General features: G+C 43.1%; 4 protein-coding genes and 2 long non-coding RNA genes across 8 annotated transcripts; 4 read left to right on the plus strand and 2 right to left on the minus strand.

Annotated features, from left to right (window-relative positions):
• Positions 1-4,518: 4,518 nt before the first annotated feature.
• On the minus strand, positions 4,519-5,994 carry LOC146699915 (zinc finger protein 862-like). Its single transcript, XM_085471472.1, has one exon. The coding sequence runs from the start codon at positions 5,992-5,994 to the stop codon at positions 4,519-4,521; it is 1,476 nt and encodes a 491-aa protein (XP_085327598.1).
• Positions 5,995-7,033: 1,039 nt separating this feature from the next.
• On the plus strand, positions 7,034-9,008 carry LOC146699916 (TELO2-interacting protein 1 homolog). Its single transcript, XM_085471473.1, has 5 exons — positions 7,034-7,067; positions 7,333-7,500; positions 7,666-7,814; positions 8,062-8,292; positions 8,375-9,008. Exons 1-4 carry the CDS (start codon positions 7,034-7,036, stop codon positions 8,128-8,130), a joined length of 420 nt encoding a protein of 139 aa, XP_085327599.1. The 3' UTR covers positions 8,131-8,292; positions 8,375-9,008.
• Positions 9,009-9,038: 30 nt separating this feature from the next.
• LOC146699917 (uncharacterized) lies at positions 9,039-17,265 on the plus strand. Its single transcript, XR_014922492.1, has 2 exons — positions 9,039-11,234; positions 16,711-17,265. It is a non-coding gene; the product is annotated as an uncharacterized LOC146699917 (long non-coding RNA).
• A 3,151-nt stretch (positions 17,266-20,416) lies between these two features.
• On the minus strand, positions 20,417-26,076 carry LOC146699918 (uncharacterized). Its single transcript, XR_014922493.1, has 2 exons — positions 21,023-26,076; positions 20,417-20,902 (listed from the first exon to the last, which is right to left on the minus strand). It is a non-coding gene; the product is annotated as an uncharacterized LOC146699918 (long non-coding RNA).
• A 15,401-nt stretch (positions 26,077-41,477) lies between these two features.
• Positions 41,478-43,438, plus strand: LOC146699919 (uncharacterized). The gene is made up of 2 exons (XM_085471368.1): positions 41,478-42,054; positions 42,826-43,438. Exon 2 carries the CDS (start codon positions 42,826-42,828, stop codon positions 43,414-43,416), a length of 591 nt encoding a protein of 196 aa, XP_085327494.1. The 5' UTR covers positions 41,478-42,054; the 3' UTR covers positions 43,417-43,438.
• A 2,564-nt stretch (positions 43,439-46,002) lies between these two features.
• On the plus strand, positions 46,003-55,747 carry LOC146699920 (uncharacterized). 3 transcript variants are annotated; one of them, XM_085469848.1, is made up of 5 exons: positions 46,003-47,264; positions 47,410-47,726; positions 47,935-48,120; positions 51,327-51,387; positions 51,458-52,508. In XM_085469848.1, exons 1-5 carry the CDS (start codon positions 46,636-46,638, stop codon positions 51,648-51,650), a joined length of 1,386 nt encoding a protein of 461 aa, XP_085325974.1. In that variant the 5' UTR covers positions 46,003-46,635; the 3' UTR covers positions 51,651-52,508. The 3 variants fall into 3 exon arrangements, with proteins under 3 accessions (XP_085325974.1, XP_085325975.1, XP_085325977.1); XM_085469849.1 differs by having other exon boundaries at positions 47,971-48,120; XM_085469851.1 differs by lacking the exons at positions 51,327-51,387; positions 51,458-52,508 and adding an exon at positions 55,233-55,747.
• The last annotated feature ends 16,096 nt before the right edge of the window (positions 55,748-71,843 follow it).

Genomic DNA, 71,843 nt, shown 5'->3' on the forward strand with positions numbered 1-71,843 from the left:
AACCAATTTGAAATCTTTGAGCACTTTGTTACTAGCGGCCTGTCACAAAAACACATTTTGTATAATGTTTTTTTTTTTATTATCTTGTTAATAAAATGTATACAAATGTGTGTGATTAATCACAATGTGTTAGTGTGTAATCACCCTAAGACATGCATGCCTGTCTGTAAGAGTCAGATCTAAAGCCACTTGTGATTTGGAGATGCAGCCTGCAGATTCTGTCCAGATTATCCCAGCTCTCTTCACTATATATCCAGGCTTCACTTATCAAATGTGTAAAATTCAAGGCTGGTCCTTAAAAGTTGCCAACAATGCAAAAACTGCATAGCCACACAAGTCCCAGCGTTTCCCACCGCAGCAGCTGTGAAACGAAAGAGGAGAAAGGATGAATGAGTGTTTGCTTATCGGCTCTCCGCTCTCCCCCAAGCTGGCGTTGTTCTTGGTAGCCATGACAACGGAGATAGTCCCAGCTTTGTAAATACAGGCCCCAACAGCCCAAAAAAGAAAAGAAAAAAAAAGGATTGGGATTCCCTGCGCAGACCAGGAATCCCCCTAGCAGACTGAAGACACAGAGAGGATTTGAACTCAGTGAGTGTGTTCGAGCCTCGACTCGAACCAGCGCCTGTCTGTGCTTCAAGTTGCCAGGGGCGGGCAAGTGTTCTGCGCCACCTGCCGGCCGTGTAAGCTGTACAAATTTGCTATATTTGACTTCTCTGAATATTAATTGTTTTTGAAAAGGAAAAGTAATAATTTTAATGTGAGGCAAAACATGTATGGTGCTCGATAAAGATGACACGCCGACTCACTTCTTCTTCTTTTTTTTTTTGCAAAGTTTGTTTTCATATTAAACCAGTGTCAGTGACGTCATTCTATGCGACTACAACAGTAAAGGAAAAGCCTGGATCTGTACATCTTTTTCTTTTATTTTTGTTGTCTAAAACACAAAAATCGCGAAACAGTCAGCTCACAAAGTTGCAGGTTGGTGGCAATTTGGCAGAACAGCCAATGACTTAAAACATTTAAGTGCATATATCTTGCCACAAGACATGTGCGCTAAGCTAGCCAAATGAGTTTCTGTTAGCGAATCAAGTTCAAGCTCCTCACATATCATCATCCAGGGTACAGTCATATGCTCATGAGGAGATCCCACGCAGGTAACACTACGGCAGTGCAACAAGTTAAATATGCACACATTTTAAGCTATTTCCTAATATCTAACCATTATGATAAATGTTTGCCTGCAACCGACACAACCAACACAAATGTCATTGAAAAAAACAAAACCCTGTGATCACATGTTTCTGTTTTTCTAGAACAGAAGAAGCACAATTTAAAAAGCCAGTAGTAATAAATCTTTGTTGTTACTGCATGATTCGAATGAAGTACCTGAAGTCTGGCTGGAATAAGAAGTGGTAATCTGTGTACTGTGCTAGTGATCTGCATAATTCACCTCATCTGTTTGGATGGCAGAAGTCGGCTAACTACACAGCTAATTTCATCAGGCTGCTAATGAAACATCTAAAATGATAGATGGTTAACTACACAACGGAAGTAACAGCATTACAATCACTTGATTTAATTACATTTTCCCCCCCAAACTTTTGATCCATATTAGCAAAGTACTGCAGCCATCTGAACCTTCTAGGTGTTACATGTTACAGTGTTCCACTCTGGCCAGCTTTGAAAATGGAAAACTGTTTGCGTGGTTTACTCGGTTCTGTAAATAAGGCTCCTTTCATTTGTGAGACTGTATTCCACAGCCAGTTGTCTTCTCTCCCCTTTGGTCCGCCCTTACAAGGTGAAGGTGCTGCCCACCCATGATACCAGCAAGGTGCGTGCAAGTGGATCCGGCCTTAACACCACTGGAGCGCCCACCTCTCTGCCAGTGAAGGTCACCATTGATGCCAAAGATGCAGGTGAGGGACTGCTGGCAGTGCAGATCACTGTGAGTGCATGAACGTGGACCACACAATAATGTATTCAAAGCATTGATATTTAGGTAACAGTTTTTGTTTTCTCCTGAAGGACCCAGAGGGGAAGCCCAAGAAGCAGATATCTGTGACAGCCATGATGGGACCTACCTGGTGTTTTATGTGCCAGACATGACTGACAGATACACCACTCTCATTAAGTACGGAGGAGACAAGATCCCTTATTCACCCTACTGAATCAGGGCTCTGCCCACCGGAGATGCCAGCAAGTGCACTGTCACTGAATGTTGTCCAGTGGCCAGGTAGGACTCACTTCCTTGGTTGCTTATACACTTTTAGTTTTCTTTGAAAACGGCCCTTTAAGTCACTTGATCCATGACTTGAGCGAGCACTCTCCATTTGTTCATTTCATAGTTATTGTAGAAAAGATAAGAAATGATGCTTTAGTCTTTTTGTAAATTATAGTCAAACATACAATAAACTGAGGTATTCCCTTTGGTTAACAGAGCAATCCGATAATAAAAGTGGACAAAGCACATCGAGTTGCCACAAATATCTTTGTATATTACGCAGTGGGGCAAAAAATGAGGTGACCAAATACTTCTTTTCCACCATAATTTGCAAATCAGTTCTTTAAAACTCGGACAAGTTAGAGGTATACCTATGATGAAAATGACAGGCCTCTCTCATATTTTTAAGTGGGAGAACGTGCACAATTGGTGGCTGACTAAATACTTTTTTGCCCCACTGTATTTGATCCTGTCTCCCTCAATACTATTTAATATCTAAATGCTTGATTCATCATATTATAACAAATGTGCTGTTGTAGCTACTGACAGTGAGTTTGATTCCATTTTTTCCATCTACCAAAGAGAAATAATATCTCTTAGTGGCAGGTGGATCACACGTTGATTCTAACACTTTGCATATGACTGGGTAGGATGAGCATTTTATAAGCGCTTGTGTGGTTTTTGTTTATTTAAGGAAATACATCAGTTTCCCTTGTATTTTAAATTTGAGTGAAGATCCTAAATTGGCCCCCACTCTTCACTTTGAGAAAAGGCTAATCTGTCTTATCCCCACATGAGCACAGTCAGATATAATACAGGCTTTCACTCAGGAGCAGGAAGGCTAAAGGCTGTTTAATGTTTGATCTAACTGTGTCAGACATTTGCGTTCTCACGTGCATGGACAATATCTTGAAAACTTCAGAGCTGCAGTGCATGTGTAAAAGTGGTTAGAAAGCAGTGCTTTAACACAGGTTTTGTCTCTTTGCGTAGCTGCTCGGTCCATCCAGACTCCCCTCGATATACAACAGTGATGCCAGCAACTCAAATACAAGCTCTCTCCAAGTGATTCCTTCATCATCAACATCTGCATCCATGATCCATTAGCTCAACAGCAACATCTGTCAGCTGTGCATCCAACTCGGGGGAATCGCCTGCTGTGCTCAGCCAGTGGGCCGCAATTTCTGTGCCTTGTTGATGGCCTCGCTGTATCCTGTGCTGGAGAAAGCTGGTAAGGAGACACTGCTGGTGAGCCAGGCGGCGCTGAGCTCAATGTAGGACATCAGTAAGGCCTGTGGATACACTTCCCTCAAGGAACTGATCAATGAGAACTCTGACTACCTGCTTAATGACATATCACTCAACCTTCAGAGGCTCAGCCAGCATCCACAGGTAGTTATGAGGTGTTTTTGTTTTTAGCCCAAAATGGACACAGAAATGAGTGCTGGAGGGTTTACCCGATTTCCTTCTTTGTCTGCTTAAGCCTGTGCGTCCCTGAGCTTTTACTGTATTTCATTGTAATCCTGTCTTGTTGGCCAGGCTCCACGGGTGTTGACAGTTATGTTGACTCACTCTGACTGCAGCCCGTGGTCGGGGACATCGTTCAGGATGTGCTGACGGCTCTGGATCTCAGCTACGAGCACACAGCTGCTCTTTTCTGCTCCGTGCTGCACGCGCTCATGAAGGCACTGGGTAAGATTTCAACAGTGATGTCAGCTTGAGTCTCACGTATACTGGGAGTCAAAGAGGATAAGGAAGAAAATGTGACTCAAGGCATTCTCTACCGCATTTTTCTGTGTTGCCTTTCAAAGTTTCTATCAATGAGTACATTTCAGGATATATAACTTTGCTTGTTATCAAATTATCAGTGTCTTTGGAAACATTTAATACATCGTGATGGTTTAAATGCTGAGTCGTTTTCTGTTGTAGAATTAATATTCATAATAATATTCATACAGAAGTTTTACAAGCCCTCACAGTAAAAATGTATAAATTAAATGTCACTAATGGGCTCTTTCCAAAAACATCATTGTCTGTGCAGGGCTCGCAAAATTTTAAAATCCCTGGTAGCCCTTCGGGCAGGCACTCTTTAGTTTTTGGTAGCCCGAAATAAATTTGAGTAGCCCGAATAAAAAAAGATTATTTTTATTGTATAATATTGTAAAGGAAACAAAACATCAATCAAAAAATTGTTAAAACACAAATTACAACAACTGTGTAAACATTACAATCAACTCAAATATCTGGTTCTAATTAAACAGAATTTTCTGTGAACTTGTTAGAACTGTGTAGAACATGAATTAGTCTGTGTCAGATCCTGAATCTGAAATTTCCACTGAAGTCTCGGATGAGAAAATGCCACTCGACGTTGAGGGCATAGCATCTCCTTCATCAGCTTTCTCTTCCTGTGCATTGCCCTCCATTTCACTGCTCTTTGTTCTTGTCGGGGTTTTATGATCCAGGTGTCTTGAACCTTTTCCAGAAAACATCCAGAAACGAATCGACTTGTCAGGGCAAAAAGATTCAACTGTTTCCCCATTAATGGAGAGTTGCATGCAGTCATTCAGTGTTTTAGGGTGTAGAGAGGTACGATGTGTTGTCTTCACTCGGTTCATGCAAGAAAATCCTCTCTCACAGATGGCTGTCGATGGACTAAGTGTCAGCATTAATTTCACCAGCAACAAGATATGAGAGAGATGTTCTGGATTCTCAGAGAGGAGATCTCTGTACAAGCAATCTACTTTGCGACCCCGGCGTTCTGCAAGCCACACTTTTAGATCCATCCATTCTTGTGGAATTTTCTCTTTCTCTTCTGCATCTAGCAAACAGGCAAAATGTGTGACAAGATAATCCACCTCTTCATCCCCATAATTTGCTAGTTCTTCTCTGGGGTAGGGAAGAGTGGAAGGGTCAAAAACCTTGAAACAAGAGAGAGGCTTTTCGTGGAGATTTTTAAATCTGTTGTCCATGTACTTGACTGTGTTGTCAATAATCTTCTGGATCTCTGCACCAAAGGTGTCTTTGTCTGTTCCCTCACCTCTTCTAGCAGGTCGCTGACTTTTTGTTAGCCGAGTTCCACAGTAGCAAATGCTACCATCCTGGTTCGCTGTGAACTTTGTGTCCAAGGTTTTCTGATATTCTCCTGGTTTTGTTTTTAGGCTGAGTAAGCGTGATGTTGTGCTCTCAACTAACTGATTTGTTCGTGTGATGTTTAGGTTATCATGCTGAAAATCAGTAGAGCACTTGGATAAGATGGTACTGTAGTCCAACATGAAATGCAGGAAGCGAACAAATTTCTCAGTCTTCATCTCCTGCACCACCCCCTTAGCCTTGGCTGCATCCTCGGCTTTGACATCACTTCCTTCTGCCATGTTCTCCATATGAACAACAGTGGGAGTGTAATTTTTTTCCACAGCCTTTAGACATCTCAGCCGGCTTGGAAGCCACCGTGTGCTCTTCAGCCCACTGAAATGTGCCAGCCTCTCATTTAGCAGTTCACTTATTTCTGTCAGCTCTCTTCGCTTCTTTGGGGAATAGTAGTACATCTTAAAGATGGTTTTCAGTGTATCTTCAAATTTCACCAGGTACTCACAGACTTTCACGCTATCCAGCACGGCTAGCTCTAGTTTGTGTGCCACACAGTGGATTGTTATGATGTGGGGTATCCTCTGTTTCAGTCTCCCAGCTACTCCTGTTTTCTCACCCATCATCACTGCAGCACCATCAAAATTTGCACACACTACTTTCTTTTTCCATGTGTCCTCTCTGATACCCATGGTGTTCACTGCTTCATCAATAGCCTCTAAAATACCTGCAGCATTTGCACTCTTGACTGGCTGACATTTGATCATGTATGTGGCTATGTCACCATTATCCCTCACATACCTGACGTGAACCAACTCCTGTTCTATTATACCAGTGTCTGTACTGCCATCTGCAAGAATGGATAAGAACCTGCTTTCTTGAATTTCCTTTTCAATCTGGTCTCTTGAAGTTTGTGCTATTGCTCCAATAAACTCTCTGCAAGCATGGTCATTGAGGTAAGTGGAACCAAGATCTAGGCCATTTGCTTTCTGAAGTTTGCAAAGACTGCTAAATTTTGCCAGTGGTAGTTCACTCTTTGCAACATAGTACGCAGTTCTAAACAGCTTTTTCAGGACTTCATGTTGTGCTTGGTTTATTTTTAGTATGGTTTTTGCAATTGGTGTTTGTTCTGGGACAGATGCTGCAGACTGAGCACCAATGCATTTCTTGTGATGCAGAGATTTCTCATGAGTTCTGATGGGGTCTTTCCTAAAATTACTGGTCCCAGTAACAAAGGCGCTTGTCGACTCAGCAATAGAGGGAAACTCACGACACACCCGGCAGAACATCATGTTATTTACCTTGTCATATTCCAGCCACAGAAATTCTTTTGTCCATGAATCCAAAAAACTGCGCTTTCTTTTTGCCTCGTAATCTGATTTATGATAACTTTTCCGCTTTGTGGTAGGTCTTTCTTTGCCTGTCCCTTCTTCATCCTGACCTGTCTTTTTTGGCTCAGCAGAACTAAAATACCTGCGTAAATCCATCTGTCTTTACACATGCCAGAGATTTTTTTTTTAATTCTCTGCGCAGTCAACCTCTAGCACGTTTAAGCTTGCTGCGGGAGATTTCACGTGTCACGTTTGAAGAGTAAGCTAGTGAGTGATGTTGTGTCCTGTCTGACTATACCATATTGCACCACTAGAGGGTGGTGTCGTGAAATAAGAGGAAAGTGCAGTCGGGAAATTGTAGAGTTAGAATATAGTTAAGACGGCTATCTGATAACTCGATATGTCTCCCTGTTACCTCTACGATGTAAAGTTATGTGCTGCATTCATTAAAGAGCACTGTTCTTTGATGAGGACTCAGCTAATTACTCAGCTACATTTGCGAAAGAAAGTTTACTTCCTATGATAGCCCGACGGGCAGGGCTGAGATAGATTTTGGTAGCCCGACTGGAAATATCACTAGCCCCGGGACGTCGGGCTAGCGATTTTGCGAGCCCTGCTGTGTCACACTGATTTTGATCAACTGACTTATTTTATTGTAACCAAGCCTATGTTCATATTGTTGTCTTGTTTTTCCTTTAGCGAGGTGGTTTCCTTCCACTTGTAGCGGGACCAGTAAGTCTGCCAGCTCCAGGCAAAGCTCCAGTGACCAGGAAGACCTCAGCATTGGCCAATTCCTGCTGAATTACTGCAAACAGAAAGAACTGGCAGAGAGCTTTGGAATAGAGGATGATGACACTGAAGACCGAGGTAATAGGTCTGTCTACGGGCCAGTGGAATATAAGCTATAGGTTGTAGTGGTGGTGAGATTAGATTCAGAGTGTAGAGGAGATGGATCATTGTAATTAAGAGTCATAGAAATCTGAACCTCACTGCTAAACTGGCGGTCTAACTGTACATGTGCTGCCATTGCAGAGGTCCCTCCCACTGAGTGTGAGGATGTGGAAGATATTGGTAGTCCTGATGTGAAAGCAGAGCTTCCCTCCCACCTCAGCATCACTAAGGATGTTACGGAGCGCTGCATTCATCTGCTGTCTGATCCCAGCCTCAGGCTCCGACTCAAGGTACTGTATCAGTAGTTTTATGTAGAGTCAACTTCACAGTGTCAGCAGGAAAAATAGTGATTTTAATCAACATTAATAGTAAACAGCAACCTGCTATTTAGGTTAGGGTGATGGATTTGAACATAGTGTGATGAAGCATGTTTTCTGCCCTTGCTGTACAATCAGAACATGGTATTGCATTAATAGAAGTCATTTGTGAAGGCAGTGATTTATTAGTCATGTTGTTTATTTTTCTTTTTGGTCCAAGAACGTTATGATGTGCACCAGGCGACATACAGATGTCAAACATGCCAGCAGCAGTGCAGCCCTGAGTTAAAGGACCTGATTAGGAGTGGATATTGGCCAGCATCTGTCAACATGTCTACTCTTTACACTTAGACCCTTGAGCTCTTTCCAGGAACTAAAAGTATTTTCTCCATGATTCTCCAGGGAAGCTTTTGCAAAACTGTTGGAGTGTGGTACTAAGTGTGGGGGAAGGGTGAGTGAAGTATTTCTTTGATATTGTTTTTCAATAAGCAGATGCAAATATTTATTTCTCTGTTATATTTCTGTACGTACAGACTGGGCGTGCCAACAGCGATGCAGTGCAGCACAGCTTTCTTGATGAGGAAGAGCAGCTGTGCTGTGATGTCAGCTTCAGCTGCCCAGCATGCTCACCTGAAATGTTGGCGCTTTCAGTTGATGGGAACAGAAAGCTATATCACTTTCAGCAAAACTAAAGGTGCTCATTGTTGATGTTATTTGTTTTTGTGTTTTTATGCATATGTTTCTATATACCTTCCATGGTTAGACTTTATTGTTTCTCCGATGTTGCTCTGATGACTGTGACTTTTTTGATGGTGTTTTTGTTGCTGAAGACAGCCAAGTGTCTGCATTTGTTGACTCTTTTTCTTTTTGGTTAATTTGACATAATAGTTTTTACTATAGTAACCAAATGTCTGTCTTCTGCAAAATGACTACTGTTAAATTAAACTAAATGGAAAATCTTGTCATTTACTTTATAATTCCTTGCTATTTTATTATATTTGTTACATGTCATAGACACTGGGAAGAGGCACCATGGGGATTCCCAGTGGACAGCAGCACGAGAGACTTCCAGGAAGTGGAGGTCGCTGTGTGTCGACATGGATTAATGTGTCTTTTGTGTCACTTTCACTTCAGGGACAGCAAACAGGTCACCGTGGTGTATTTCAGGAACGGTTACATGCCCGACAACTACACTTCTGAACAGGTCCAACTTTTGATTTGCACTCAGGATGATTACATCAAAGAGTTTAATTAAAAACACTAAAATGAAACCTGCAGACTTGCTTAAAGTGATTCGTATTCATGAGAAACTGGAACGTCATTATCATTGAGTTTATTTCTTTCCCTGCTTAGCAACACCAAGTCTAGCCCTGATTGGCTGATATAAGTGACAACAGACCTCTGTCGCTATGTCAGTTTGAATGGGTGATTAGAGACCAACACATGTTTGTTGCTGCTCCATGTTCTCTGCAACATTGTGTGTAGTTACTGCAGCTGTGTGTGCATTCTGCTGGCAGGAACAGGAAACAAGTGAAAGAAAACTGCCGAGCAGCCTGGAAGGAAAAGTTATCGGACATAACAAGTTAAAACAGTTTGCAAGTTTCAAGCCAAACTGCTGAATCTAGCGTCCAAGTTCTCCTTGATAGCGTGACTCTGTGTTGTTGTCCTTCATTCTTCTGTCTCTGTCTGTCAAATCTCAGCGGAATATAAACCAACTATTGTCACGCTCTGCTGGTTGGTGTGCTTGCAAGCAGAGAATTCATTGTCTGTTTTCAATTGCAGAGCTGGGATGCTCGTCGTCTGATGGAGCGCTCTCGAGCTGTGAAGTGTCCAGATATCAGGGCTTACCTGGCTGGTTCCAAGAAGGTTCAGCAAGTGCTCGCCAGACCTGGAGTCCTGGAGAGGTTCTTCCCAGACCAGCCTCAAGCTGTGCAGCAGATCCAAGCGGCATTCGCTGACCTCTACACTATACATGGGGAGAAAAAGGACACGATTTTTTCATTGTTTGGAAAATTTGGCATTAGATAATCCTCACCTGGGTTTTGCTGTCCAGTGTAGGCAATATCATTCACATTTTATTCCTGTGATTTATTTTCTGTGGTTGCGCTCGTCTACAGGGTCCAGAGATCTATAAAACAGTATCAATGGCCTTGCAGCAGCAGAACGGTTTGTCTCGAAGCCTCAGTGAGAAGGAGGAGGTACAGCGGGGGGACAAAAGCATCTTTAAAAATGTTGGCAATGCAGCAAATGCTGAAACTTCTGTTTGTTTCTCACCATTTGTTAAACTAGGGAAGCTTAAGCAGTGCATGGATCTGCACACACATGCAGCATTTTCTTGCATTCCATGTATGAGCTAGCCTCAGTCAAAACAGTGACGACACAAACATGACTGCCTGCTGTTTTGCATTACTGTGTATCTACTTTGATTCATAGATGCTGTACTGTGACTGAGATAATAGTGTATACGAGACACACTTGACAACAACATTGATTAAGATGTGAAAAAGCTACGGCTGACTAACCACCCTGCCTTACATCACTCTGGGCTAATACTGTAAAAAGCAATAATTAGTTTTCTTTGTAATATCAGATCATTTGTTTTGATAAATACATAGTTCAGTATCAGGGTTCACATGAGCTATTTTAGCAGTAATTTGACACCTCCACTATGATAGTATTTCGCTGTTAATCATATTAGCAAGGAAGCTAGGGTTTGTAATTCATTCTTAATTTAGCCACGCTGCATGAATTTGGATGATAACACTTTTGAAAATGGCAGTTTAATTTATTGGGCAATTATAAAATCGTATTTCTTAGGCTGGCTTTTAAGGAAGCCTGGGAAGAAAGATGGAGGTGGAAAGGATGTGCAAGCTATGGGACAAAGTTGCTGAGACTAGGTTAAAAAGAGGTGAGGATCAGTGAGCAGGAGTGTGGCTTCGTGGTGAAAAGAGCACAACAGATTCTCTGGAGAGAAGGTGAAGGAAAGTCAGCTGAAGCAAGACAGTTTGTGGAGTTTGTGCTGGACTGTATGTTATGCTGGGAGCCTGGGGATTAGTGGACTTTGATTCCAAGTTAATACTAGCTAGTGTTTCTCACTGGTCTTTGGGCGGTGGAGTAAAAGGGATTGGTTGGTGGCTGTTTCTAATGTTAGTCTTTTCTTTGTTTTCTTACAGGCAGGGTAAAGACATGGTGATAAATGAGTGTGTGGGCCATCTGCTGAGGACCAAGAGCTCAGGACACTCAGACGGGGGCGTCGCAGCAGGAGTCACCGTGCTCGACAATCCGCTGCTGTTCTGAGATGTCACACTCCTGCCTGCACATACAAACCACAGTGAAGTCAAAGTTCCACCTGCACCTCCACCTGTTCCTGTAACAGCATGAACACTGACAGAGGTGAGACAGCAGAAAAGTCTTTGTTTATTTTTGTAATAAGTTAAGGAATTAAGTTACGAACAGTGATTAAATAAATAGTTTCTTGCATTTTTGATTTAATGATTGTGTTTAGGATTATTTCAGAAACATGTTTAGAGGATCTTTGTAAGCCTGCATTTACTTTAAAAGAAGGGAAGCACTTCATTCTACAGAAAAGGTGACACATTACAGATGAGTTCATAAAAAGTGTCACTCACTCTTTCAAGGCTCTGTCACTTTTTCTTTTTTACTGGAACAGCATGGTAAAGTAGGTGTAGGGTGCCATCTTGTGGCAGTGTGTTGTTACTACAACATATGAAATCGTGTTTCTTCAGCGCCACCGAGCTGCTCTCTCAGTCACAAACTGAACCTGTTTTGTTTAGACAGATAAATCACTAAGTACAGTGAAGCTTTTGGTTTTGTAAAAGTGTTTCTTATTCAAAATGCATGTTGATTTTTACAAGGTTGAAGAGCAGTTAGCAGTGCATTCATGGACATCTTTAAACTATTAATTGAAGAATCTTTGGTCATGATGGCATGAACTAGAAATGTGAGCTCCAGGTGAGACTGCACTGAAGAACAAGTGTCCTTAAACTGCATCAACTGATGACTTCTTACAATTTTATTCTACTGTGTGTTTTTATCATTGAACGTTTATGTCTTTGTGTACACATACGAACACAAGCTACTGTAACTTAGAGAAGCTCAGCAATATATTATTAAGTACACAAACAGTTCCAGGTGCTGGACTGTTTGAAGACCCCACTTTGGATCATGTGAAGGACATTTTGTTTTTTGTTACAGGCATTGAAGGGTTAATGCTGTTAATTGCATAGTGCAGTGATAGATAACTTGGTAGAGCTGGTCCAGCTTGTGAACCAAAGAATAATATCTAGTATGTTGTGAATGAAAAAAATAAATGGTATGACTGTTCATTTACCGAACCCTAACCTGTGAGATCAGGCTCACATCTCTGATCATAGAAATGGGGAACTTTTCAGGAAATGTACTTCAAAAAATAAAAACAAGAGTAAGATGGGAAAGTCAGAAGGAAAGACACTTTCTCAATTGTGAGAAATTCTGTGAGAATTTTAGCTGGATTGTCTGTGGTATAACTGGCATGTAACAAGAGGAGTCACCCACTGCTGCCCATTACAAAGGAAGAGGTTTTAGGACTTCCAAACCATCTTCACTGTTCCCATCAGGAGGCATCCATTTCTTTGTTACACCCTATGCTTTGAGAAATACACTATTATCACACCACAGTGAGCCAGTTGCATGAACAAACTAGACGGAGAACTTGATTTGTACATGCGGTCTGTTCTGGGATCAGTGTGGTAGTTAACCCTCATTTAACACATTCCTCTCTGCTCGTCTAGCTTGCTCTAACTCACATTTATTTCTTTATTTTTTAACCTTATTTTGCACATTAACACATATCTATAGCAAGGACAGAGACACAGCCACATATGTTGAGTCCAGGATTGTATTTGAGCATCAGGAACAAATGATAAGAGCACATATCAGGAGTACACTGGATAGCTGTTTCTCAAAGGGTTTAATAGAAGGAAAGAAGTTAAAGGGACTACATATTCAAAGGTCCAATTTCTGATACTACCCTATGAAAATATTTGCTCTGTGTGCCCTGCTGCAGCTGCTACATTTGGCTCCAGATTCACTTTTTGGCTCCTACGCCTCTCGAGATGTGTTAATGTAGACAGGCATTAAAAAACTTTGGTCAACCAACCAGCAGTATGCCTGCTATGTCGTATGAAATGCGTGGAAGGAGAGGAACCGACTGTCTGTTACATATAGATAGAAAACAAAGCTCTGACGTGACCTCGGGTCAGCCAGCCTGACGGTCAGAGAAACGGAAACGTGCTGGATTGTGGATCTCTGAGCTGCACGTCAAAGATGCACCTATGCACAGATCAAATCTCAAAAGTGCAATGTACCTCATATACATGTTGATGCGAAGCGCCGCCAGAGCAAACTTTTCCACTTCATTTGCAGAGGTGTTTTTATTTTGGAATGTGTATTTATTGTTTGCAGTGTGTGTGTGTGTGTATGTATATATTAGGGGTGCAACGATACTCGTATTGAACCGTTCGATACAGTGCTTTCGGTTCGGTACGCATATGTATCGAACAATACAACATTTGTAATTTATTTTATCAACTTTCCTTCTGACGACGCTGTCTGTGTTGAGCGCTCAGTGAATCTGCGTTCGACTACTCCGCCTAGGCTGCACTGTCGAGCGCAGATCCACTGAGCGCTCAACACAGACAGCATCGTCAGAAGGAAGAGCACAGGGCAAGCTAGCGAGACAGAAGTTAAGCTCTCCTTGCAACATGGCAAATTGAACTTCCCCCATCCTCATTCAGATCTGGCGTTTGGAATTATTTTGGTTTTCATGTGACGTATGACCCTGAAGGTAAGCGCGTCATGGACTAAAGTAAAACAGTATGTTGGATGTGCCACGCAATGCTCAATTACATGGGTGGGAACTAGTGTGGTAGCGCAGTTAGCTCGTTAACTGTTGGTCTAGCCCCACGCACAGCGATCAGGGGTAGCTCGTTAACAGAGATTTGCTGTGTTGTGGCGTTAACGTCATTTCAACGAGATTAACGCTGACAGCACTAGTGGGAACACAACGAATATGACTGCACATTTACACCGATATCATCCTAGTGCAAAGACAAGTGGAAGCAGACAAAAACAACAAGCATGCATGCTACAAACTTTACCCGAGTCATTTAGACAGCCGTTAGCACATGATTCTCCTTATGGGGACCTGATATGTTTAATCAGACAAGGAGGAGACGGGGGTGTCGTTTGGTCTTGCTTCCCGTGAGCTAGCCAGGGAGCACAGCCGTTTATTGACATCTGCAGAAGAACACTGCTGCTAGCTAACTGCTCAGCACGGCAACAACAACAACGACAACACACAGGGTGCCCTCTGACCCCGGAAGGACACGCCGTCGCAGCGAGAGGGCGTCACCCGTCACTATGGCAACATAAACAAAACATAACTGTATAAACAGAACCCCGAACAGCCCCGACCCGCTATATAGCCCCCACCTAAGGGGTCAGTCGTCCCCGACGACCCCATTACCCCACACAAAGTCCTGCAAATGTCCAGGTGCCTTCTTTTGGCGCACCGGCGGGGGAAAAGTCACTCGGTTAAGAACATGGGGTGCCACCATCATCCCACTTCTGACACCAATGTGGCGAGCTCAGACAAGGAGGAGACGGAGGTGTCGTTTGGTCTTGCTTCCCGTGAGCTAGCCAGGGAGCACAGCCGTTTATTGACATCTGCAGAAGAACACTGCCGCTAGCTAACTGCTCAGCGCGGCAACCGCACAGCAACAACAACAACACACAGGGCGCCCTCTGACCCCGGAAGGACACACCGTCGCAGCGAGAGGGCGTCACCCGTCACTATGGCAACATAAACAAAACATAACTGTACAAACAGAACCCCGAACAGCTCTCACCCGCTACATAGCCCCACCTAAGGGGTCAGTCGTCCCCGACGACTGACCCCCACCTAAGGGGTCAGTCGTCCCCGACGACCCCATTACCCCACACAAAGTCCTGCAAATGTCCGGGTGCCTTCTTTTGGCGCACCGGCGGGGGAAAAGTCACTCGGTTAAGAACATGGGGTGCCACCATCATCCCACTTCTGACACCAATGTGGCGAGCTCAGACAAGGAGGAGACGGAGGTATCGTTTGGTCTTGCTTCCCGTGAGCTAGCCAGGGAGCACAGCCGTTTATTGACATCTGCAGAAGAACACTGCCGCTAGCTAACTGCTCAGCGCGGCAACAGCACAGCAACAACAACAACAACACACCTACATAAATGTTATCCAGCCAGTCACTACATGGTAAAATTTAAAAGGGACATAAATACTAATTGTACTTTCTGTGGGGATCATCCAGAAACTGTGACACATCTTTTTTGGTACTGTTCTTTTACACAGAGATTCTGGAAGGAATTTAGCAGGTTTGTTATTGTCCATATTTTAAGGGAGTTTTCTTTACGTTGGGAAAATGTTTTATTCTGTTTCTTTAAGTTGCCCAAGAAGTATGATAAATGTTTTTTATGATAAATTTGTTAATACTTTTAGCTAAATTTTTTATACATAACTGTAAGTTTACTAACAAAACACCATATTTCTGTCATTATTTTAAGGATGTGGAAATGTACATACAATCAATATCAGACTCCACCAACAAAAAGGCTCTCAAAACAATTTATGTATGTGAATTTTTGCGTGTATTCTTATAATTGTTATCTTTTTCTTTTACCCCTGGCTTTGTGTGTTCATGTTCTGTTGTTTTGTATACTTCATCTGTTCGTATGTTGTATACTCATTGTTTGTTAAATAAAGTTTATAAAAAAACAAAAAAAACCAACAACAACACACAGGGCGCCCTCTGACCCCGGAAGGACACACCGTCACAGCGAGAGGGCGTCACCCGTCACTATGGCAACATAAACAAAACATAAGTGTACAAACAGAACCCCGAACAGCCCTGACCCGCTACAATATGCTGCTGAGAATATAGCCCAGAAGAAGAGTATAGTATAGCTTTTATTTTGGAAAGAGCCATTTCCCTGTAATAAACTCTTTTCCAAAGATGAGTGATTCCTCAATCAGATACAGGGCTCGCAAAATCGCTAGCCCGACGTCCCGGGGCTAGCGATTTTTCCAGTCGGGCTACCAAAATCTATCTCTGCCCTGCCCGTCGGCCTATCGTAGGAAGGAAAAATATATACCAATGCTTTTGCATTCTTTCGGAAATGTTTACTGCATTAAGAATACAACACGTCAGACAGATGAGGCCAGTGCTTCATCCTGCATGTAATCTAAGTATAATCTGGGTGAATTAGTGATGGATTCCTTTGTATTTTTTTTATTTTGTTTTTTTAATTAGAGACCCTCCACCTAGCAAAGTGGCAACATTCTTGCTAGGAGGTGATTTTCCTGATGAGCTGCGACAGCATTAACCAGACATGTGCCCTTATGATAAAACTGGTTATTAAAGCGGAGATTAAGGGGAATTTGTGGAGCAGAGAGAGGAAGAACATTAGATTGATTGATTGATTCATCTATGTTTATGAAGCTGATTTTCTTTTTAATAATGGTCAAAGGTGACTTTCTGTCCATGGCTTACTGCCACAACCTTCCCTTACTCATTTTAGGTCAGCAGCAATTTGTCTGCCCTGTAAATTGTAAAAATGTAAAAATAAATGTAAAAATTCAGATATTTTAAAGCAAAGCACATCACAGCAGCCAGCTCATGAGCCATATCTGCTTCCATATTAAAAAAAAAAATGTTGGTTGTAATGTTTCTGTCACAAAATCCAGAATGATCATTTTCACCCTCATCCAAGCGCAAATTGTTCCAGCAGAAGCTGTACTCATACAGCCTTGTTTTCTCCTCTCTTAGGTCCAGGTGCTGCTCTACTACCTGCAGCATCCTCCCATCTCCTATGCTGAGCTGAAGCGAAACACACTCTACTTCTCCACCGATGTTTAATCCCCGGCCACCTCCCACAGGGCTTCACCTGGAGACGAAAGAGTGAGAGAGAGCGACTCCATACAAACATTGGTCCCCAGCAGTCAGTAATCCTGCCTCAGCTCTCCCTCGCCCACAGCAGGCAGCTCGTCTCAACTGTACAGCCCCCCAATCCCCCAGCCCTCCCCTTCCACATCTCCCTTCCGTTTAAACCCCACATCCACCCGACCCTACCACACCCAGTCCTGTGAGGAGATGGAGCCGGGCACGTGAAGGAGATTTCCGGGGCGTCTTAATAGTCATGTGTCGTGTCCTGTAAACGTGAGGAGAGCCCAGCCGCTTCCCACTGGCAAGAAGACAGGGAGTTATGGGACCACTGTGGGGAAAATGGGAGGGGACAAGGGTCTGGAGGCCACAGCCTGGCGCAGTGGCACAGGATCATGCCTCGGCGTGTGGGGTGTTGTCATCCCTTTGCCAAGTTCTGGTTTGATGATTTGAAAAACCAGTCGACTCAAACTCTACTTTCTGTTTTTGTTTTCTTGGCCAGAGGCATTCCACAAATAAAGGCATTTACATGTTTTGGAATAATGTTTAGCACCTGATTTTTGTTTCCTTCCCTGGGCTTTCTGTGTGTGTGTGTGTGTGTGTGTGTGTGTGTGTGTGTGTGTACAGGGAGTGCAGAATTATTAGGCAAGTTGTATTTATGAGGAATAATTTTATTATTGAACAACAACCATGTTCTCAATGAACCCAAAAAACTCATTAATATCAAAGCTGAATGTTTTTGGAAGTAGTTTTTAGTTTGTTTTTAGTTTTAGCTATTTTAGGGGGATATCTGTGTGTGCAGGTGACTATTACTGTGCATAATTATTAGGCAACTTAACAAAAAACAAATATATACCCATTTCAATTATTTATTTTTACCAGTGAAAGCAATATAACATCACCACATTCACAAATATACATTTCTGACATTCAAAAACAAAACAAAAACAAATCAGCCACCAATATAGCCACCTTTCTTTGCAAGGACACTCAAAAGCCTGCCATCCATGGATTCTGTCAGTGTTTTGATCTGTTCACCATCAACATTGTGTGCAGCAGCAACCACAGCCTCCCAGACACTGTTCAGAGAGGTGTACTGTTTTCCCTCCTTGTAAATCTCACAGTTGATGATGGACCACAGGTTCTCAATGGGGTCCAGATCAGGTGAACAAGGTGGCCATGTCATTAGTTTTTCTTCTTTTATACCCTTTCTTGCCAGCCACGCTGTGGAGTACTTGGACGCGTGTGATGGAGCATTGTCCTGCATGAAAATCATGTTTTTCTTGAAGGATGCAGACTTCTTCCTGTACCACTGCTTGAAGAAGGTGTCTTCCAGAAACTGGCAGTAGGACTGGGAGTTGAGCTTTACTCCATCCTCAACCCGAAAAGGCCCCACAAGTTCTCCACCAGCAAGGTGGAGGTGGAGTACTGGTTTGGGCTGGCCAAACCAGTACTCCACCTCCACCTTGCTGGCGTCTGAGTCGGACTGGAGCTCTCTGCCCTTTACCAATCCAGCCACGGGCCCATCCATCTGGCCCATCAAGACTCACTCTCATTTCATCAGTCCATAAAACCTTAGAAAAACCAGCCTTGAGATATTTCTTGGCCCAGTCTTGACGTTTCAGCTTGTGTGTCTTGTTCAGTGGTGGTCGTCTTTCAGCCTTTCTTACCTTGGCCATGTCTCTGAGTATTGCACACCTTGTGCTTTTGGGCACTCCAGTGATGTTGCAGTTCTGAAATATGGCCAAACTGGTGGCAAGTGGCATCTTGGCAGCTGCACGCTTGACTTTTCTCAGTTCATGGGCAGTTATTTTGCACCTTGGTTTTTCCACATGCTTCTTGCAAACCTGTTGACTATTTTGAATGAAACGCTTGATTGTTCGATGATCACGCTTCAGAAGCTTTGCAATTTTGAGACTGCTGCATCCCTCTGCAAGATATCTCACTATTTTTGACTTTTCTGAGCCCGTCAAGTCCTTCTTTTGACCCATTTTGCCAAAGGAAAGGACGTTGCCTAATAATTATGCACACCTGATATAGGGTGTTGATGTCATTAGACCACACCCCAGAGTTGCACATCACCTAATATGCTTAATTGGTAGTAGGCTTTCGAGCCTATACAGCTTGGAGTAAGACAACATGCATGAAGAGGATGATGTGGACAAAATACTCATTTGCCTAATAATTCTGCACTCCCTGTATATGTGTGTATATGTATATATGTGTGTATATGTATATATATGTGTATATGTATATGTTTGCAGCTCTTTGCACATATTAATAAAAGGTTCAACTAACTGATCATTTAAAGTCTGTGTGGTTTAGTTGTTCCACTCATATTAAACCAAGTAATGGTGTGGCGGCCTTTTCTAGTGTGAACTAAAAGAGGGTTTGAATGTAAGAGAGAGAGGGGGGGGGAGGAAAAGGAGACCTAAAATGTAACCCCTGCACCCCGACTGAGGAGGTGAGTTACATTAGTGCTTCCTCTTTATTAAAAAACGGTTTGAGTGAATTAGAAGCAATAGCTTTTTTTTGGGGGGGGGGGTATTTTAACTCATTTTACTTCTTTCTAATATCAGGGATATAGGACTATACAAAGTAGCTTGTGACATCTAAAACGACAGCACACTTAATGTGTCTTTCTTCACCTCATCACTTTTTTCTGTGTGTGTGTTTGTTTTTCCGTTGATGCGAAACTAGCCATGATATTTTCCCCCTCTGACAATTAATATCAGTTAACCCCACCCCCTTTCAGATTTGTTCACCAAAGGAAAAGGGAAAAAAAACCCGTCGTTAACACTGTACATTATTTGTCAGACCGTTTTCATTTTCATACTTTGTAAATATCTATATTGTATGGAGCTTGAAATCAAATGTAAATATGCTTACTGTATTTGTAATAATTATAATCCATTCGCTGTATAGGATAGATGTGTCATGCAGATATCCTAATTCTGTATATGGTAATCTTGCACCAGTGAACTGTTAGTGAATGACACAACAATAAAAGTGCAAAACATGCATTAGCAGTTGAAGTGCTGCCTGCTTATTTCCTGCTTTATGTGAGGTTCTGCTATAGTTTATGTGCTTTTAGTCCCAAGAAACCACCCTTTTACTCTGGCGCACAATAAGATCTTCTGATGTTTGTTGTCATCTTCCTGTGATCTCCTGTGAACAGGTGGATTCATTCACTTCAAGTTTATGTATATAGCACCAAATCACAACAGTCGCTGAACACTGTAAAGAGTAATTATGGAGGCACAACATTTAAAGCTCCTATCCTTCTATCCCACAGACCTAAAAGTTATTTATGTGATAAATAGCCCCGTGTTTGTTTACTTGCTTCATAAAATGCAAAGTGGTGACTTTTTCTTTTAAGTACGTCCTCATATGGAGACATTTTTTATTAATGGCATAAAACAAGTCATAAACAGAAATTTGTACATTTTATTGGGCAGAATGAGGTAAGCAGTGAAGAAAAGTATGAGAAAACGGAGCATAGGATCTCCGGAGACTGTGGCAACTAGAATTATTGTACACATGAGTATGTATTAAGGACTGACACAGACAAAGAATTAATCATACAGCAATGTCATTTTAAAATGTTTATTCATAAACAGGATAAAACCATTCAAGTATTGAGTCATGAATAAAACAGCAACCTCTCATCTGCTAATTGGGAAACAGAGGATGTCAGTGTATTTTTCAGTGCTAGTTGTCCAAATTGAGTGAGATGACTTTACATTTGAATAGATCTGATTACAAGTTATATTTGGTTTTAATTGAGGGCAGTTCAATTTGATTTAAATCAAGCCAATTCACAACAACATTTTTCTCAATATGCAAAAATTCCCACCGAGACTAGATAAGATTATTCTAAAACTGGTAAAAATACAATTCTCTTCATGCACAAAAATCCCTCCCAGTCCCACAACCCAGGACGAATACTCCTTGTGTGTTCTTGAGCTGGACAGAAATTCCTCTTGCTAAGCGAGGTCCACGCCAGCATCGTGCCAGGCAGACTAGGAGCCTCCTGTCCCGTCGCTCGATACCACAGCGGCTCCCCTCACGTCATCGCCTGTACGTAAAAACAAATAGGAGCCAGAACCATCATCCCAGAAGCTGCCCTGGCTTATAGCCATGGCGACACTCTCCCAACACGGCTGCACCCAGTGAACAACAGTCAGCCACTACTCACAAATGCAGGCAGTGGTAAACATCTGCACTGATGTCAATCACACGCGTTGTCTCCTACTGTCGCCGTTCCTGCTGCCGGGACTGGGTCACCACATCACGCTGACCAGTCTCCAGACGGGCTTCATGCGTTCCTCTTCCAATCTAGGGCCTCTCTCCTTCCAGTACTCAGCTTGCTTCCTTTTAATAAGTCCTTTAAACAGCTGAAAGGACACCACTGGACAGACACATGCCTCAGCAGGTGGTGACTATCAGCTAATTTGTCCCGTGCCCAGCCAATCCACAGTGGATTAAAACAATGTAAAAACAGACTAAAAACATGTGATACAAACAGAGTAAAATCATGGAGATAAAAACAATGCTCACAAATAAACACTAAGCTCAGAATAAAACCAATATAAATGATAAACACAAATTTCTACTATGTGAAACTTACATTCATCACCACCTGAAACTTTTATATAAAAATTTCAAGTTCGAATCTAACCTCATTTAATTTCTCTAAAAATGGGCTCCTGCACACTTGCAGACATTTTTCCATCACAACTTATGGACGATGAATGATTTGATTAAAGCTGTGAAAACATTACTGATAAACTTCATGTGATATTACATTAAAGCCAATTTTCTATTAAAAGCAGGGACTTTTGAGCAGTAGTGTGTACTGTATGTTTGTATGTAACTGTGTCTGACCTGGATTTTATCACCAGTTTCAAATAAGAATTTTCTTTAAAGTCTGTTTTTAAATACAAATGAAGTTCAACTTTAGCAAGGCTGATGGTAAACTGGCCCTAACAAGTCCACTTTATTGCGTGCTCATTGACTTTCTCCTATCAGAGCTGTTTAACAAGTCCACTTTATACATGCTTATTAATCTATCACGCTTATCAGTGGCTCATGCTTGCTTAAAGCCTATGTCTGAACTTGACCACAGAGCAAAAGCATCATCCAATCCTACCTGATGGCTATCTTGGCAGCAGCTCAAGGATGACAAACTCCACTTTCTCTGCATCAAGACAGCTCATAACTTTTTAACAGTCTCTCCTGATGGTCTCATATCATCTGCTCTAATCAATAACCGTACACTATAATTACAATGTAGACTACAGCTCAAAAGTCTGAGGTGAATTAGAAATGTCTTGTTTTCTGAATAGACTCACATTTGATTTCATGTTGAATCACAGCAATTAATCAAAAGAGTAAATAATCATATAAATGCTTAATATTAACACTGATCACAAATCATGAATGATTTTGAATAGAATATCTACAGAGGTGTTCAGAGACCCATTTTCAGGAATAATCCCTCCTGTGTTCAGTGGTACATTATCTTATCTAATGCAAGTTTAACACATTAAAGCCAAACTTATCACTCAAAACAGCTTTTTAAGAGATTTTAGCACAAATTCAAACTATTGTGGTGATTAAAGAAACAATAAATGTGTCTGGATTAGGGGTGGGCGATATAAACGATATACGATAGAAACGATATAAATTTGGCCAACGATAGAGAGTTTCACTATATCGCTCTATCGCGATAGCGCATGTTGATGATGTCATCAAGCTGCGCCTATTTTGGTCGAAAGCATCGCAGCGGCTAAAACCATTATCATCTGCAAATTATGCCTGGCGACAGTCATAGCAAAGAGATGAAGCACTTTTGAAATAAGGGGAAAGCCAAAAACTGCGCTTCCTCCACTTCCGTAACATTGATTCGGAAGTTTCCAATGTGACTAAATAAAATTCAACTTGTTTTTTTAGTCTTTTTCTAACTGAACTTTCACATTTAACGTGCTAACTGAAGCCTGTAGAGTCTGAGATGTAGCTCTTTTGTTTTCTGTATTGTACACTCGGACTTAGGGGTGAATTTGCTGGGATTGGTGACTGTGTTGCATGTTTTGAATAATCTTCTTCAGAGTAGACTTTACATGTAAGCTGATAGTGAATGAAAAAAAGTATAAAAAGCTGCTGTGGTTTTAACGTTCCAAGAGAGGTAATGCACATAATGCAGAGACGAGCGCACGGAGGATATCCAAATTCTAGGAAGGCAGCCTGCTGCTGTACACAGGCGGATTCTTCTCAGTCATAGTTCTTAACAACTTGAATGTTTTCTCAAACCACACAAAGAGTGCTGTTTCCATTCTGGGAAGTCTACTCATTGGTCTTCAAATTATAAGTAGCTATATATGAGCAGCTATATTAGCTTTGTCTTAACATTTGTTAAATAGTATACTTTCCTGTTTTAAAATTTATGATGGCTCAAAAATGAAACCTTAAAAATTAAAACCCTGAATCATCACCACTTGTGTGAACTACAAGGGTGCCATCATTTTTCTTTTCAATCTGTTAAGTACCACATTTTACACACTGAGCAAGAAAGGAAGTAAGCTCTTCATGGTGACCCCAGAAATTTGAATGTATCACTTTCTAGCATACGGCTGACACTGCTCGACATCTTACAGTGCAGTATAAGAGTCCCGCCACAAGGAGACACTAAAGGCTTTCAAACCAACAGTTTCTGCTTCCAAAGCGGCGCCAACCATTAATAGTGGACATTGGTTGCACACAGATGTTTTGCTTTGGCACGAGCTTAAACAATTGAGTTGAATTAACACAAGTTATTCATATTCAATAAACCTGTGCAATTTGTGTTGATAAAATATGATTGAAACGTGTTTTAGTAAAATAATTTCAGCTCTTGGAATATTTTAATCCTTCACAATTTTCACACTTTATTCCAACACTATTCAGTGACAAACAAACAAAACACTACATTTTCTGAAATATTTGTGGGTTTTTTCTTGTTTGTTTTTATACTACTTGAACACTGAAGTGACCCTTCAATGTGATGACAGTGCCAGCAGTGGCCCACAACTCATTTAACACTTTCTCTTAATTGGCTCATAACAGTCTCTCTTATGTATGAACTATGTAGGCTATCTCTATTTTAAAATAATGGGTGGGCAATGAGAGCATCTCCTCACTGTGTACTTTACTGACAACAAGACAACAGGGAATACAGAGAACTGACTGAGGACTTTTTCCAACTGGTGCCAGCAGAACCACTTCCAGATCAACACTCGGAAAACCAAGGAGCAGGTAGTGGACTCCACCTACACCAGTGAACATCCAGAGAATGGGCATTAAGATAGCTGACTCATATAAGTGATCTGACCAATAAACTGGTCTGGAGTAACAACAGAGAGTCCATGTACACAAAAGGATAGAGACGGTTGTATTTGCAACAGAGAAATCTTTTGGAAGGGATTTGGAAGGGAGCAGGGAGAGCTCCTGGAGACCTTCTAGGACTCTTTGGTGGTATTGTCCATGTTTTATGGTGTGGTCTACTGGGGACAGGAAGAAACTGAACAAGTTGATCAAGAAAACTAGCTCTGTTCTGGGATGCCCGATACTGGCTGCTGTCTCATTGTTCAGAGAGCCTATCATTATGCAGAGAAAGGAATCTGTGTCTCTGGACCAAAATGACTGTATGTGTAGTGCTGTAGAAACAATACTGCCCAAAATCCTGATGTTTCTATATGAGGAGACCTTCAAGTTTGCATATCCTCCTGTAAGGGTAAAGTTATGGGACATTTGCACTTTTTGCATGTAAGCCTGTCGGTCTTAACTGCAAGTTGAACTTGAGCTGTCTTGGCATCTTTCCCTTGTTTGACTCCCAGTTTTGCCCTGAGCTGAACCGCTGCCTCCTTCTCTGTTGTGGTACTCAGCGGTGACCAAGATGCTGTAACGTGTATCTGGCTGCAATGACTCCAGCATCACCTGCTTCTTCCCACTAGGGACCAGCACCTGCAGACAACAAACCACACCATCATCCCAACACAGTCAAAACTCATTTAAAGTTTTGGGACTTATGGAATTCCTGGAATTCTCACACATGACAGCCGGCTGAAAGCCAGAATAGTTGAAGATGTAATGACTAGAACCCACTCACAGTGTGACCCTGGCTATCAGCTCCAGTCAATGCTGTGTAGGACACACGATACTGGAGGACATGAGCATTGGGAGATACCCAGCTAATCACCATGCTAACGGCAGTCTCATCAGAAACCGTGAGGCTGGTCGGGCCTCCACCAGACACTGCAGCAACATCATAGAAGAGATAAAGTACCACAGCTAACGACACTTAACACTCACTTTGTTCCTTTATAGGAGGAAAGTGCAAAATGTTTTTTAGACAATAAATGTATAGTATAACAGAGAATGTGATTTGATACTTTTACCCTCACTACATTTATTTCATAGCTCAGAGTTCTAGTTGCTCAAAGATGAGAATTTAGATGTGAAATTTAAACTTTAAGTGACTAGTACTTTGGGAACGGCCATCAATTACACAATGAAGTTCATTTACGTACAGGTTATTGTATTAGTAATGCTATATTATACATAGAGACGGAATATGACATGAAGGGCTACTGACCACAGAAAAGTAAAAGGTAACTGGGCCTATAGACTAACAGGAGAGAAACAAGCTTTCTGTGATTCTATGATTTTTATTTCTGTGTTTTTGTGGTAATCTTGGATATCTTAAGTTGTTTAATTACTGTCATACATATCCTATCATTAAAACATTGGCTTCTAACAACTAACAGTGTCTCGAAAATAATTTAATAAATAAACAAATAATATAATAAAAAAAATAAAAAAGGATGATTGACTCAAATGCATGACTTTTAACTTGTCTATTTTTTAGGCTGAACACTAGTGCTAATGTGACTTTGGTAAATGGTTTCAGGCTCTCCCCTCCTGTGTTTGAGAAATGCTCAGGATCAGAAAATGTGCACTGACCATTATTGGAGAATTAAAAAGCACCTAATTCAAGGAATATGTGTACACATAACAGAAAACTTGGGAAAGAACCAATTTGAAATCTTTAAGCACTTTGTTACTAGCGGCCTGTCACAAAAACACATTTTGTATAGTGTTTTTTTTAAATCTTGTTAATAAAATATATATACAAATGTGTGTGATTAATCACAATGTGTTAGTGTGTAATCACCCTGAGACATGCATGCCTGTCTGTAAGAGTCAGATCTAAAGCCACTTCTTTTTTTTTTCTTTTTTTCTTTTTTTTTTGCCTGTCCCATTTGGCTCTTTTACCATCAGAATTGTTGTCTAAAGGCAAAGAAAGATGCCCAACGGATTTACTTTACCAAATTGACCATCCCAGCCTTGCCGTAAAGATCCATTTGATTCACCTTTTATTGTTTATTTTATTTTCACTTGCTGAATACGGGACAGACTTGACTGGGGGAAAGAAGGGGAGAAAGAAAGAGGGAAAGAGAAACAGCTGAGAAGAGGGACGGGGGAGAAGGGCAAAAAACAAAAACCAACAGAATGAGCAGAAAAAAAAAAAAGAAATAAAAAATGCATATATTGATCACCTGGATCACCTGCTGAGAAAGAAAAAAGAAAACAAGCAGAAGAGAACAAGAGTAATAGAATAAACAGCATCACAATGATATATGGGAATATGACAGTAAATACTAAATATTAAACATTATTGTGCAGCACATAAGATCAACAGAACACAGTGTGCTTTGAGGTAGGAGCCAAAAAGGGTGTAGTTTGTGGGTGTGATCACCCATGTGTACACCTGTGAGCATGGATGCGCTTGTTTTTTTTAAAAAGGTTCCTTCATGTAATGATCTGCTAGAGGGTGTGTGGGGGGGGGGGGGGGCACAGCCCCGTCCTCCAGGGCATGAAGCAGGTATGGAGGAGATCAAAACTCCAGACATCCAGAGGCCCCCAGAACACAAGAGACCAAGGAAGACCAACAGAGGGGCAGCCGCGCCACTGTCCCAGAAAGAGCTGAGGAGAGTCCCAGATGAGGGCTCACTCAGCAGCCGCGGAGCAGAAGCCAGGGGGAGTTGCAGTGACGCGCCCGTGAGCTCCGCCGGCAGCCAGCCGTGCCTGAGTGACCGAGCCCCAGGCCAAGAGGCCGGGGGCACCCCACCTCCGAAGTGGCCCGAGCGAGCCCCAGGCTCCAGGCCGCCAAGGAGTGAGCCGGTGTGTACCTGGACGCCCATCCCCGGACACAAAGAACCACCAACGCACCGATGTCTGAGGGAGTCCGCCACTGGCAGGGGAAGTGGTGGTAGGGGGAGATAGGCCTCCAAACCTTGGAGGGCCTGAGATGTCCCCAGAGAGGTGGCGCCTGACACTCTGATAGTGCTGCACTGCATGTTTTTCCCTTGATGTCACTATTTTCAATGTGTTAAGGAGTGAATAGTGAACTTCTTTTAATGGTGTGTTTAATTAATTTGATTTAATAACTTGTGACCTTTGAGTCCCTTCCTTGCAAGAATTATGGCCAATGACGGAAATGTATGTATTACATTTAAGATTGGAAAACAATGTCAATGCCACAAACGTGAGTTGTCATATACATCTGTGAGTTAATCTGCACAACCGTGTGCACATGTGCTCTGTGCATGTACACACACAAAGAATTGACCTTCGTTCCTTAAATTTGTAGCATTGCCTCTGTGCTGCCTGATGGTGCTCAGTGGCTTTTGCTTCTTGCTTTTAAATCAGATGTCACTCTCAACATAAACACAAGCTACAGCAGCCAAGCAGTCTTAGCTGAGGAAACAAAGATACATTTCCTCATTTAATGTAAAATATTGTGGTGATGTTATGTTATATTAGGCAGGCAGCTGCCCAAATAACACTGTGACAATCAAAAGTACAGGGAGTGCAGAATTATTAGGCAAATGAGTATTTTGTCCACATCATCCTCTTCATGCATGTTGTCTTACTCCACGCTGTATAGGCTCGAAAGCATATTAGGTGATGTGCATCTCTGTAATGAGAAGGGGTGTGGTCTAATGACATCAACACCCTATATCAGGTGTGCATAATTATTAGGCAACGTCCTTTCCTTTGGCAAAATGGGTCAAAAGAAGGACTTGACAGGCTGAAAGTGGCATTGGTTTTGGTGCCATAAATAGTCAAAAATAGTGAGATATCTTGCAGAGGGATGCAGCAGTCTCAAAATTGCAAAGCTTCTGAAGCGTGATCATCGAACAATCAAGCGTTTCATTCAAAATAGTCAACAGGGTCGCAAGAAGCGTGTGGAAAAACCAAGGCACAAAATAACTGCCCATGAACTGAGAAAAGTCAAGCGTGCAGCTGCCAAGATGCCACTTGCCACCAGTTTGGCCATATTTCAGAGCTGCAACATCACTGGAGTGCCCAAAAGCACAAGGTGTGCAATACTCAGAGACATGGCCAAGGTAAGAAAGGCTGAAAGACGACCACCACTGAACAAGACACACAAGCTGAAACGTCAAGACTGGGCCAAGAAATATCTCAAGACTGGTTTTTCTAAGGTTTTATGGACTGATGAAATGAGAGTGAGTCTTGATGGGCCAGATGGATGGGCCCGTGGCTGGATTGGTAAAGGGCAGAGAGCTCCAGTCTGACTCAGACACCAGCAAGGTGGAGGTGGAGTACTGGTTTGGGCTGGTATCATCAAAGATGAGCTTGTGGGGCCTTTTCGGGTTGAGGATGGAGTCAAGCTCAACTCCCAGTCCTACTGCCAGTTCCTGGAAGACACCTTCTTCAAGCAGTGGTACAGGAAGAAGTCTGCATCCTTCAAGAAAAACATGATTTTCATGCAGGACAATGCTCCATCACACGCGTCCAAGTACTCCACAGCGTGGCTGGCAAGAAAGGGTATAAAAGAAGAAAAACTAATGACATGGCCTCCTTGTTCACCTGATCTGGACCCCATTGAGAACCTGTGGTTTATCATCAAATGTGAGATTTACAAGGAGGGAAAACAGTACACCTCTCTGAACAGTGTCTGGGAGGCTGTGGTTGCTGCTGCACGCAATGTTGATGGTGAACAGATCCAAACACTGACAGAATCCATGGATGGCAGGCTTTTGAGTGTCCTTGCAAAGAAAGGTGGCTATATTGGTCGCTGATTTGTTTTTGTTTTGTTTTTGAATGTCAGAAATGTATATTTGTGAATGTGGAGATGTTATATTGGTTTCACTGGTAAAAATAAATAATTGAAATGGGTATATATTTGTTTTTTGTTAAGTTGCCTAATAATTATGCACAGTAATAGTCACCTGCACACACAGATATCCCCCTAAAATAGCTAAAAGTAAAAACAAACTAAAAACTACTTCCAAAAACATTCAGCTTTGATATTAATGAGTTTTTTGGGTTCATTGAGAACATGGTTGTTGTTCAATAATAACATTATTCCTCAAAAAGTACAACTTACCTAATAATTCTGCACTCCCTGTATATCTATTTTGAACGCCTCAGCTGGAAAAAATTCAAAATGGTTTATAAAGTTGGCCACAGGTCTGTATGTAAATGGCAGTTAAAACATTGCTTCATATTTGGATATGTATGATGTTAGTTTCTAAAATACTAATAAATGTGTTTATTAACAAAGTAAACTAAAAATAGACATTATTAAATTTTATACTTTTAACTACTGAATTGAACATAATATGAAATAATGTGTTTCCACTGTGGGAATGATGGATCCAATGACAAATAACTTTCAGATTAGTAAAGCTATATTTTTAATTTTTCTAGTTTTCCATTTCTATTTAGATGATTTATATTTATATTTAAAATGAACAGGATCATAACAAAATAACACCACTGCAAGTGTAACAAAAATATGTTGAAATCAAATGGTATGTTATTTGAAATCAATATGAAACAATGACACATGCATTTTATCCAATTTTTTTATTTATTTGATTTTTCCCAATTGTCCAAATTAGTCTGTGATTTGTCTTATTGTCCAACAAATCATATTTATATACAAATATATGTGACTCTCAAATATGATTTAAATGGATCATTCCTCACTTGATGACGAATTATCCATTTAAATATTTGCAGAGTCCTAAACTTGATGCCAGTGAACTTATCAGCAGTTGGTTTTTAAAAAAAAAAGCCCAAAAAATCCCCTATGAGCAAGCACTTGGCGACGATGGGGAGGAAAAACTCCCTTTTAAAGGGGAGAAACCTCCGACAGAACCAGGCTCAGGAAGGGGTGGCCATCTGTCGCTGCCGAGTGGGCTTAAAATGTTCACTGTCCATCCTCCTTCTGACAGGAGCTTCCTACAGACCAGGTATGAAGGATGCCTGAGTGGACATACAAAACTCACAAGTTCCTGGCTCTCACGGCTCCTATGCAGAGGGTTAGTCGAAGACGGAGGGGCATCGCGAGGGGCGTCGGGGGACTGTGCCTCACTGCCCTCCCCTTCTCCAAGAAACCCGTCTTCAACAGAGTCGAGAGAGCCGGGAACTTGTGAGGTGTGCATGTCCTGGTGAGCCTCCACCTTTTATAGGTGGGTGCAGCCTCGACTGTACAGAGACAGACCAGACCAGCTGCACCACACAGACACTTCAAACCTAATCTGAGTACAAAACACACACACACACACACACACACACACACACACACACACACACACACACACACACATTCATAATACCATTAAAAAAACTGGGTTCCTTTACAATGTCAGAAGGAGGAAGGCACTAAGGCACCGCCTTCCGCCCCTCGACGCCCTCGCGGTGTCCCCTCCTTCTGACAGGAACTTCCTACAGACCAGGTATGAAGGATGCCTGAGTGGACATACAAAACTCACAAGTTCCTGGCTCTCACGGCTCCTATGCAGAGGGTTCGTCGAAGACGGAGGGGCATCGCGAGGGGCGTCGGGGGACGGGGGACTGTGCCTCACTGCCCTCCCCTTCTCCAAGAAACCCGTCTTCAACAGAGTCGAGAGAGCCGGGAACTTGTGAGGTGTGCATGTCCTGGTGAGCCTCCACCTTTTATAGGTGGGTGCAGCCTCGACTGTACAGAGACAGACCAGACCAGCTGCACCACACAGACACTTCAAACCTAATCTGAGTACAAAACACACACACACACACACACACACACACACACACATTCATATTACCATTAAAAAAACTGGGTTCCTTTACAATGTCAGAAGGAGGAAGGCACTAAGGCACCGCCTTCCGCCCCTCGACGCCCTCGCGGTGCCCCCTCCTTCTGACAGGAACCTCCTACAGACCAGGTATGAAGGATGCCTGAGTGGACATACAAAACTCACAAGTTCCTGGCTCTCACGGCTCCTATGCAGAGGGTTAGTCGAAGACGGAGGGGCATCGCGAGGGGCGTCGGGGGACGGGGGACTGTGCCTCACTGCCCTCCCCTTCTCCAAGAAACCCGTCTTCAACAGAGTCGAGAGAGCCGGGAACTTGTGAGGTGTGCATGTCCTGGTGAGCCTCCACCTTTTATAGGTGGGTGCAGCCTCGACTGTACAGAGACAGACCAGACCAGCTGCACCACACAGACACTTCAATTCTAATCTGAGTACAAAACCACACAGACACTTCAAACCTAATCTGAGTACAAAACACACACACACACACACACACACACACACACACACACACACACACACACACACACATCTTACCATTTAAAAAAATAGGGTTCCTTTACAATGTCAGAAGGAGGAAGGCACTAAGGCACCGCCTTCCGCCCCTCGACGCCCTCGCGGTGCCCCCTCCTTCTGACAGGAACTTCCTACAGACCAGGTATGAAGGATGCCTGAGTGGACATACAAAACTCACAAGTTCCTGGCTCTCACGGCTCCTATGCAGAGGGTTCGTCGAAGACGGAGGGGCATCGCGAGGGGCGTCGGGGGACGGGGGACTGTGCCTCACTGCCCTCCCCTTCTCCAAGAAACCCGTCTTCAACAGAGTCGAGAGAGCCGGGAACTTGTGAGGTGTGCATGTCCTGGTGAGCCTCCACCTTTTATAGGTGGGTGCAGCCTCGACTGTACAGAGACAGACCAGACCAGCTGCACCACACAGACACTTCAAACCTAATCTGAGTACAAAACACACACACACACACACACACACACACACACACACACACACACACACACACACACACACACACACACACACAGACACAAACATCTTACCATTTAAAAAAAATAGGGTTCCTTTACAATGTCAGAAGGAGGAAGGCACTAAGGCACCGCCTTCCGCCCCTCGACGCCCTCGCGGTGCCCCCTCCTTCTGACAGGAACTTCCTACAGACCAGGTATGAAGGATGCCTGAGTGGACATACAAAACTCACAAGTTCCTGGCTCTCACGGCTCCTATGCAGAGGGTTAGTCGAAGACGGAGGGGCATCGCGAGGGGCGTCGGGGGACGGGGGACTGTGCCTCACTGCCCTCCCCTTCTCCAAGAAACCCGTCTTCAACAGAGTCGAGAGAGCCGGGAACTTGTGAGGTGTGCATGTCCTGGTGAGCCTCCACCTTTTATAGGTGGGTGCAGCCTCGACTGTACAGAGACAGACCAGACCAGCTGCACCACACAGACTCTTCAAACCTAATCTGAGGACAAAAAACACATACATACATACACACAGACACAGACACACACACACACACACACAGACACAAACATCTTACCATTTAAAAAAATAGGGTTCCTTTACAATGTCAGAAGGAGGAAGGCACTAAGGCACCGCCTTCCGCCCCTCGACGCCCTCGCGGTGCCCCCTCCTTCTGACAGGAACTTCCTACAGACCAGGTATGAAGGATGCCTGAGTGGACATACAAAACTCACAAGTTCCTGGCTCTCACGGCTCCTATGCAGAGGGTTAGTCGAAGACGGAGGGGCATCGCGGGACGGGGGACTGTGCCTCACTGCCCTCCCCTTCTCCAAGAAACCCGTCTTCAACAGAGTCGAGAGAGCCGGGAACTTGTGAGGTGTGCATGTCCTGGTGAGCCTCCACCTTTTATAGGTGGGTGCAGCCTCGACTGTACAGAGACAGACCAGACCAGCTGCACCACACAGACACTTCAAACCTAATCTGAGTACAAAAAAACACATACATACAGACACAGACACAAACACAGACACAAACATCTTACCATTTAAAAAAAATAGGGTTCCTTTACAATGTCAGAAGGAGGAAGGCACTAAGGCACCGCCTTCCGCCCCTCGACGCCCTCGCGGTGCCCCCTCCTTCTGACAGGAACCTCCTACAGACCAGGTATGAAGGATGCCTGAGTGGACATACAAAACTCACAAGTTCCTGGCTCTCACGGCTCCTATGCAGAGGGTTAGTCGAAGACGGAGGGGCATCGCGAGGGGCGTCGGGGGACGGGGGACTGTGCCTCACTGAAACCCGTCTTCAACAGAGTCGAGAGAGCCGGGAACTTGTGAGGTGTGCATGTCCTGGTGAGCCTCCACCTTTTATAGGTGGGTGCAGCCTCGACTGTACAGAGACAGACCAGACCAGCTGCACCACACAGACACTTCAAACCTAATCTGAGTACAAAACACACACACACACACACACACACACACACACACACACATTCATATTACCATTAAAAAAACTGGGTTCCTTTACAATGTCAGAAGGAGGAAGGCACTAAGGCACCACCTTCCGCCCCTCGACGCCCTCGCGGTGCCCCCTCGGTGCCCCCTCCTTCTGACAGGAACTTCCTACAGACCAGGTATGAAGGATGCCTGAGTGGACATACAAAACTCACAAGTTCCTGGCTCTCACGGCTCCTATGCAGAGGGTTAGTCGAAGACGGAGGGGCATCGCGAGGGGCGTCGGGGGACGGGGGACTGTGCCTCACTGCCCTCCCCTTCTCCAAGAAACCCGTCTTCAACAGAGTCGAGAGAGCCGGGAACTTGTGAGGTGTGCATGTCCTGGTGAGCCTCCACCTTTTATAGGTGGGTGCAGCCTCGACTGTACAGAGACAGACCAGACCAGCTGCACCACACAGACACTTCAAACCTAATCTGAGGACAAAAAACACATACATACACACAGACACACACACACACACACACACACAGACACAAACATCTTACCATTTAAAAAAATAGGGTTCCTTTACAATGTCAGAAGGAGGAAGGCACTAAGGCACCGCCTTCCGCCCCTCGACGCCCTCGCGGTGCCCCCTCCTTCTGACAGGAACTTCCTACAGACCAGGTATGAAGGATGCCTGAGTGGACATACAAAACTCACAAGTTCCTGGCTCTCACGGCTCCTATGCAGAGGGTTAGTCGAAGACGGAGGGGCATCGCGAGGGGCGTCGGGGGACGGGGGACTGTGCCTCACTGCCCTCCCCTTCTCCAAGAAACCCGTCTTCAACAGAGTCGAGAGAGCCGGGAACTTGTGAGGTGTGCATGTCCTGGTGAGCCTCCACCTTTTATAGGTGGGTGCAGCCTCGACTGTACAGAGACAGACCAGACCAGCTGCACCACACAGACACTTCAAACCTAATCTGAGTACAAAAAAACACATACATACATACATACACACAGACACAGACACACACACAGACACAAACATCTTACCATTTAAAAAAATAGGGTTCCTTTACAATGTCAGAAGGAGGAAGGCACTAAGGCACCGCCTTCCGCCCCTCGACGCCCTCGCGGTGCCCCCTCCTTCTGACAGGAACTTCCTACAGACCAGGTATGAAGGATGCCTGAGTGGACATACAAAACTCACAAGTTCCTGGCTCTCACGGCTCCTATGCAGAGGGTTAGTCGAAGACGGAGGGGCATCGCGGGACGGGGGACTGTGCCTCACTGCCCTCCCCTTCTCCAAGAAACCCGTCTTCAACAGAGTCGAGAGAGCCGGGAACTTGTGAGGTGTGCATGTCCTGGTGAGCCTCCACCTTTTATAGGTGGGTGCAGCCTCGACTGTACAGAGACAGACCAGACCAGCTGCACCACACAGACACTTCAAACCTAATCTGAGTACAAAAAAAACACATACATACATACATACATACATACACACAGACACAGACACAAACACAGACACAAACATCTTACCATTTAAAAAAAATAGGGTTCCTTTACAATGTCAGAAGGAGGAAGGCACTAAGGCACCGCCTTCCGCCCCTCGACGCCCTCGCGGTGCCCCCTCCTTCTGACAGGAACCTCCTACAGACCAGGTATGAAGGATGCCTGAGTGGACATACAAAACTCACAAGTTCCTGGCTCTCACGGCTCCTATGCAGAGGGTTAGTCGAAGACGGAGGGGCATCGCGAGGGGCGTCGGGGGACGGGGGACTGTGCCTCACTGCCCTCCCCTTCTCCAAGAAACCCGTCTTCAACAGAGTCGAGAGAGCCGGGAACTTGTGAGGTGTGCATGTCCTGGTGAGCCTCCACCTTTTATAGGTGGGTGCAGCCTCGACTGTACAGAGACAGACCAGACCAGCTGCACCACACAGACACTTCAAACCTAATCTGAGTACAAAAAAACACATACATACATACATACACACAGACACAAACATCTTACCATTTAAAAAAATAGGGTTCCTTTACAATGTCAGAAGGAGGAAGGCACTAAGGCACCGCCTTCCGCCCCTCGACGCCCTCGCGGTGCCCCCTCCTTCTGACAGGAACCTCCTACAGACCAGGTATGAAGGATGCCTGAGTGGACATACAAAACTCACAAGTTCCTGGCTCTCACGGCTCCTATGCAGAGGGTTAGTCGAAGACGGAGGGGCATCGCGAGGGGCGTCGGGGGACGGGGGACTGTGCCTCACTGCCCTCCCCTTCTCCAAGAAACCCGTCTTCAACAGAGTCGAGAGAGCCGGGAACTTGTGAGGTGTGCATGTCCTGGTGAGCCTCCACCTTTTATAGGTGGGTGCAGCCTCGACTGTACAGAGACAGACCAGACCAGCTGCACCACACAGACACTTCAAACCTAATCTGAGGACAAAAAACACATACATACATACACACAGACACAAACATCTTACCATTTAAAAAAATAGGGTTCCTTTACAATGTCAGAAGGAGGAAGGCACTAAGGCACCGCCTTCCGCCCCTCGACGCCCTCGCGGTGCCCCCTCCTTCTGACAGGAACTTCCTACAGACCAGGTATGAAGGATGCCTGAGTGGACATACAAAACTCACAAGTTCCTGGCTCTCACGGCTCCTATGCAGAGGGTTAGTCGAAGACGGAGGGGCATCGCGAGGGGCGTCGGGGGACGGGGGACTGTGCCTCACTGCCCTCCCCTTCTCCAAGAAACCCGTCTTCAACAGAGTCGAGAGAGCCGGGAACTTGTGAGGTGTGCATGTCCTGGTGAGCCTCCACCTTTTATAGGTGGGTGCAGCCTCGACTGTACAGAGACAGACCAGACCAGCTGCACCACACAGACACTTCAAACCTAATCTGAGTACAAAAAAACACATACATACATACATACACACAGACACAGACACACACACAGACACAAACATCTTACCATTTAAAAAAATAGGGTTCCTTTACAATGTCAGAAGGAGGAAGGCACTAAGGCACCGCCTTCCGCCCCTCGACGCCCTCGCGGTGCCCCCTCCTTCTGACAGGAACTTCCTACAGACCAGGTATGAAGGATGCCTGAGTGGACATACAAAACTCACAAGTTCCTGGCTCTCACGGCTCCTATGCAGAGGGTTAGTCGAAGACGGAGGGGCATCGCGGGACGGGGGACTGTGCCTCACTGCCCTCCCCTTCTCCAAGAAACCCGTCTTCAACAGAGTCGAGAGAGCCGGGAACTTGTGAGGTGTGCATGTCCTGGTGAGCCTCCACCTTTTATAGGTGGGTGCAGCCTCGACTGTACAGAGACAGACCAGACCAGCTGCACCACACAGACACTTCAAACCTAATCTGAGTACAAAAAAACACATACATACATACATACATACATACACACAGACACAGACACACACACAGACACAAACATCTTACCATTTAAAAAAATAGGGTTCCTTTACAATGTCAGAAGGAGGAAGGCACTAAGGCACCGCCTTCCGCCCCTCGACGCCCTCGCGGTGCCCCCTCCTTCTGACAGGAACTTCCTACAGACCAGGTATGAAGGATGCCTGAGTGGACATACAAAACTCACAAGTTCCTGGCTCTCACGGCTCCTATGCAGAGGGTTAGTCGAAGACGGAGGGGCATCGCGGGACGGGGGACTGTGCCTCACTGCCCTCCCCTTCTCCAAGAAACCCGTCTTCAACAGAGTCGAGAGAGCCGGGAACTTGTGAGGTGTGCATGTCCTGGTGAGCCTCCACCTTTTATAGGTGGGTGCAGCCTCGACTGTACAGAGACAGACCAGACCAGCTGCACCACACAGACACTTCAAACCTAATCTGAGTACAAAAAAAACACATACATACATACATACACACAGACACAGACACACACACAGACACAAACATCTTACCATTTAAAAAAATAGGGTTCCTTTACAATGTCAGAAGGAGGAAGGCACTAAGGCACCGCCTTCCGCCCCTCGACGCCCTCGCGGTGCCCCCTCCTTCTGACAGGAACCTCCTACAGACCAGGTATGAAGGATGCCTGAGTGGACATACAAAACTCACAAGTTCCTGGCTCTCACGGCTCCTATGCAGAGGGTTAGTCGAAGACGGAGGGGCATCGCGAGGGGCGTCGGGGGACGGGGGACTGTGCCTCACTGCCCTCCCCTTCTCCAAGAAACCCGTCTTCAACAGAGTCGAGAGAGCCGGGAACTTGTGAGGTGTGCATGTCCTGGTGAGCCTCCACCTTTTATAGGTGGGTGCAGCCTCGACTGTACAGAGACAGACCAGACCAGCTGCACCACACAGACACTTCAAACCTAATCTGAGTACAAAACACACACACACACACACACACACACACATTCATAATACCATTAAAAAAACTGGGTTCCTTTACAATGTCAGAAGGAGGAAGGCACTAAGGCACCGCCTTCCGCCCCTCGACGCCCTCGCGGTGTCCCCTCCTTCTGACAGGAACTTCCTACAGACCAGGTATGAAGGATGCCTGAGTGGACATACAAAACTCACAAGTTCCTGGCTCTCACGGCTCCTATGCAGAGGGTTCGTCGAAGACGGAGGGGCATCGCGAGGGGCGTCGGGGGACGGGGGACTGTGCCTCAAAGCCCTCCCCTTCTCCAAGAAACCCGTCTTCAACAGAGTCGAGAGAGCCGGGAACTTGTGAGGTGTGCATGTCCTGGTGAGCCTCCACCTTTTATAGGTGGGTGCAGCCTCGACTGTACAGAGACAGACCAGACCAGCTGCACCACACAGACACTTCAAACCTAATCTGAGGACAAAAAACACATACATACATACACACAGACACAGACACACACACACACACAGACACAAACACAAACATCTTACCATTTAAAAAAATAGGGTTCCTTTACAATGTCAGAAGGAGGAAGGCACTAAGGCACCGCCTTCCGCCCCTCGACGCCCTCGCGGTGCCCCCTCCTTCTGACAGGAACTTCCTACAGACCAGGTATGAAGGATGCCTGAGTGGACATACAAAACTCACAAGTTCCTGGCTCTCACGGCTCCTATGCAGAGGGTTAGTCGAAGACGGAGGGGCATCGCGGGACGGGGGACTGTGCCTCACTGCCCTCCCCTTCTCCAAGAAACCCGTCTTCAACAGAGTCGAGAGAGCCGGGAACTTGTGAGGTGTGCATGTCCTGGTGAGCCTCCACCTTTTATAGGTGGGTGCAGCCTCGACTGTACAGAGACAGACCAGACCAGCTGCACCACACAGACACTTCAAACCTAATCTGAGTACAAAAAAAAACACATACATACATACATACATACACACACACAGACACAAACACAGACACAAACATCTTACCATTTAAAAAAAATAGGGTTCCTTTACAATGTCAGAAGGAGGAAGGCACTAAGGCACCGCCTTCCGCCCCTCGACGCCCTCGCGGTGCCCCCTCCTTCTGACAGGAACCTCCTACAGACCAGGTATGAAGGATGCCTGAGTGGACATACAAAACTCACAAGTTCCTGGCTCTCACGGCTCCTATGCAGAGGGTTAGTCGAAGACGGAGGGGCATCGCGAGGGGCGTCGGGGGACGGGGGACTGTGCCTCACTGCCCTCCCCTTCTCCAAGAAACCCGTCTTCAACAGAGTCGAGAGAGCCGGGAACTTGTGAGGTGTGCATGTCCTGGTGAGCCTCCACCTTTTATAGGTGGGTGCAGCCTCGACTGTACAGAGACAGACCAGACCAGCTGCACCACACAGACACTTCAAACCTAATCTGAGTACAAAACACACACACACACACACACACACACACACACACACACACACATTCATATTACCATTAAAAAAACTGGGTTCCTTTACAATGTCAGAAGGAGGAAGGCACTAAGGCACCGCCTTCCGCCCCTCGACGCCCTCGCGGTGTCCCCTCCTTCTGACAGGAACTTCCTACAGACCAGGTATGAAGGATGCCTGAGTGGACATACAAAACTCACAAGTTCCTGGCTCTCACGGCTCCTATGCAGAGGGTTAGTCGAAGACGGAGGGGCATCGCGAGGGGCGTCGGGGGACTGTGCCTCACTGCCCTCCCCTTCTCCAAGAAACCCGTCTTCAACAGAGTCGAGAGAGCCGGGAACTTGTGAGGTGTGCATGTCCTGGTGAGCCTCCACCTTTTATAGGTGGGTGCAGCCTCGACTGTACAGAGACAGACCAGACCAGCTGCACCACACAGACACTTCAAACCTAATCTGAGTACAAAACACACACACACACACACACACGAAGCGCTGCCTGAGGAAAGCGGGGAGGATCATCAAGGAATCCAGTCACCCCAGCCATAAACTGTTCCGACTACTTCCCACAGGAAGGAGGTTCTGCAGCATCCGGTCCCGTACCAGCAGACTGAGAGACAGATAATTCGTAAAAAATGTGTATACACACACACACACACACACACACACGTAGAAAAACATTTAGTATACACATCCAGAAATGCATATACTATTATATATTGTACATATATTTATTAGTTTCAGATTAGCCATTCTTATATTTTGCTTGTTTACGTTATTGTATTTTGCACGTTATTGTATTTTGCACAACTCTGTTGCTTGTGAAGCTCGCACACAAGAATTTCACTCACATGTACTGTACCAATGTACCTGCACATGTGATGTGACAATAAAAGTGATTTGATTTGATTTGACATGTATATTCAAACCTCAAGGACAAAAACCAGAGGACAAAAACTACAAGAACAATATAAATATGGAGAAAACTAACCTTAGAAACATGCAGGGTGACCGGAGACAGCAGCACTGCAGACATGAGGACAGGCAGACAGTTAAGGCTGTGTGAGAGTCAAGTTCACTCCTATATATGACCTCCTATCGCAGAATGCGTTACTGTGACAACGCAGGCTTTGTGCTTTGAAGTGTGGTGATTGGTGACGTCATTGGAACGGCCTGTGATAGCCCGGATCAATTTGAAAAAGGCGTTTTTGTCTGAAAATGCTCGTGTCCAAACTACCGTTTTCACAGAGTTGTGTGTTCACATTGAAACGGCCGAAAACGCTTACGTTCCAGTACTGCGCATGCGTGAAACGCAAGGTGACTGGACCTGCCTCATTTCTGTCTGCCGTTTATTTACTTTCCGGCTCTTTGAAACGTGCAGGAAAATGAAAAGGAAAAGCGACGAGTTTTTTAAATGGACTAACAATGAGGTGGAGTTGTTGCTGCAAGTAATACAAAAGTACAAAGTTGCAAAAGCGATTGAGAATTAAAGAATTTGAAGAAAAGCTATCTGCTATCTTTGTGTTTTGCAGCAGAGAAAAAATATAGTTTATGTCAATAAAGCCTTTGATCCAGAGAAGAAAAGGATGTCAGGAGGGGACCTGGATCTGTGTGTTTACACCTGCGTGTTCTGACGCCATGACATCTTGAAGATGCCGTTACCACAGAAACTGATTTTTGGGCATTTTACAAATTTTAGTCCATTAAGCTATTTTTAACCATTTCATTTTAAAGAAAAGTGTCAAATTTGAAGCCTTCAAATCAAAGTAACACCTTTTTTTCATATTCATACACCAGTCGTTAATAATTTCTACACCTCTCCCGGAAAATTTAAAACATACAAACAATTTACGGGAAACAATCTTGGAATACACATATTTGATCACGTTAGAACTTGATATTCACACTGGAACTTGTTAAATTATTACAGTAATTTACATTTAAAGAAATTTTCAAACGTACCTGCAGCGAAGTCCAGGTGACAGTCGGGGAGTCCGGGTCCACGGCGAGCCATCTTCAAACTTGAAAAACAAAAACAAGTACAAACGATCCACAGATGAAGTACTTGTGCTCTCAAATTAAATCCGCTTTTAGTAAAATGTTTTGTAAAACTTAGCTTTCCACAGGCTGAGGTTGGAGCAGGTCGAAACAAGTCCACGAGCAAGTGTAAACAGACGTTTGGAACCTTGTGCAGCATTTATATACCCTCGGCGACCATGGTTACGGTTGTCAACGTGTACACGTGCACGTGATAGAACTATCCGATTGTTCAGTCTGACGTCACTAGCCGTGTCTGGGTCTAAACTCCGCTGCAGGTCCATATATCAAACGATCACTATGGCATTACTGAGAGTTGAAAAACTGTCTAAAGTCTTTCATCTTTAATAAAATGATCAGCGTTCTGCTCTACCAGGTGTAACAATTGAGTTTAACATCCACGCATCCATGAAAACGGAATTTATGACATTTAACGGAGTTAGAAGTTAGCAGGGAGTTAGCTCGCTAGCTTCTATCTAAATACAATATAACATGTCCTGACTGCGGGGTTTTGGAAACAAGTTAAAACGTACAGCTCTGCTATCACTTCCAACATAAATGAAGACAGAAAACTAAACAGCAGTGACGTTTGTCGCGCGGGAACCTGGGATTGTTTAGCTAAACGGCCTAAACCGTTTCCCATTCATTCTCTATGGTAGTGCTAAACCACTACGGATGTAATATATTTTTGGCCACTACGGTCTTCCGGCGCTGTAACGAGTTTGAGATGCGGCGGCACTTTTAAAAAATCTCCTCTTTTACGTTTCGGGAGAGAAAACAAGTAACTCAACGCTCGCAACACATCCCAACGCTCCTCATTCATTGATCAAAGGTAAGAAACGTCGTTTGAAATAACAGTAAACCAAACAGAATACATTTACAGGTGTATATTACAGGTAATAGGCGTGTTGCGATTGCATTTACGAAGCATCCATCGCTCAGTTAAAGACGGTGGGAGTTTATCTGCTGTTGTAAAGTGGCACGGTAAAAAATGAATGAACGTGATCCTTAAATAAATTACGTGTTTCATTGACGTGTTTTGCCATTAAATAAACTTTGTAGGTTTCCGACTGCTGTGACACTGACATTACTATAATGTGGTACAATTAAATAACCAATAAGTGTCTTGTTATGAGATGACATGCTAAATGACTGAACCTGCTTTAAAAGAAAATGTATTGCTTTCATGTTGTAATGGTCAGTCACCTTATCAATGCGAAAATCTGTTTTGATATCTCTAACATGAGCAATGCCCACTCGTGTATGAATAAACACGATAGCTTAAATACATATATGTTGTTAATCTACCAGCAATTCTTATGTGCCATGACTACTAAGCAGTTACCACAAATTTTGCAGATATGCCAATAATCATTCAACCATGAAAGGTTTTTATTTACAGACAGAACAGTTTGTTATACCTGGAGGAAAAAACACTTTTATCCCAAATGTTGTCAATGTTCTTTCAAATTGAGTCTCGTTATTGTTCTCCTGCATCCTGCTGTGTAAACCCAGCAGCAAGATTATAACCTGAAATGTCTTTGTTTGTGTTTGGAATCAATTTTGTTTAATATAATTGTTTATTTTTTCACTGCTTGTCAAGATGCAGAAGAAAGTTGCGCCATATCCAGGGAAAATCTCTGTGGTTGTTCCGCAAGGGCCACTTGGATACCTTCTCCAGGACCCGTCAAAAGAAGCTCGACGGATTAAAAATGACCCCAAACTGCAGGACAAGTCTGCACCTGTGAGGGATGATGTTGTACATCAGAATGCTCTGACTGTCATCTATCAGAGAGGAGGGGATGAGTCTGACATGAAGGAAGTGCAGGGAGAGTACATTCTGCAGTTTGGAAAGTATAAAGGGAAATCATTCCGGTGGCTTCTGGGGAATGATGTCGGGTACACCATGTACCTGATCAAAGATCTCCAGAAGGAAGAGGCTGCAGGGACCTCTGTGGAAGAAGGGCATGGCAAGGAGAGCTTGCATTCATTTGTACAGTATGCCCTCAGCTTTACAGAGATAAAGACTCTTCTGAACTGCAAGACCAGCAGAGTGAGTGTTGCTGCAGAAGCCTCTGAGGATGATCAGCTGGTTGGCTTTGGCTCACGAGCCAAGAGCACCTGGAAGGAGATTCAGGAGTCTCCTTTCTACGAGGCAGAGAGACAAAGATGGGTGGAAGAAAAGAGGAAATAGGGGAGAAACTGTTGATATTGTACATAAGATAGTTTTGTTCTATTTTTGTAATGTTTATTTTGTTTATATAAATAAAAACTGATTGTAAATATAAAAATGTGAATAAATTGTGTTCTGTAAAAATAGCAGCACAGCTCTCTTCTTTATAACCTCTTAGAGTTCACCTGTATGTTTATATACCTGTGTGTGCTCACCATCAGGTAATCAGTTTTAAAAAGCTATGAGTGCAGCCCTGAAAGCTTACATATTATTTCTAAATCACTTCATGTAATGATAACAAGCCATCCTTTCTCTAGTGGGGTCTCACAGCTTTTATCTTTATAATCTTTCTGGTTGATTTGTAATATTAGAAACATGACTGCTGTCTTTTATCTGTGTGACTATACAGCCTGTTTCAGACATGACAACCAGACAGTGTCTGAAGTTATCTTTAATACATGCAACACAGCTGGAGATAGTCCAGACACTTTCTCACTTCTGATGATAATATTTTTGGTTTAGGTATTGTTGCTTTCTGGCTTGAAGCTTATCTACAAAAGCAGTTCAATAAGGAGAGATCATGTGGAAAAACCGAACATGATTTATTGAGATACAGAAATAAATGTAACTGTTAGGCAGTTAGACTCCAATGACCCATCATAGCAGAAGAAATCTCAGCAGTGACAGGATTTTGCATAAGCCACACCCCAGAGTCAAAATGCTGGTAGTGATGAAGATGGAGGCTGGGACAGGGTTCTGAGTGACCACGGTGAAGAGGAGAAAGGAGAGGAGGCGGGCTGCATAGCTGAGGATCTGAAACACAGAATGGTAGAAGCAGAAGAGCAACAGATTTAAAGCATGCAGAGTGGAGGCTGGCAAGAGCATGACTGGAATAAAGTAATGATGTCAGTACTGAGTTTGTGCTGGAAAATGAATAGATATAAACTAACAGCCACCAGGAAGCAGACAGATGACTTATTACAGACATGCCTTGTTTAAATTATGTATAAGCATCATTTTCTATGTCATCAGAATGTATCTGTATTATAGTTTTAGCTTTAGTCTTTTTATTAAAAGTTGGATGTCTGCATAATTGTAGACTATATGTCTGGTATGTATCATCTCAAGACTGTCATGATACAGTCTGAGTTATGACAGTATAGGTACGTAATGCAGAAAATGCTCCACAGGCCATAACACTATATAATCTAAATAAAATGATAATGAAATAAAAATTAAAAGCAAAGTGAAAAATAAATGTTATCCACAATAAGTAAATTGAAAATGGTGTTTAACTTTTGATAATGTAACACAACCTTTGTCCCAACCAGGACTCGAACCCGCGCTCAGACAGTTCAGTGTAAAAAAAACCCCATTTTTTTCCAATGCCCGAAAAGCTGCGATTTGATTGGCTGTTTCTCCGTTACACCTATACGCGAGGAGAACAACTGAGATAATCCATCCAAAATACGAGGTTAGTCATTCATATACTGCTGCATGGGCTGGGCTGTAGTTACATAAAAAGCCGTGCAATCCCGACCGGCCAATTTAAGACGTAAGCAAAGAATAAACTCTGATGCAGCAGCAGGCACAGGTGTCTGGAGGTGCTACATGGTGGAGTACAAACTACTTTATAGACGGAAGATGTGGAGACAAAGAAGCCAAAATGGAGACAGAGGACAACTGTCAACCATGAAAACGACGTAGAAAAGACGGAGGACGTGTGCCCGTGGCCATACCTGGAGGAATTTTTCATGTGCAGAGGGAGAAAAGGAGACAGCGTCCAGATGCAGTGCAAACTTTGTTTGACCTCTACAGTCATTTCAGCTTACAAGACTTCAGCGTCTAATCTAAAAAAAAAACAACACATTGAGGTAAGAGGTTTTACAACTATACGTGTACAATATTGCCTTCTTATTTTTCATGTGTGTTAAGGTTATTAGTTTGGCTGAGATATTGTCACCGCCATTGGTTAGCCTGATATTAAAATAAGACGGAGCTAGCTAATGTGCGTGTGTGCATGCATAATTGAGCTAAATTCGTAGGAATGTTTTAGCTTATTATTTGGATAACCACCGTCATTACAATAAATTAAATTTGTAGTCATTTAAAACTCACAGGCCTACAATCAGCTGGCCTATATAAAAAAACAAAAACAAAATTTGAACACAGTGCTGAGCTGCATCTCAAATTAATCTTCCAGCTCTCAGCTGACATGTACCAGAGCCCGCTTGATGGATCACTTGATCAGGATCATTGGCCTGATATAGGTCTATCATAGTGACGTGGCTCTTAATCAGTAGGGTTATATGTTTCCCAATATGATATCTTTTTTTAAAGAACATAATGTGGATTGTTTTTATTTGTTAGCTGTATGGGCAGCATTTTTGTGTATGTGATCCCTTTCCTTAAATTACATTTGCTATATACACATATTTTGCTCTCTTAGTATTTTTAGAACCTGACTAATACTGAAAACTTTAGGGTGATACTGATAAAAAGGACTTAAAAATTTAGATACTGATACATTGGTCGATACTCTTTTTACAGATAGTATACAGATTACAGAACTTGGAATGTATACAGAAATTCATGTTTTTCGCAATGATCGTTCAAAATTGGTTTACATTTGTAAATAAATACAGCAATATATCTGCAAGATTTGACCAAATTCACCACTCTTTTATACTATGCTAAACAATCAAAGATTAGCTCATGTCTAGTTGAATGATGTTTTAAAAATGTTTTCCTGTAGTGTTAATCACAGTGATGTTATGAAGTAATGTATGAACCTGACGTATGATAATATTTATCTCTACAGAGGAAACATCCATCGAAGATTGAGCAGTACAATATCACTGTGGCATCAACATCTCGTCAGCGAAAGGCCACAGCCACACCAAACAAGCTCTCAGCAAATACACAAGCCAAGTTACCAGACCTGATGTTGAGAGCTGCAAACAAACATGTTCCACAAGCAACTGTTGACATGCTTGTCATCAATTTCATATGTGAGGGTCTACAGCCATTTGCAGTGGTAGAACAGCCATCTTTCAAAGAATTGGTTACCACATTACAACCTCAAGCCAAAGTCCTCTCCAGACCCACTGTCTGTGCCAGAATCTGTGAAGCTGCTGATCACATGAAGATGACTTTGGTTGCAGCATTGGATAAAGTCAAATTTGTTGCTACCACTACTGATTGTTGGTCAGTTCATCAGAAAAGTTACCTTGGAGTCACATGCCATTGGAGGAAGAGTCCCTGGAAAGAAGATCTGCAGCACCAGCATGCAAAAGATTGAGAGGGTCTCACACATTTGACATGCTTGCTGGTGCGCTTGATGATATCCATTGCCAATACAAGATTAGAGGCAAAGTTGTAAGAACCACAACTGATATGTGGAAGGCCTTGACAAAGTTGGATCCACTGTTTGGGGCACAAAATGATGCAGATGAAGCTGAAGATGAAACAGACCCAGAAACTATTGACCTGACTGACCATATTGACTACCATGAGGCAAGTGCAATTCTTGATGAAGACTCTGGTTTGGAGTATCAACTCCCGCCTCATCAGCGATGTGCATGTCACCTGCTAAACCTTGTGGCAACATCTGATGCTGCCCTAGCAGAGAGCATGAAGGAAACCTACGAGAGGCTCTCCCGTGCATGCTTTGCAAAATGCCAGGCCATTTGGAACAAAACTCATTTGGCTAATGAAGTGGTAGAGGACAAGTGTGAACTACAGATCATTCGTCCCAATGCAACACAATGGAATTCAACCTACCTTGCCATTGAAAGGATAATACGCATCATTGATGAGAAGGGGGAAAATGCCATCAGGAGCATTTGTGAGGAGTTCAAGGTGAAAATGTGAGTAAAATTGGACACCTACCAATATGGTTGCAAATCTTGTGAATTTTCCTTAATGGATGGTTAAAAACGTGAGCAGACTCTTAATATTAAATCAGAAGATCCCTGTTATAGTCATGGTGGGTTTTGTTGTTGTGTCTTACAGGTTGAGTCCTGCAGAAGTTGCATTCCTTAGGGAGTACTGTACCACCATGAAGCCACTGGTGAAAGCTTCAAACATTCTTCAGTCTGAGTCCACTTCCTTTATGGGATGGCTCCTGCCAGTAATCCAACAACTACTGTTCAAACTTAGCAGGCTGGAGACATCAAGCAAGACATGCGTGCCACTCATCAGAGTCCTGCAAAATGGCCTTCAAAAGCGTTTTGGAGCGATGATGGAGGATCCAGAGTTGGCTGCAGCTGCAGTCCTCTTACCCAAGTTCAAGACTTCCTGGACTGACAGAGCAGATGTAACAGAGGCTGGTAAGGATTCATGTGATCCCATTTTTGTGTATTTTTACATTTGAACACATGCTTAAGTGAGTATTTCACCTAATACATTGTAAGTTATTGATGGTCTGTCCCGAATACTAAACAATCCTTTTTGAGAATTTGCCGTTTTTAAATTTGTGTTCAGGAATAATCACTGAAATTTAAATAACAAAATTGTGTTATCTACTTGCAATTACAGCCTTGACATACATCAAACAACATCTTGAAACGACAGAGCATGAGAGTGAGGATCAGCAAAGAGAGTCATCTGATGAAGATGAATTCTTCTCCAGACCAATCTCCAGAAGGCTGCAAAGTGCAGTTGAGCTTGATGGTTACCTTGCTTGTGCCACAGACACCATGGAGCTGCTGCACTCCTTCTCAGGTATCAAAAACCTCTCTCTTAAACTGAACACAGCTCTGCCTGCTTCTGCTGCGTGTGAACGACTTTTTAGCTGTGCTGGTCTACTCTTCACAGCCAAACGAAGTCGGATTGCCTCTGTTAATTTAGAAAACCAGCTCTTGCTGAAACTGAACAAAAGGTTCAGAAAGTAAAGTGTGCTTGAATGTCCAGCTTGAATGAAAAAAAAATACACAAAGCTGGAGTTCTTCTGTGTCTTTACGTGGCCAGCTGCCTCTTCTTCTCCCATTCTCTCTCCCTCTCTCTCCTGTTGCTACTTAAATGATGAAACTGATCAATGATCAGCTGATCGCTTTTCTCTCTTGTTTGTTTATCGTGCATTTCGAGCCAGAAAGAGGAAACCAGCGGTGGTCGCTCTAAACAACAGCAGCAGGTTAAAACTTGATCAGCTGCTATTAGAATTTATTTAATATTACTTTCTAGTATCAGCTGATGTTGGCTGGAGCCACAGCTGTAACAGCTGCTGGTCATGATATCGGTTTGGATATATGGTGAGAGGGAAACGTGAAGATGAAACCAGGAGATGTCCTTACTGAATCATCAGAGCTGAACAGGTGATGGAGAAACAGGTTTACCTTTTAGGTGACATGAATAAGTTGAAGGGAAGTTATGAACTGTTTCTGAGAGACAAATAACATCAGGATCCTTTTTTACTGACAGCTGGTAACTGTGCAGGGACGGGTCTAGCAAAGTTTTGCAAGGGGGCAGGTAACCATATACATGCACTGTTTATAAGATTGGGGAAACCTGCAGTCAGCTGAGACTGAAGAAGTCAATTGGATGAGTGACGAAACGTTTTTCCCACAAAACGTAAAGTCCAGATGAACAGAATCAACTTTTGGAGATACTATATAGCTCATGCTAATATCACATCTTCACATTTTTCTTTTTAGAGGTAACAATAACTTTGCATTCTCGCTACTCACCATGCTCTAAAACAGGTATATGTTAGCAATGACATCATTTAACAAATATATATATCAACACAACCATCAAACATATTAGAGGAATATAACAGTAACAAAAGTAGATTTAAACAGGCAATACCTCTAGACTAGCAAAATAAGAGATAAAGGGTTGCCACTTGTGAAAAAATTTGGCTGTGCAACCTCTCAACGTATATTTAATTTTTTCAAGTTTTAAAAAAAACATGACATCTTCAAGCCACCGGGAAACAGTAGGATACTTAACAGACTTCCAATGCAACAATATTAGACGTCTCGCTAATAGGGATGTGAAGGCTATAATATCCTTTTGTGTGGAATCAAGTGTAAGTGAGCGAACAGGAATCCCAAATACAGCAATCAGAGGACAAGGATGAAGAGTTACCCCAAGAACAGTTGACATAATAGCAAAATACCCTGTCCAGAAACCTTGTAGTTCAGGACACAGAAAAAACATGTGGCTAAGGTACGACCAGTACTTTTAACATTTTATCAATTATTTACCAAATTAAAAAACAACATGTGGTAACTTGTTTTTAATTTTGCTGCATACAAGTTGAATGAATGCTTACTGGATCTAGAACACCATTTAGATCATAACAGCTCCTGATCAGGATGAATTTCATTTTCAAATCAAATTTCATGTCGCAGTTTCACACTTTTGTAACATATTATTTCAAAGCTTGCTTATGGGCTTGTTTTGGAGCAGACCAACAGTCAGGCTCGTCTTCACCCTTACTGTCAGACTCTGAATTGATGGTTCTGCTATATCTCACCTGGCTGAGTGGGGACACATGTACTAAACGTTAGAGTTCCCACTGCAGGAGCTTGGGTTTGAGTCTGCCCTCGACCGTTTCCTGTGTGCCATACCGCCTCACTCTCTCCCCACCTTCCTGCCTCATGTTCTGAAATCTCTTCCTCTCCATCAACTTTGAGTTTCTTTGAGTGGAGCTTCTTTTGCAGCTGTGACAAAATATAGAATGGTTTCTGCAACCAGGGGAGTAAAATGTGCTGCAGTGTGAGGGCGCACAGGTGTAGGTGTGGAATTTTACATATAAATATTATAGTTTACTTCATGCACAAGAAATGTAAACATTTAATCTAACCCACTTTTCATCAACTACATAACCTTTATTGGAGAGTACATTCATAAATTGTGTGTATCACACACACAAACACACATCCACTAAACTCTCTCGTTTTATATCTCTCCCTCTCTCTTGTGAATGATGGGAGTTTGGTGGACTGTGTGGTTTGTCTGGCTGAAAGTTGTGTTTTTTTTTTTTATGTGTGGTGTGTTGTGAGGCTGATTATGAGTTAGTGTAATTGTGTATGGTGTTGTTAGTGTAGTTTATGTGGCGTTAGTGGTTTTTCCTGGATGCAGAGCAGGTCAGTATGCCGTGGACTTTTACACCACCATGTTAGGGATGGAGTAAAGTAATAAAGCTTGAGTGGAGAAGCTGCTGCAGGGGCTTCCTCAGCTGAGCTCTGAGGACAGAGCTGTCCTGGATGCTAACTTTTCTTTGGAGGAGATTAGTGCTGCTGCTGGTCAGCTGGCTCCTGCACAGGGTGGGCTGCCTGCAGACTTCTGTAAAAGACTGTTACTGGCATCGAGCCATCATGTGGGGCTCTCTCTTCTCCCTAAAAAACAGAGATTTGTCTCTGCTTAGAAATGGAGACGTGGCTCTGTTATGCACAGATTACTAACTTCCTTCAAAGGTACTGGCCACCAGGCCGAAACACTTTGTGAAATGAATCACTCACAGGGATCAGTCGTACTGTGTACCACACAGCTCTAATGTGAACAAGAGTTTTCTCATGAGAGACTTGGTAGTTATTTGTAAATTGTACAGTTTGATGTTGGAATAATTTCTTTAGATTAAGAGAAAGTGTTTGATAGGATTGACAATCTTTTTTGTTTTTCCATTATGAGAAGTTTTGCTTTTTGGAGGTGGATTTTTGTCACTTTTGGGGCTGTTGTATCAGGCGGCTTTCTGTTTTGTAAAAGTGGATGATGGGCTGAGCTGCCCAGTATAAGTTTGGAGAGGATCTAACTGGAATGTCCTGTTTCTGGAATATATATTTATATTGGTATATTTGTTAGAATTTTTAATCTTTGTTGAATGTTTTAAGAGATAAATAAGCAAAGTTATCTAGATTTATGTTGCCAGGTTTATGTCGGAGGCCTCTGCTGGTGTTGTCATTGTTTTTCTGTTTTCATTACAGATCAGAGTGATGTGGACTTTCTCAAAAGATGTTTAGATTTGTATGAGAACCTTCAGCAAAGGTGAGCTGGTGAAAAAATATGGTGTAACAGGTTTGTTGGTGGTCATATAGAGACTTTTTTTTTTTTTTAGGAAAAGAAGAGTCTCGGAGGTTGCCATGGAGACGGTCTGTGTCAGACTGTCTAAACCAAAAATGGATGCTGTACATACACTGATAAATGTCATTTCAGGAGTGGCCAGATTGAAATCCAGAGAAAACTATGCTAGAGGTGAAAGGTCAAACATTGGTCATCATGTTGAGATTTTTTTTAATACCACAGACTGACAAAGAAAACTGAAATTTGTGAATTTTAAAGGTGTGCAAGATGTGCTGTGTTCAGTCGCAGGGCCTTGCCCTTTTATTTCATTTGTCTTTGGTTTCGAGTTTTTATTTGTGCTCTTGTAATTATTTTGTGATAAAACTTTTTCTATTTTGAGATCAAGATTCAAGTGGAAATCTTTGTGTGTCTGTCTCTCCCTTGGTTTCTGTAGAGGTACAGTGTGGGGGCGCCTGGATAAATGTTAAACAGAAGCTAGATGTAGTGTTCCTCCACTGTCCGTTAAGGATATGAGGAAAAGAAATGGTCAAGAACAAAGTGTATGGTGTATTTATAAAAGAAAATGGCTTTTAAATTGTATACCAAAACGACCACCAGAAAGTCAACTACAACTTGTTACATAATCATCATGATTGTTGTATCAGTTTAACAGTTTATGGGTTGACTTCTTTCGGTTCATTCACTGTTTACATCATGAAGGAAAAAGAAGGCAACAGGCTGAGAAATGAAGCTGTTGTGTGTCTTTGTGGCCACACGGGGGCAGTGCTGCATAAATAGTAGAATCTCTTCCTGGACACTTTTTCTGGACCTCTTTTTAAATGACTAATAAAGACAACAACAACATGAATTACATCAGGATCTGATATGGTTGTCTTTTTTTGTTGAGCTTTATATATTTCAGAATGCCTAGAGTTTGTTTGTTTCCCATGTTTTGTGATACAGAACATCTCCTCTCAGACGGCTGTTGTCTCATAATGGGTCATTACCTGGTCTGATGGGGTGTTTGTTCCATTTATAAATCAAGTGATTGATTTGTGAAATGAGAGATGGCCTCTGACCTGCTGACTGGTGTCTGATCTTCTCTGCTCCCCTCAAATTTGACAACTACTCGGCTAATGTGATGGTGGACAGGAAGTCACTAAACCTGGGACTCTGGAAACACATTTCTAGGGATAAAAAGTTAATGTAGATCGTTTCAGGAGATAAATATTAAATGATCGATTTGGCGATTATACTAATATAGTAAGAAAAGAATGTATGAAGAAAAGATTTTTTATCTATACACTTAAGCAACGACCAGAGTCTTAGAATTGCGCTTTCACCAGGTTTTACTTGACTGAACAACAGAACTTCTCTGTCTCCTTTATAAGGGGTCACATCCTGAGTTACACAATGAGTCTTTCAAATGTGTGCGCTAACCCACTGCATGTGTAGTCGTGCTGAGACCGCGTGGTCTTACTTTTATTACCCCTTGATTCAGCTGTGACCTGCTTATCAAGTCTTTTTACAAGTACATCATAATTATCTGCTCTCATGCAGACATAAGTTGAGCAATGGTTTAACAAACTTTCCCATCAAAAACATGAAGGTTTAGCTTTAAGCTTATTTGTCCAAACAACAAAGGATAAACTGCCAGCACCTGGACTGAAACAGAACATAGTAGTGTTGGATGTAAGTAAAGGAAATACAAGTATAACTGTGACTATGGAACAAATCTCCTTCAATGTTAAACCTTAATGTTAACCTGATTGTGTTTATTAGAAAAATCAGCCATTACAGTGTCTGTGATTGCTTCACATAGTTAACTCTGGTTGTCTGTGGGTTTGTGTCAAACTTGGAGTGGAAAAAAAGCATAAAAACTGTGGAAGATGCAGACTGTGAAAGTCTAGTTTATTTCATGAATACAATTATTTTTTTTACAGTCGCTAGAACAAAGTAGCGTACATTCATGATAAAGTAAATACCACAACACAACATGGACAGTAAGAAGTAAACTGAATTGTCTTAGAACTTATTATATTCTTTAAGCTTAAAAGCAACACCTAGGATTCGACTGTTTGTGTTTTAAACCTTTTATTCAAAACTAGTATGTGTCAACACTTCTTTCTCCCAGCAGCATTATTGAAGTGACACTTTAACGACACTTTACCTGCTGATGCTTCACATCACAATCTTTATGACGAAAAAGCTCAGATGTCTGTGCTGTCACTTGTTATGAAAATGGACAGAACCTGGGCTCAGGCTTCCTCTTCTTCTTTCCTTCCTCTTTAATAATAACCATAGATCAGTAAAATAGCCATATTTTTAAACAAATGATTGTGATGAAGAGAATTTTTTTTTTCTAGTGTGCATGAACTCAAAATCTTTTAAGTTTAAATCTTTTTTGTTTACCAATAACTGGGGAAATCCAAACTTGATGTACCAGGTCAACTCAGCGAGCTCCTGTCTTGACCTCCCCTCTGCGCGCACGCACGCACGCACGCACACACACACACACACACAGTATCATCATAAATGCCATGATATCTTTCTTGTTCAAATAGTTTATTCACTTAACAAAGAGGTAGCTTGGAAACTCAGTAAGAAGGAGGAAAAATAGTTTAAGGACATTTTCTCAAATAAAGAGGATTTCATCATCTTTCTGTTCATAATGGGGCGATTGTGGCTCAAGAGTTGGGAGTTCGCCTTGTAACCGGAAGGTTGCCGGTTCGAGCCCCGGCTTGTACGGCCGCGGTCGTTGTGTCCTTGGGCAAGATACTTCCCCCGTTGCCTACTGGTGGCGCCAGTGTCCGGCAGCCTCGCCTCTGTCAGTGCGCCCCAGGGTGGCTGTGGCTACAATGTAGCTTGCCATCACCAGTGTGTGAATGGGTGGATGACTGGTTGTGTAAAGCGCTTTGGGGACCTTAGGGACTAGTAAAGCACTATACAAATACAGGCTAAATAAAAGAAGAGATACATCAGAAACAAATCAGTAGATCCAGAAATTATAGAGTCAAACTCTTTTCAGCTGTAGAGGTACACTTCATGCACTCCTTAGCGTACAGTTCAAATGCCTGTGTTAGGGTGCATTGTTTCAGTTTCATTAAGTCTTCTTGCAGTTACATGATAATTATTATGCTGGAGTGATCAAAGCTCATAAACATCTGAGTTACACAATGAGTCTTTCAAATGTGTGGAATATCCCAGCTGTAACCTTTGCTTTCAATTTGGTTAAATTTGGCATTCAGATCACAGACTAAACAACAAGTACAGTAGGTCTTCCACTCCACAATTTAAAAATAGCTCACTCATGCAAGGCTTTATTCTCCATAGAGTCAACATAAAGCAACATTAAATAATGGATCTTTCATCTGAAAAAATTACAGTTTGTATAAATTTACACTGAAGACCAAAATACACACACATACATAAAACCCATAAATCACTAAAACCTATTAAAACACATGGAAAATTACCTCATTTGTTGTGCTATTCAAAGATGTGTATGTGTGTGTATTCAGGCCAAGTCATAAAGAAAGCAATAGAGGTCAGTATACTTTATGTTCTACAGTCGCTGCAGATTAATGAATTATAGTGGAAACTTGAAGATCCTAGGTATAGTAGTTTGTGGGAAATAAATACAGTGAAGTGACCATTTAGCTCTTGTGGCATGAAACTGCTTAGTGCATTATTATTTGCTTTTCTACAATATGATATTTGTTTAATAATTGATTGATTTAGTGCATAAAATAGTTGATAAATAAAATGTTAAATATCTAATCTAAGGGAGTGTCTTTGACACATGCTGACTGCATTCTTCTTATAACCAGAACAGGAAGTGAGATCAGAGGAGAACAAGAGTGAGCAGTTTGGTGAAAGGAACAGGAAGGATGAAGAAGAGGTGAATATCCACACAGTTTAAAAGGAGACATCATGGCACAATAAGAGCACAAGCTCTAAGATGAAGACTGGTAATGATTAAAAACTGCACTAAATAGTATCATTCTGTGACTTCACACTTTAGGTAGTGCATAACATGTACCACTTTATATTAATTTTACTATATGTTTAAATAAATAAAAACAAATAACTTTAAAAGGTGCTGTTATTGAGTGAAAATTCAAAAGACTTCATGGCTGGGGAGAAAAAGGGAGAAAGATGGAGGAACACAGCACACATAAGAAACAGGTAAGAGTGGACATGAAGTCAAAGTCAGGGACATGTCCGATAATAAAGACCTTCCACCTGGCTACATATATGTCACTTCTGCTTTGCCCACATTCATCTATGGTGATCGCTCATAACTAAGCAGGGTGCTATGCTCTTATCAAACGATGATCCGAAACTGCTCTTAAAATAATTATTACAAGAATATATACATATTTTTTTTGTTATTTTTTTTAGTTGAATATAAAATGTTTGTGTGTGATTGTCAGTACAAAGAGGAAGCGCGGACAGAGAGACTGGAACTAACAGAGATCAGGTGGATTTTTCACAACATCTACATGCATTAAATGGATGCGTTGTGTGCTTTTCAGTAGCACTCTGCTATTAATGTGAATAATAGCATTTAGCAACATTCACATCACTGTAAACTTGAACAGGATGAATGCCACTATACTGATGTGACAGACTACAAATCTGTTCTCCACTCTCTGAATTGGTGTACACGAGTCTCTGTGCTGAGTCTGCACAACAAAGTGTTTGGGTTTGCATGAATTCAAAAGCTGTCATTTAAAATCAGCTCTATTACCAGTTTGCTTCTTGTGCAGGTACGTGGAGTCGCAGGGGGATTTTGAACTGTCTGTATTGTATAATGGTACTTTAAATACTTGATGATTTGGTGGACCTGCCTCTATGTGGTTAAGAGACTGAAACAATGCCGTGCAGGTTTCTCCTCTGATCTGCTTTTTCTTAAACTGTTTTTGAAATTTACTGTCAACATGACTGTGCCATTGCATCGGGTTTTAAACTAAAGTGACCACCGTAAAGCTGATGTATTATATTAAAATCTGTTATTCTTAGACACTGCTGTAGGTCATCCAAAAATTACATTTCTTTTGAAGGCAACACTAAAAGCATGACATTAAGACTGAGCTGAGCCCTCCTAAAGGTTTGATGCTGGAGTCGCCCCTGATTGAGTGCTTCTCACACATTTATGATTTTGAACAATTTACAGAAAATAATATCAACAGTAAGTACTTTTAAAGACTTAACATATAATAATAGTTGCTGAATTCATGCAAGTCAAATAACTGATTGATCAACTACAGAAACAAAATTGTACTTCATGCGTTTCATGAGCACAAATCTTCATCTGTAAAATAACAACTAAAGATGTCAGATAATTGTAGTGAAGTCAAATGTACCAATTTCCACTTAGAAGCAGCGGAGAAGAAGCCACAAATGTGATGGAAAGAGTAATAGAATAAACAGCATCACAATGATATATGGGAATATGACAGTAAATACTAAATATTAAACATTATTGTGCAGCACATAAGATCAACAGAACACAGTGTGCTTTGAGGTAGGAGCCAAAAAGGGTGTAGTTTGTGGGTGTGATCACCCATGTGTACACCTGTGAGCATGGATGCGCTTGTTTTTTTTAAAAAGGTTCCTTCATGTAATGATCTGCTAGAGGGTGTGGGGGGGCCACAGCCCCGTCCTCCAGGGCATGAAGCAGGTATGGAGGAGATCAAAACTCCAGACATCCAGAGGCCCCCAGAACACAAGAGACCAAGGAAGACCAACAGAGGGGCAGCCGCGCCACTGTCCCAGAAAGAGCTGAGGAGAGTCCCAGATGAGGGCTCACTCAGCAGCCGCGGAGCAGAAGCCAGGGGGAGTTGCAGTGACGCGCCCGTGAGCTCCGCCGGCAGCCAGCCGTGCCTGAGTGACCGAGCCCCAGGCCGAGAGGCCGGGGGCACCCCACCTCCGAAGTGGCCCGAGCGAGCCCCAGGCTCCAGGCCCCGATAAGCGGCCGCCAAGGAGTGAGCCGGTGTGTACCTGGACGCCCATCCCCGGACACAAAGAACCACCAACGCACCGATGTCTGAGGGAGTCCGCCACTGGCAGGGGAAGTGGTGGTAGGGGGAGATAGGCCTCCAAACCTTGGAGGGCCTGAGATCTCCCCAGAGAGGTGGCGCCTGACACCCAACCTGACATATAGACACAGAAATACAGGCACACACATATACAAACATCCATTCCCACCCTCATGCTCTCATATGCACTTACTCCACACTCAACCAACGTGGAGACAGACATAAAGAGACGCTGTACACACGATCACACTCCCCAAGCGTACCCTACAAACCGGGTCTAGGTACCCTTGCCCCTGGAGGGGGAACTGCACCCAGACCCAGGTGGTATTACCCTTTTCCCTGCGGTGGGGGGAGGCAGACCGCCCCGACTCCGCAGCAGCAGGGAGGCCCCACACCCCAGACCGCAGTCGGACGGCCAACTCCTCCTAGCCCCCCCCGCTCCAGCAGGTCGCAGAGAATGGGGGTGAGAGAAGACTCCAAACCTCCCTCCACCCGCTCATTGTAGTGTTGATGCATGTGTGTTCTAAGGTGCATTTAAAACCCAGGAGGGCATGGAGCTACCTGCCAGAGAGCAGCAGGTAAGCGCATGGTCCCTCCTGCTAGCCCTCAATGTCTACCGGTATGTGTATTTAACCTTGAGAGCACTTTGTTACTAGCGGCCTGTCACAAAAACACATTTTGTATAGTGTTTTTTTTATTATCTTGTTAATAAAATGTATACAAATGTGTGTGATTAATCACAATGTGTTAGTGTGTAATCACCCTGAGACATGCATGCCTGTCTGTAAGAGTCAGATCTAAAGCCACTTGTGATTTGGAGATGCAGCCTGCAGATTCTGTCCAGATTATCCCAGCTCTCTTCACTATATATCCAGGCTTCACTTATCAAATCTGTAAAATTCAAGGCTGGTCCTTAAAAGTTGCCAACAATGCAAAAACTGCATAGCCACACAAGTCCCAGCGTTTCCCACCGCAGCAGCTGTGAAAGGAAAGAGGAGAAAGGATGAATGAGTGTTTGCTTATCGGCTCTCCGCTCTCCCCCAAGCTGGCGTTGTTCTTGGTAGCCATGACAACGGAGATAGTCCCAGCTTTGTAAATACAGGCCCCAACAGCCCAAAAAAGAAAAGAAAAAAAAAAAGGATTGGGATTCCCTGCGCAGACCAGGAATCCCCCTAGCAGACTGAAGACACAGATAGGACCTGAACTCAGTGAGTGTGTTCGAGCCGAGGCTCGAACCAGGGCCTGTCTGTGCTTCAAGTTGCCAGGGGCCGGCAAGTGTTCTGCGCCACCTGCCCGCCGTGTAAGCCGTACAAATTTGCTATATTTGACTTCTCTGAATATAAATTATTTTTGAAAAGGAAAAATAATAATTTTAATGTGAGGCAAAACATGTATGGTGCTCGATAAAGATGACACGCCGACTCACTTCTTCTTCTTTTTTTTTTTGCAAAGTTTGTTTTCATATTAAACCAGTGTCAGTGACGTCATTCTATGCGACTACCACAGTAAAGGAAAAGCCTGGATCTGTACATCTTTTTCTTTTCTTTTTGTTGTCTAAAACACAAAAATCGCGAAACAGTCAGCTCACAAAGTTGCAGGTTGGTGGCAATTTGGCAGAACAGCCAATGACTTAAAACATTTAAGTGCATATATCTTGCCACAAGACATGTGCGCTAAGCTAGCCAAATGAGTTTCTGTTAGCGAATCAAGTTCAAGCTCCTCACATATCATCATCCAGGGTACAGTCATATGCTCATGAGGAGATCCCACGCAGGTAACACTACGGCAGTGCAACAAGTTAAATATGCACACATTTTAAGCTATTTCCTAATATCTAACCATTATGATAAATGTTTGCCTGCAACCGACACAACCAACACAAATGTCATTGAAAAAAACAAAACCCTGTGATCACATGTTTCTGTTTTTCTAGAACAGAAGAAGCACAATTTAAAAAGCCAGTAGTAATAAATCTTTGTTGTTACTGCATGATTCGAATGAAGTACCTGAAGTCTGGCTGGAATAAGAAGTGGTAATCTGTGTACTGTGCTAGTGATCTGCATAATTCACCTCATCTGTTTGGATGGCAGAAGTCGGCTAACTACACAGCTAATTTCATCAGGCTGCTAATGAAACATCTAAAATGATAGATGGTTAACTACACAACGGAAGTAACAGCATTACAATCACTTGATTTAATTACATTTCCCCCCCCCCAAACTTTTGATCCAAATTAGCAAAGTACTGCAGCCATCTGAACCTTCTAGGTGTTACATGTTACAGTGTTCCACTCTGGCCAGCTTTGAAAATGGAAAACTCTTTGCGTGGTTTACTCGGTTCTGTAAATAAGGCTCCTTTCATTTGTGAGACTGTATTCCACAGCCAGTTGTCTTCTCTCCCCTTTGGTCCGCCCTTACAAGGTGAAGGTGCTGCCCACCCATGATACCAGCAAGGTGCGTGCAAGTGGATCCGGCCTTAACACCACTGGAGCGCCCACCTCTCTGCCAGTGAAGGTCACCATTGATGCCAAAGATGCAGGTGAGGGACTGCTGGCAGTGCAGATCACTGTGAGTGCATGAACGTGGACCACACAATAATGTATTCAAAGCATTGATATTTAGGTAACAGTTTTTGTTTTCTCCTGAAGGACCCAGAGGGGAAGCCCAAGAAGCAGATATCTGTGACAGCCATGATGGGACCTACCTGGTGTTTTATGTGCCAGACATGACTGACAGATACACCACTCTCATTAAGTACGGAGGAGACAAGATCCCTTATTCACCCTACTGAATCAGGGCTCTGCCCACCGGAGATGCCAGCAAGTGCACTGTCACTGAATGTTGTCCAGTGGCCAGGTAGGACTCACTTCCTTGGTTGCTTATACACTTTTAGTTTTCTTTGAAAACGGCCCTTTAAGTCACTTGATCCATGACTTGAGCGAGCACTCTCCATTTGTTCATTTCATAGTTATTGTAGAAAAGATAAGAAATGATGCTTTAGTCTTTTTGTAAATTATAGTCAAACATACAATAAACTGAGGTATTCCCTTTGGTTAACAGAGCAATCCGATAATAAAAGTGGACAAAGCACATCGAGTTGCCACAAATATCTTTGTATATTACGCAGTGGGGCAAAAAATGAGGTGACCAAATACTTCTTTTCCACCATAATTTGCAAATCAGTTCTTTAAAACTGGGACAAGTTAGAGGTATACCTATGATGAAAATGACAGGCCTCTCTCATATTTTTAAGTGGGAGAACGTGCACAAATGGTGGCTGACTAAATACTTTTTTGCCCCACTGTATTTGATCCTGTCTCCCTCAATACTATTTAATATCTAAATGCTTGATTCATCATATTATAACAAATGTGCTGTTGTAGCTACTGACAGTGAGTTTGATTCCATTTTTTCCATCTACCAAAGAGAAATAATATCTCTTAGTGGCAGGTGGATCACACGTTGATTCTAACACTTTGCATATGACTGGGTAGGATGAGCATTTTATAAGCGCTTGTGTGGTTTTTGTTTATTTAAGGAAATACATCAGTTTCCCTTGTATTTTAAATTTGAGTGAAGATCCTAAATTGGCCCCCACTCTTCACTTTGAGAAAAGGCTAATCTGTCTTATCCCCACATGAGCACAGTCAGATATAATACAGGCTTTCACTCAGGAGCAGGAAGGCTAAAGGCTGTTTAATGTTTGATCTAACTGTGTCAGACATTTGCGTTCTCACGTGCATGGACAATATCTTGAAAACTTCAGAGCTGCAGTGCATGTGTAAAAGTGGTTAGAAAGCAGTGCTTTAACACAGGTTTTGTCTCTTTGCGTAGCTGCTCGGTCCATCCAGACTCCCCTCGATATACAACAGTGATGCCAGCAACTCAAATACAAGCTCTCTCCAAGTGATTCCTTCATCATCAACATCTGCATCCATGATCCATTAGCTCAACAGCAACATCTGTCAGCTGTGCATCCAACTCGGGGGAATCGCCTGCTGTGCTCAGCCAGTGGGCCGCAATTTCTGTGCCTTGTTGATGGCCTCGCTGTATCCTGTGCTGGAGAAAGCTGGTGAGGAGACACTGCTGGTGAGCCAGGCGGCGCTGAGCTCCATGTAGGACATCAGTAAGGCCTGTGGATACACTTCCCTCAAGGAACTGATCAATGAGAACTCTGACTACCTGCTTAATGACATATCACTCAACCTTCAGAGGCTCAGCCAGCATCCACAGGTAGTTATTGTTAGGTATTTTAGTACCATGGTAGCATTTACTGGATATTGTTTTATAGTGACATTATGCAGGAAAACTCTGTCATTCAATAAGGCCCCTTTGTTTTAGTTATTTTTCTCTTTGACCCAAGAATTGATGTGTGAGAATCACAGGCTGGTACAAGGTTGAAATACCACAGAGATCACTCCCTCAGCTACATTAGTTTCTTAATCTTTTAGGAGACGCCTGTTGAGGCCAAATGGTTTGTTTCAGATTTCACTAATGTAAGAACTCTTCGTTTTGTGCCTTGAAAATATGTCGCTGAGATAATCACAATTGTAGCTGAACTGATACACTACACAAAGGATGCTTCTTCACCCATGGGCAGGAAGACACTGCCTTATCTTGGTCTGTACTGGTTTAAACTGATAATCTGCTGTCTCATGAATTTTACCCTCTATATAAACTGTTGTACTTGTGAATAAAGTTGAGTCAATTTGGGAAGACAACCTGAAGCAGTCTCTGTTTTCTTGTTCTCCCAAGCTGCTCCCGAGCTCGTACTAACACGCTGAATGGCATGCTTGAATATTACTTGAGAATATATTTGACTGTGTTACAGACTAAGGGACATTCTCTGCTGATAGACGTCCACGCCTCGAAGGAAGTCGATCCACGGATTAGGCCCTGGAAACCGTTTCCTTCAATTTTGGTGTCAGAAGTGGGATCCTGACGAAGGTAGGCACGTGTCTTTTATTTTATAAGACTGTGTTATGCCTTTCTCAGTGATCCACATAGAAACGGGATACGCTGACGAGGCCTTCTTCAGTGGCCCACATAGTAACAAGTGGGATACACTGAGGAGCCTTCTTTAGTGGCCCACATAGAAACACAGGAAGTTGCCTGTTGTTTTGTAAATAAAAGCAGAAAGGACACAGGAAGTTGCCTGCTGTCATAAACTAAGAAGTTGCTCACCAGCAGAAAGGACACAGGAAGTTGCCTGGGGTCATAAAACGAGAAGTTGCTCGTTAAAAAGTGAGAAGTTGCTCACTAAAAAGATAAAATTGCTAGCAAAAAATCAAGTAACCTCAGGTGTGCCACAGCAAAAATAAATACTAACCTAAATCCTCCTAGCGTGTAAACCCCTCTGGAAATCACTGAACATGGGTCAGAATTATTCAAAGACCACAGACAGGTCCGATAAAAAATCTAAAGTACCTGTAAAACCAAAAAATTAATAAAATACCAAATAAAGTCTCAAATAACGGCTCAGTACAACTCCCATTTCCGGTTACGTGTAACCTACGTCCGCGAATCGGTGAAGACGTCCATGATCACGTATCCAGAACATGCGGAAGTGCTTATGTGACTGACTTTGTTTACAACTTAAGAAGTTCAATGCATTCTAATTTATTTCCGGAGCCTTATCCCGAACGATTATCGCCAGAAAACAGGTCAGTAGAAATGTTGAATATCATTTGTGATAAGAAAAGTAGTCTGCTTAAAAAGTCCTGTAGAAAATACATGATAGAATGCCGCGACGTGATACATCAAATGTTACCACTATGGAAAAAAGGACCGGAACCAGGTGTAGATACTTTTACATCAAATAAAACTAGTGCAGGCTCTAGCAAAGAAAATAAATCTACTGCGGGAAAAGCTAGTCTTGCATGCTCAGCCATTCAGCCTACAGCCCCGCCGCCTTACGAAGATGAGACCGAATTAATAGTCGCTGTAGCAGCTGCACGCAAACAATGTCAGCATTCTGATCCAACCAGCTCAAAAGAAAGCGACGAAAAAACCTGAATCATATGCAATGGATCTTAGCCATCTCTTTAAACAGGATCAGGAAAAACAATATATACGCCGCAAGGAAGAATTAGTGACAACTATTAAAGAGCTTCCCGATCCTCTTAAAAATCCTACAGCCTTTGTCTCTGCACTACAGAGAAGTACCAGATATCACCATTTGGGTCGTCCGGATTACAGGTACATATTGTGTCAATGCATTCCTGGAGTAACCGAGTCACAACTCATAAGAGAGATAGGTGAATTAGACCCAAAGCATGATAAAGCATCCACAACTGCAGAGTTTTTGTGGGTAAATAATGACAAAATCACCAATTTCTTTAAGAATCTAAAGAAATTCCTGCTAACAATGTCCAGAGACAAAATTGACTTAAATGCAGTAACTATGTGTAAACAGAAGCCTGATGAATCTATCCTAGTATTCATAAAACGCTTTATGCACTGTTGGACAAGCTAGAGGTGCAAATTCAGCTCAGTTTTCCAGCAGCCGCAGACACCCAGAGCAAAAATGAATTTGTGTATTTAATTTAACATAAAGGGTGAAATGTTTGCTGACACTGATAACAGCTTATGTTTTCTCTGCCCTATGTACCGACATGATGGAGAAGGAACATCCTCTGTGTCAGCTGGACCCTCAGCAGAGAATGAACTCAACATCCTTTTTGTCCGGTACTCTATGTCACACACTGTGCCAAAAAAAACGTGTACAGACGCCACTACCAGGTAATCCCATGACTGGGAGCCACACTTTTGTTTCTCTCACACTGTTCAACAACATGATAACTGCTCACACAAGTGAAGGTCAAACAGTGATTTTGTCACATAACTCAGACATAGTTTATGACATAACTACACCATGTCGTCACATAGATCTAACCTACCCTATCCACTGTACTATTTCTGCAGTTACATTGCCAGCTGAATACCAGAATATGACATTATGGTCAAAAAGTGAGAATGATATATGATTTATTGACTTTATCACGTACACCTATTAAAACACAACAAGCCAGTATATGTCAAGCAACATCCCATTTCTGCCGAAAAAGCTGCAGCTCTAGATGTCATCATAGGAGATTTATTGACTACAGGAGCAATAAAGCCCACACTCCTGTCAATCCTGTGCCAAAGCCTAACAAACCTGGCGTATGGCGTTTCATACAAGACTTAAGGCAAGTTAATGCAGTCAACATTCCTCTGCCACCTCTCGTTTCAGATGTTCACAGCATATTGACATGCATTGCATACACACTTTACCGTGGTGGATTTATGCTCCGCTCCTTTTTCTCATGAAGACACACAGCCGTTATTTGTATTCACACATAGAAATAAGCAGTACACTTGGACTCGTTTGCCCCAAGGCATGATAGACAGCTCTGCTGCTTTCTCAATGGTGCTTCACTCCTCCAGGGCTGCACCCTGATCCACATGTGGATGACCTCCTCCTCTGTGCTGAAAGTGAAAAACTATGTCAAACTGCTACACACATGCTTCTCCAGCACCTCCAAAAGACTGGCCACAAAGCATCTGCAAAGAAAATGCAGTATTGTCAGACTTCTGTTCAATATTTGGGATTCACACTGTCTCACGGAAAACGTTCCATGACTGCAGACAGGGTCAAAGCTGTGACCTCTGTCCCTCGTCCCACTACACAGAAGGAAATGTTGTCCTTCCTGGGCATGGTGAACTATTGCAGACAGTGGATACCAGACTGTTCTTTTCATGACCACATTCTGCGTGACTGTTGTAAAAAAGACAAGCCTCCTCGAATACTGTGATCCACAGAAATGACTGCCTCTTTCAATGCATTAAAGGGAGTGCTGACCTCCGCCACTCAAAGGTGCTGCCTGAATTGTTCAGGAATGCCGGCCTGCCTGAGGGCAGTAGCAGCTTGCTCTATCATGATAAGGGACTGCGAGAAGCTCACACTCTCACATGACACTATTCTACACACCAATCACCAGGTCACGACCATTCTAGCAAACATAACTACACAACATATGCAAATCTCACTATAAAAGCGAGCAGCACACCTGATTCGCCAGCACATTTATTGATCCTATGCTGTGTTCTTCTGACCGACAGGATGGCTCAGACAGGCTTGACGATCATGACTGCATGACACGTATACAGGAATCCACAGCACCACGTCCAGATTTAGAGCAAACACCAATCCCAGACTCAGCCACGGTTTATGTGGACGGGTCCTGTTCAAGGCCGAATGACAACTCATTTCTTTGTGGCTATTCAGTGGTAACAGTGCCTGACATCATACTAGAGGCTCACTCATTACCATTTCACTCAGCACAAAAAGCAGAGCTCATGGCTTTAATACATGCCTGTGAGCTCCATGTGGATAAGCATGTGACGATTTACACAGACAGCCGCTATGCATTTGGCGTTGTGCATGACTTTGGCACATTGTGGAGACAGAGAGGATTTAGATCTGCTGATGGAAAATAAATTGCTAAATTGTGATTTTGTTAAAAGACTTTTTCAGGCTATACAGCTGCCATCGGCCGTTGCAGTTGTAAAAACGAAAGGACACAGTACAGCTGACACAGACGAAGCAACAGGTAATGCTTTAGCAGACGTGACAGCCAAGGCTGCAGCTGCATCACAGCTCCCACCTCCGCAGGAAGTATTATCTGTGCCCCTACAGCTGCCACTTGTTACACTCCCAGACTATTTAGACACAAATGTTGATTTAAAATTTATACAAGAGCAAGCCTCTGCATGTGATTACACCTGTTGGGAGAATAATGACTGTACCTTAGATGACAGAGATGGCTTATACAAAATCTTAAGGGTTTGATTGCCCTCCCATATTCCCTGATGCCAGTCCTTGCCCGACATTTTCACTGTGTGAGTCATGTCGGACAAAGAGGGGTAATAGGGGCAATAAAATCAAGATTTGTAATTGAGAAAACATCACATGCAGTAAAAGCATATTAGCAACCTGTCTAACATGTGCACGAACTAATGTAGGAAAATCAAAAGCAAAACATCAGCATTTACCACAACCAGATTTTCCATTTCATACATTACAAATTGATTTTACACACATGCCAGCGCAAGGAAGCATCAAGTACTTACTGGTAATAGTGGATCAATTTAGTAAATGAGTAGAAGCTTATCCAACCTCAAAAGAAACTGCAGAAGTAGTCTGTCAAAAGTTGAGCAATGAAATAATACCCAGATTCGGAATACCTCACCAGATTAACAGTGATAGAGGATCTTCATTCACATTAGAAGTAATTCAAAAGTGTGCTAAAACTTTAATGACCTGGGTCAAATTACTTACTTAAGTCCTGTGTGAGATTAGAATGACTCAATCTGCAGTAACCAAATTATCTCCATTTGAAATAAGATTATTTCCAACACCATGGTCAGCTTCCAGAGGGGCACCGCTAGTAGAAGGTGATGTATATTGCATTGTCCACTGATGTTCACAACCTGGTAGAAAAACTGAATAATAACTATCAGAAAGTTTGTCTCTCTCAGCCTTTCCCCTCCACAGTTCCACCAGTGGAGACAAGGAGATGCATGTTGGAGAAGCCACTAAAACCAAGGACTCTCTGGGAGGCCGCGCGTGTTCCAGCCCCAGACTGTACTGGCAGTGACGAAGAACCAGCATCCTCACAGACAGACAACCTCAGTGGATTCATGCCAGCAGGGTTAAGACCAGCCCCACCAAACCACCTAAGGCGTCGGATCAAGTAGATGACGTCTCCGGCGAGCCAGCGCCCGGATTCAATACACCTATAGATGACGACTCAGGCGAGCCAGCGCCCGGATCCAATACACCTACACACACACAATCACTGATTAACACACAACGCCGGAAAGAGCCAAGACTCAGAAAGCCCTTTGATCCCCCACCTGAACAACAACAAGGTACTCGAACATCCAGCAGGAACAGAAAGCCTAGAGTACCACACAATGTCTAACCTGATAAAGATAGACTCGTTTCATCCTGATAATGGAGAAAATGAAATGCCCATTGTCATCACACGAACCTGGGACCAGGCCAGGAGACGACTAAAGAACTGTCTTTTTTATATATTTAGGTTATTAATCATATCTACTGCATTAACCTTAGGATTTTTATTTACTATTTCGTATTGTAAAGTGCAACCCTGTTCACATTTCTGCAAGCCACATTCTCAATGATAACCCATATAGCTACCAGTACAGCTACTTCAATGTATTTGCAATTAGCACAAATTGATCCTGAGGATGTGCCAGATGTTACCAATGATGTTCCTGATGTGTATATTGAACATTAGGTTGTGAACTATTACATTTTATGATTTGCTTTTTATATTATGTTATTACATTTGTGATTTTTCCTTTCTATTTGAGTTATTATTTTTAAAAATAATAAAAGAGGGGAACTGTTAGGTATTTTAGTACCATGGTAGCATTTACTGGATATTGTTTTATAGTGACATTATGCAGGAAAACTCTGTCATTCAATAAGGCCCCTTTGTTTTAGTTATTTTTCTCTTTGACCCAAGAATTGATGTGTGAGAATCACAGGCTGGTACAAGGTTGAAATACCACAGAGATCACTCCCTCAGCTACATTAGTTTCTTAATCTTTTAGGAGACGCCTGTTGAGGCCAAATGGTTTGTTTCAGATTTCACTAATGTAAGAACTCTTCGTTTTGTGCCTTGAAAATATGTCGCTGAGATAATCACAATTGTAGCTGAACTGATACACTACACAAAGGATGCTTCTTCACCCATGGGCAGGAAGACACTGCCTTATCTTGGTCTGTACTGGTTTAAACTGATAATCTGCTGTCTCATGAATTTTACCCTCTATATAAACTGTTGTACTTGTGAATAAAGTTGAGTCAATTTGGGAAGACAACCTGAAGCAGTCTCTGTTTTCTTGTTCTCCCAAGCTGCTCCCGAGCTCGTACTAACACGCTGAATGGCATGCTTGAATATTACTTGAGAATATATTTGACTGTGTTACAGACTAAGGGACATTCTCTGCTGATAGACGTCCACGCCTCGAAGGAAGTCGATCCACGGATTAGGCCCTGGAAACCGTTTCCTTCAGTTATGAGGTGTTTTTGTTTTTAGCCCAGAATGGACACAGAAATGAGTGCTGGAGGGTTTACCCGATTTCCTTCTTTGTCTGCTTAAGCCTGTGCGTCCCTTTCAGTAAGTGATTTGAATCCACCTGACATTCAGAAGGTCGTGGTAGAGCATATCGTACGAAGGCAAGATGTCAAACACATCCAGTCCCAGGTTAGACTCCGTACCTTCTCCGGTAAGGTTCCCAGACCTAACAACAAAACTGATTATGACACGTGGCGCACACAAATTAACCTGCTCCAAAATGACCCCAGCATGTCCCCGCTGCAAATATCCAGAAAGATCCATGAGAGCCTGCTCCCACCAGCAGCTGATATAGTTAAAATGTGTGACTCACAGGTGCTATAGCGTACGGCCACAGCTTCACTCTGAGCTCCATCTCCATAGAGTGCAGACAGTGATATCTGATACTCCTTAAGACACAGGACAACAGTTTATTGAGATATTGTATTTTTTATTTCATAATATGTACTCCAACAACTCAATAGTTCTTCCCCACCTGCCTCAGGTCGCCTCCACTTAGGGAGATCCACTTAATGAGGTAAGAAACATCATCATCATCTGCAGCTTCCCAGCGCACCGTGATGTCACTGTCTGAGAAATTAGTTATCCTAAGGTCTGAAGGAGGAGGCACCTTCACTAGAAGAAAAGAATAATGTGTATGGGAATTTTTTAAAAATGGGAAAGCTACATCTTTATATCTTTCATTATTAATAACATTTACAGTACTGTGCAAAAGTCATGAGCCACACGCTAAAGTATTTCATTGGACATTATCTGTTTTTTCCAATCCTTTTTAATCCAGTTCTTGTACCTGACCATTTTCTGAGTAATGTTTTTTGTTTGTTTGTTTGTTTGTGTAAACACTTGTTTGTTTGTTTGTTTGTGTAAACACTTTGCACTGACCATTATTGGAGAATTAAAAAGCACCTAATTCAAGGAATATGTGTACAGATAACAGAAAACTTGGGAAAGAACCAATTTGAAATCTTTGAGCACTTTGTTACTAGCGGCCTGTCACAAAAACACATTTTGTATAGTGTTTTCTTTTTTATCTTGTTAATAAAATTTATACAAATGTGTGTGATTAATCACAATGTGTTAGTGTGTAATCACCCTGAGACATGCATGCCTGTCTGTAAGAGTCAGATCTAAAGCCACTTCTTTTTTTTCTTTTTTTCTTTTTTTTTTGCCTGTCCCGTTTGGCTCTTTTGCCATCAGAATTGTTGTCTAAAGGCAAAGAAAGATGCCCAACGGATTTACTTTACCAAATTGACCATCCCAGCCTTGCCGTAATGGTCCATTTGATTCACCTTTTATTGTTTATTTTATTTTCACTTGCTGAATACGGGACAGACTTGACTGGGGGAAAGAAGGGGAGAAAGAAAGAGGGAAAGAGAAACAGCTGAGAAGAGGGACGGGGGAGAAGGGCAAAAAACAAAAACCAACAGAATGAGCAGAAGAAAAAAAAAGAAATCAAAAATGCATATATCGATCACCTGGATCACCTGCTGAGAAAGAAAAAAGAAAACAAGCAGAAGAGAACAAGAGTAATAGAATAAACAGCATCACAATGATATATGGGAATATGACAGTAAATACTAAATATTAAACATTATTGTGCAGCACATAAGATCAACAGAACACAGTGTGCTTTGAGGTAGGAGCCAAAAAGGGTGTAGTTTGTGGGTGTGATCACCCATGTGTACACCTGTGAGCATGGATGCGCTTGTTTTTTTTAAAAAGGTTCCTTCATGTAATGATCTGCTAGAGGGTGTGGGGGGGCCACAGCCCCGTCCTCCAGGGCATGAAGCAGGTATGGAGGAGATCAAAACTCCAGACATCCAGAGGCCCCCAGAACACAAGAGACCAAGGAAGACCAACAGAGGGGCAGCCGCGCCACTGTCCCAGAAAGAGCTGAGGAGAGTCCCAGATGAGGGCTCACTCAGCAGCCGCGGAGCAGAAGCCAGGGGGAGTTGCAGTGACGCGCCCGTGAGCTCCGCCGGCAGCCAGCCGTGCCTGAGTGACCGAGCCCCAGGCCGAGAGGCCGGGGGCACCCCACCTCCGAAGTGGCCCGAGCGAGCCCCAGGCTCCAGGCCCCGATAAGCGGCCGCCAAGGAGTGAGCCGGTGTGTACCTGGACGCCCATCCCCGGACACAAAGAACCACCAACGCACCGATGTCTGAGGGAGTCCGCCACTGGCAGGGGAAGTGGTGGTAGGGGGAGATAGGCCTCCAAACCTTGGAGGGCCTGAGATGTCCCCAGAGAGGTGGCGCCTGACACCCAACCTGACATATAGACACAGAAATACAGGCACACACATATACAAACATCCATTCCCACCCTCATGCTCTCATATGCACTTACTCCACACTCAACCAACGTGGAGACAGACATAAAGAGACGCTGTACACACGATCACACTCCCCAAGCGTACCCTACAAACCGGGTCTAGGTACCCTTGCCCCTGGAGGGGGAACTGCACCCAGACCCAGGTGGTATTACCCTTTTCCCTGCGGTGGGGGGCAATGGCGTGTCCAGCGGGGTGGCCTGGGGGGGCACAGGCCACCCCCCAAACCAGACTGGCCACCCCAGGTGCCACCCCAAAGGCAAAACAATAAAATTCAATCAAATATCAAATGTCCGATTATGTTTTCACGGTGACGCTCAGATATCCGAGTGTAAGTGAATGCAGCATCGCTTCTGCGCTATGCGCATCACGTTAGCAAAGGTAGGAGAGCCAAGCGCGATAGACGGCACTGCAGGAAACAATTTTTCGGTGAAAGAAAATGAGGACAGAATAAATGTCCCGGTAAGTAATATCAAGTTTGTTGAGTTTAGTAAACTTCGGTGAAATTAGAATACCAAGGAAAAAAATAACACTTAAAGAATTATTGCAGCTGTGGAATATTTCAGACAGTATGCTACTGAGGGCAGCTAACATAAGAGTTATGAGTTATAAGATATAATCTAAGTCGTAACATTGCTGTATGGAGCTGCAGATTTGGTTGCAGGTTAACATAGCTGGACTGGCCATCGGGCATACCGGGCATATCCCCAGTGACTTATTTTTTTTATTTTTTTTGTAATGGCATGAACAATGAGAGGTGGTGGATTGGCCAGATGCAGGTCGATGTGTAGAAATAACTCCGTTGTTTGGTGGTGGCTATGACGGGGCTTCCACAGAGGCAACAGGTGGATGAGGGAAGGGGAGGCAGGAGGAGAGACCCGAAGCAGCCGCCAGTCCGAGTGTCAGGTGAACTGAACTT

The sequence above is a fragment of the Copadichromis virginalis genome, linkage group LG10 (genome assembly GCF_057382275.1).
Source record: "Copadichromis virginalis isolate Kocher_CV1m ecotype Utaka linkage group LG10, C_Virginalis_male_GT1.1, whole genome shotgun sequence".
Lineage (NCBI taxonomy): Eukaryota > Metazoa > Chordata > Actinopteri > Cichliformes > Cichlidae > Copadichromis > Copadichromis virginalis.

What these genes read in the sequence shown, in the direction of transcription:
- LOC146699915 (XM_085471472.1), bottom strand. Translation starts at nt 5,994, where the DNA reads ATGGGTATCAGAGAGGACACATGGAAAAAGAAAGTAGTGTGTGCAAAT.
- LOC146699916 (XM_085471473.1), top strand. Translation starts at nt 7,034, where the DNA reads ATGTCTCCCTGTTACCTCTACGATGTAAAGTTAT. An exon ending in TGATGACACTGAAGACCGAG is followed by an intron (nt 7,501 to 7,665) that starts GTAATAGGTCTG and finishes CTGCCATTGCAG; the next exon opens with AGGTCCCTCCCACTGAGTGT. An exon ending in GCCTCAGGCTCCGACTCAAG is followed by an intron (nt 7,815 to 8,061) that starts GTACTGTATCAG and finishes TTTTGGTCCAAG; the next exon opens with AACGTTATGATGTGCACCAG.
- LOC146699919 (XM_085471368.1), top strand. Translation starts at nt 42,826, where the DNA reads ATGCAGAAGAAAGTTGCGCCATATCCAGGGAAAATCTCTGTGGTTGTT.
- LOC146699920 (XM_085469848.1), top strand. Translation starts at nt 46,636, where the DNA reads ATGCCATTGGAGGAAGAGTCCCTGGAAAGAAGATCTGCAGCACCAGCA. An exon ending in AGCAGATGTAACAGAGGCTG is followed by an intron (nt 47,727 to 47,934) that starts GTAAGGATTCAT and finishes TTGCAATTACAG; the next exon opens with CCTTGACATACATCAAACAA. An exon ending in TATGAGAACCTTCAGCAAAG is followed by an intron (nt 51,388 to 51,457) that starts GTGAGCTGGTGA and finishes TTTTTTTTTTAG; the next exon opens with GAAAAGAAGAGTCTCGGAGG.